At 36.4% G+C, this 72,089-nt stretch overlaps 1 protein-coding gene and 1 long non-coding RNA gene across 3 annotated transcripts; one reads left to right on the top strand and one right to left on the bottom strand.

The window, feature by feature from the left end:
• The first annotated feature begins 32,347 nt into the window (after nt 1-32,347).
• Nucleotides 32,348-36,277, top strand: LOC145805970 (uncharacterized). 2 transcript variants are annotated; one of them, XR_014348343.1, is made up of 4 exons: nt 32,348-32,479; nt 32,574-32,686; nt 32,788-32,999; nt 33,087-36,277. It is a non-coding gene; the product is annotated as an uncharacterized LOC145805970 (long non-coding RNA). The 2 variants fall into 2 exon arrangements; XR_014348342.1 differs by having other exon boundaries at nt 32,361-32,686.
• A 6,638-nt stretch (nt 36,278-42,915) lies between these two features.
• Nucleotides 42,916-60,424, bottom strand: LOC145805969 (receptor-like protein 6). Its single transcript, XM_082901505.1, has 2 exons — nt 57,362-60,424; nt 42,916-43,098 (listed from the first exon to the last, which is right to left on the bottom strand). Exon 1 carries the CDS (start codon nt 60,351-60,353, stop codon nt 57,384-57,386), a length of 2,970 nt encoding a protein of 989 aa, XP_082757631.1. The 5' UTR covers nt 60,354-60,424; the 3' UTR covers nt 42,916-43,098; nt 57,362-57,383.
• Between the last annotated feature and the right edge of the window lie 11,665 nt (nt 60,425-72,089).

The raw sequence follows: 72,089 nt of genomic DNA, 5'->3' as shown, positions 1-72,089 counted from the left end.
TATGTGCCTCTTCTAACCCCGTCTTCACCTTGGAATTGTCTTTACGATGAGCCACTCCAGAATCCACTGAAGCTTCAGGCTCGAATTCTTCAGAATCCACCAAAGAACAACTCTCTCTCTCTCTCTCTCTCTCTCTCTCTCTCTCTCTCTTGTGTATAACAAACAAAACCTTTGATGTACTCTCTTTAAACCATGAGTTGAATACTCAATAAAACATCAAAGAAAACTAACAAAATATCCCCAAATATAAACCTTAGAACCCAAAAAGAAGATCTGGAGTAGTAATCCTAAAAACTGACCGAACACGCGAATTTATAGAATCTGTCCCGCGATCTCCGCTCGAGTGCCTAACAGCCGGCTCGAGCGGCTTCAGCAAAATATGCGCGTGATATGACAGAGGTCCGCTTGAGCGCGAAATCACACAGCTCAGTACTTTTACAAGCGACCAAAACTTCTGGAACCAGGGATTCTCCACTCGAGTGGGGTAATGTCCGCTCGAGCGAACTGGCAACTTGGAATGCATTTTTTCATTTTGCTTCGGGGGCGCTGCCTCGGACCTGAGCGGACTGGCAACTTGGAATGCATTTTTTCATTTTGTTTCAGGGGCGCTGCCCCGGACCTGCCAAGGGGCGCTGCCCCCTTGACCCCCGCGAGCTGACCGGGCAGCTCGATCCCCGTCATAATCAGCGAAGTGGCAATCTTGAAAGCTTTATCATCACAAACTTCTCTGAAAGGCACAATTCAGGTTGGATTTGCATCTAAACACTTATAGCCTCACTGAAATAAAAGTGCGAAAATAAATACAACTGAAAGGAGTTTTGTCAAATGGGATTGCCAAGAATAAAACCTAACAATAAACTTTTTTATAAAACAATAATTATTTTGAAAATATACCATTGATGTGTAGTTTCTTCCCTTTTTTTTCTTACTGAAATTCTTTCTTGAATTTGTTATTATTTCTATATTTTCCAATCTCCATAAAAATTTCAAAATCTAAAATTTGGCAATGCTAGATTTAAATAGGGTTTGATGTAAATATTTTGGTGACATTAAGTGAAGCCTAAAAGCTTGAGAGAATGACTTCTGTTTTCATCCCATTTCAAATATACCAAACAGTTTCATCATTTTTGTCAAGAACAACTTCCATCCCATTTTCAAGCTTACCAAACAGCTTCATGATGTGTAAAGAACTACTCATCAAAGTAAGCAAAAACATAGCAACAACATTGCATCGAAGTATAAAAAAAAAAAAATAGACCAAAAGAAAGATTCAAAAAGGCATCCCAACATTGTAAGATTCAAAGAGGTGTGTTCTATCTCAAGAAGAAGAAGAAGAAAACTAACCCTAAGATTGAAGAACAAAAGTAAGGAATAGAAAACTTACCACAAAGGATTGAAGAGAAGATTTTATCTTCTAGTCCCAAATCTTTACCAGAACAAAGAAACATTGATATTCAGCACAGTTCTTCGTTCGATTTGATGTTGTGACCCTAGCCCCAAAATTTGTCTACAGAGAGATGAGATGAGACCAAATCTCTTGAAATAGAGATGAAAAATAAGAAAATAAGGAAGAAGGAGTATCAGACAAAGGAGTATCAGAACAAGGTTGTAGACCAAATCTCTCACAATTATTCGAATGAAAAGCTTGAATGGAAACAACTTTTTTTTAGAGTGAGAAAAAACCACAGCAGCTTCCAAAGAAAAAGATATGAGGACTGAAACCCTAATTTCATAACACATATATATACCTAGGCTTGCGAGCCCAATCGAGCCAAGCCTTACCAAGCTCGGGCTCGGCTCATTAATAAAACGAGCCTAACTTTCTGGCTCGAGCTCGTTTATTAAGCAACAGAACAGAGCTCAAGCCGAGCCTAATCGAGCCGAACTTGAGCCTGTTCACGAACAGCTCGGTTTGTTTGCAGCCCTAGGAAAATATAAGGAAAAAGGGGAAAATAAATAAAAGAAAATAACGAATAAATTGGTTAGGTGGTGACTGAATTGGTATTTTTGTCAGAAAATGTTAATTTGTACTGACTTAGTAGCCAAAACCTTAACTAACGGTGACTAAATATTTTTTTAATCACCAAAAGTAGTAATTTGGTGACTAATTTTTTGGTAACCAAAGAGTAACAATAAAATTATGGCTATTATTTGGTGACTAAATATTCTTTAGTCGGCAAAAATTGGTATATCACGACTAAAACAAACTTTAGTAGCCTAAAAACTAGACTAATGTTGACTAATATTTTTTTTAGTCACCTATTGTGACATATTTAGCGACTAATCTTTTTTTAGTCGCCAATAGATAACATACCTCAACTAAAAAATTTTTGTAGCTAATACCTAAACCAACGCCGACAAAAATAATTTTTAGTCCCCAAAAATTGCACTTTTGGTGACTAAAAGTCTTTTAGTCGCCAAATTTGGTTGCCAAAAGTGCAAATTGTTGTAGTGTGGATTCATGTTTAATATCTTGTACTGAATAACATCATATAGTTGGTTGCTCAAAACTATTTTCAGATGAATGAGAATTTAACGCGCATTTGAGCTTTGTGAAAATGACAACTGAGTTTCCTATGCATTTATGAAATGTGTTTGTCCCACATAGGAAAGGCTGGAGGTTTTTTATGAGTATATAAACCTTAAAGTTGGGATTTTGGGTTGGGCCCTTAGGACACCCATATTTTGTAAGGAGGGGAGTTATAGACAAAGTGGGTTTGATCCAAATTCACCACACGCGTGTGTGCCACTACATTGGTCGGGCTCGGATGTGGGTTGGGTCAATTTGTACAATAATTTTTTTGACAAAATCCATTTGAACTTTTTCAAAAATTCTTGCACGAAATTTCAAATTTTAGATTTGTTTTAGAGCCAATATTCAAATTCGAATTTCTCCAATCACCTCCCTTCCAACAGGTTAACTTTTCTAGCCATTTCCAAATAGCCATGAAGGCTTCCCTAATAGGTGTGAGTTTGGCTATAAATACCCTTCACCATTTCCTCAATAACTCATTCAATTCACATCTGTTTTCTCTAATTTTCGTTTCTATCTTTCCCTGTGTTCGTCCTCCTTTACTTCTGCATGTTTTCTGCAAATAGTTTTAGGAAGAGTTTGTGAGAAAGAGAGGGTTACCACACTGGTTTGGTTCAATAGGCTTAAATTTGTAGTACTGCAAATTCAAAATATAGTCATTGCATTGTTGGAAACAGACGTCGCTACCTCTCGAAGCACTGGAACCAGGACGAAATCTAATTTAAGAAGATTGTGTCCAACACAGGGATCGACTCAAAGATATCCATTGGTTACGTGCTGTAAGCATTTAATACAGAATTTAATTTAATTAAATATTCTTTGTGTTGTTTATTTTGTTGTTTATACATTTAATTTATGCACACATTACACAAAGAACTTTTGGGGATTTCCTAATTTGTTTGTTTATTTTATTTTATTTTTTTAAATTTATAAAGAAGTAATATTGGTTTAAGGAGATAATCTTAATTTCTATTTATGTAGTCAAAAAATGTAATTTGGTTTAAGGAGATAATGGTAATTAATGAAATAACTAGCAACAAACCCATTCTATGCACGGAGTGAAAATTTTGTATTTTTTAATACAAAATATTATAAAATAAAAAAAATTCATTGTATTTATTTGAACTCTAAAAAGCAATTTCTATTAAAATAAAAATAGTTCAATAATTTTAAACTAACTATTAAAATTTAATTGTTAAAAGAATGTCAAATTTTGTTAAGGTCTATTATATTCTATATTGATTAGGTGAATTGTCTACTAAGTATATTTGGTATAGGGCAATTAATTGGTTAAGGTCAGATTGAGCTGAACTACATAAAAAGATTATGTGCCAACTCAACCCCAACACAACATAACCGATTAATGTAGCCATCCTAACCCCGTTATATAATATGATACTAATTATTACTTTTGAATGTTAATTAAGTACTGAAGATGAAATTATATGTTAATTGTGTGTTTCATGTGATGTTTGAATTCATATTTGTTAGTTGTAGGAAAATCTGTAAAGAATTCTATCTTAAACTAGAAATTGAAAGCCTTAACGACATTAGAAACCGAAATTGACTAAGTCAATTAGTTAATTGAAATATTTATAATTTTATGACAAATTTAATTAGAATTTGATTCGGATCCAAATAATTAGAATAACACAATTAGAATTGATTCGAATTAATTAGATTAACTCTTGTTTAATTAACCTAAGCTAATGTAGAGTATATCTATGATAAGTTAGACTTAGAATTATGTCAAGAAGACATAATTGAGCTAAATTTTTTTTGTAGAGAATTCTAGAGAGGTAGAGAATTTGATTTAGAGAGAAAGAGGGCTCAAACTTGGTGAATTGCTTAGAAGTTTGGAAGAGTAGCTCAAGATTTTGCTAGAATTGGAATAATTGAAGATTCTAGGCATGTAATTGAATCTTAATTTATGAATTAGACACATCAAATGTATTGATTTTAGAGGATTATGAGTTTAGACACAAGAATTGAGTATAAGACGAAGAATTTGGGGTCAATTCATGCATGCATACATAGTTTTGAAAAGTTTAACTAATTTTTGAGCATGATTTTGTTATTTAAGCTTGAAATAGAAGTTATGTCTCACATGCATACATGAATCTTGTCATTTTGAAGCTCAATTGCATGTTTTTAGAACTTTGGAAAAGAATTAAAAGTCAATTGGGTATTGCAAGGTAAATTCATGAAGTTTTAAGTTTTGATTTTACAAATTGGTCATGAATTCTTTAGTTTGAAGAGTTTGTAAGTATTTTTCTAAGTTGTGAATGAGCCATGCAAGTTTATGGTTTGAAACTATGCATTTTGAAGCTTAACTCAGCTTTGGAAATTTCAGATTTCTGTCTCACCGCTCGAGCAAACAATCCGTCGCTCAAGCGCACTTTGCAAGCTCTCAGTATTTTTGTAGTCATATGCAGTTGGCTTGAGCAACCAAGTGTGCACCGAGTGAACTCACCTTTACATTGCACATGGCTCGAGTGACCAAAAATTTGGCTCGAGCCTAGATTTTTAGTATCTAGAAGTTTTGCAGAATTTTGCAGACCGCTCGAGCAATGAAATGGTGCGTTCGAGTGAATTGCTCTGTTTTTAGCATTTTTGAAATGCATTCCCAAATGCATATGTTCATTCTCATACCTTCATAGGCATTCTAAAGCAATTGTTTAGACAATGATAATAAGGAGATGAGTTAGAAACACACTAAAGGAGAATTGAGTTAAATAAAACATAGTTTGGAAATGTGTGTTTCAATGTAGCTCTGTTATGTGTAGGTCGTGCGCTACATTTTGTAACGCCCCTAAAAAAATACATAAAACCCATCACTTTAGACATGCATTGATATAAAAGAAACCAACCATTTCTATTTATCAGAGTAATTCTTACAACTGTATTACATGTTAACAACAAAAGCAAATGCCTTATGGGCTTACAGCTTTCCAAGTCAACACCTGGTTACACAAAACAAGAGTACTAACTCTATACAAAATAAGCCCTTGGCTTGATATACATGTAATACAAACAAAATAAACAAAAAGAGTCTTCAACTCTCATCATCATCCAAGCTATGTCCTTGGAGGTGGCATACTACTTGTACCTGAAAATAATGTCCCATAAAGAGTGAGCCAATGCCCAGCAGAGATATGCTAAACACAGTATGAGCAATAACTAAGACATTAGCAACTGATAAATGTTCAATTTCCATAAATCAATTCATAACCCATTTCCATTTCATGACCACTATGTTCATGTTTCATTTCAGTTTCCACTTCTTATCAATTTCACAATTTACATCAACGGCTCAGAACCTGGCCACTTATATGAGACAGTGACTCATATTAGACATTTCTCATTTTACAATAGATAAACATACTAGTTGTATCAACATCTCAACAGATAAGCATACAAGCTGTATCCACATTTCAACAGATATGCATATTAGCTATATCAACACTTCCAAAGATAAGCATATGAGCTGTATCAACACATTATCTGACAAGCATATGAGCTGTATCAGTGGAGTCCATCCCCTATCTCCTCCCAAACAACATCCAGTTTAGTGGTCCTTCCCCTAAACCGTGGAGTACATCCCCTATCTCCTCCTCCCACACACAACGTATATACACAAAGGTCATATACACAATCAATCAATACATAACGTTAATGTATTCTATCAACCGTCATACTCTATGACATAACCAATTGATTAGTTTTAGTTTGCCTAATCATCATGCATTGTCTACAACAATCAAAACTACCCTCCACTGGTAGCCCAAGCAATTATTTCTAAACAGATAATAAAAGCACCAACAGATAAAATATCAATGTTTTCAAGAGTGAGCGATTAATAAATCTAACTCCACTATTCAACCATATAATGAACCAATTTCATTATTTCCAACTCCATTCCACAAAGTCACAATTTTCCCAAAATTAGGGCTTTCCACCCGATTTCCCAATATTGACCCAATGGTCTAAATATCAACAACCGACAACGGTATCATTATTTGAACCCACAATACACATTTTAGACTCAAAATAACAAATCCTCTTTAACATTTTGAAACCCTAAGTCCCAAAATTAACCCAACTTCAACACTTTATCAAAACAACCAAAAATCTAGGTCAAAGACTATAAGAGTGAGTAGGAATCCCTACCTCAAATTCGGAGCTCAAGGAAAGAAGATGAAGAAACTCAACGTGCTCCAAAACTCAATATTTTCGGATCAAAGTATAGCCCTCGACGATCAACCCAACTTTTACAAAGGCCGAAGGAAAAGGAAACACTCCAACTAGATCAAACCCTAGAGAGAAGGGAGTTTCTAAAGAGAGGAACTCTCAAAATGTCTTTTTAGAAAGTAAGAGAGAGAGAGAGAATGTAAAAAGTGATTTTAAAATGCCCAGTTGCCAATTGATATACGACATTCCCGCTCGAGCGGAGAACACAACGCTCGAGCATCAAGAACAGAAAACTAGGTACGCTCGAGCGCAAGAAGGCCCGCTCGAGCGCCAAGACACAAGAATAAAGTACATCCGCTCGAGCGCGAAAACTTGTCCGCTCGAGCGTAGATTTCCCCCTCCCAGAACTTACACCAAAAAGTACTACCCGCTCGAGCGCCACAGCACCCGCTCGAGCGTAAAAAAACCCGCTCGAGCGTAAAAATCACACCTACAGAAGTTTTGCAGGGACACGAAAAACTGGGAGCGTGCAATCTCCGCTCGAGCGCAATAAGGCCCGCTCGAGCGGAACGACTAAAAACCTGGCAACAAGATTTCAGACCAAGGTTCAACCCACCTGTTCGAAACATGCCCAACACATCCTAGAACTCAAACAAATGGAATTAAAGGATGACAACAAGATAGATACAACTACCAACTCCCCGGAACCGAGTCCGGAATACAACAGAACAGTAAAGGGACAACCGGGATCGCTATAACCTCCCCCCTTAAAGAATTTCGTCCCCGAAATTAAATACAAGTTTTTCAAAAACAAGATTGTCTCAGTTCCCAACATTATCAAAATGCGAATTTTTAACAACTCGACCCATTACCGGTCATCTCATCTCTTTTTAAGAGGCAGTTTACAACATTTTCCATAACATGCATTCCCTGAAATTTCACAAATTTCAATACTACATTCCACAATTCTATATCATATTCACTATTCATGATATAATTCCATTTCTACAATACATTCAACATATGCAATGTTACATTAAACTTCCATTTTGAGGCAAGTTTCAAAATATTTCCATTAAATCAAAACATAAACCATGTTTTACAACCTAAGATATATTCAATACTCTTAAGGTTCAATAATATTACAAAATTACCAAAGCATGGTTACACACCAACAAACAAGTCCGGATATTTCTCACGGACTTTCAACTCACGTTCCCAAGTGGCTTCCTCCACTCCATGATGTTTCCACAAGACTTTTACCAAGGGAATGGTCTTGCCTCGCAAGACTTGATCCCTCCTATCCAAGACCCGAACTGGTCTCTCCTCATACGAGGCATCCTCATCAACCTCTAAGTCGGTCCAATCCAATACATGGGACGAATCCGGCTCATACTTCCGAAGCATACTCACATGAAACACGTTATGCACTCCAGACAACTGCGGTGGCAAAGCTAAACGATAAGCAACGTCGCCAACCCTCTCAAGGATCTCAAAGGGACCAATAAACCAAGGGGATAACTTCCCACTCTTCCCGAACCTCATCAAATCTCGCCTAGGTGATATTTTCACGAAGACATGATCACCTACCTCAAACGCCAAAGGCCTCCTCCTACGGTCGGAATAACTCTTTTGGCGACTCTGGGTTGTAACAAGCCTCCTACGGATAAGCTCAACTTTCTCCATCGTCTCCCTAACCAACTCCGGACCCAACAAAGGTGCATCACCTACCTCGACCCAACACACTGGAGACCTACACGGTCGGCCATACAAGGCCTCAAACGGTGCCATACCGATGCTAGACGGAAAACGGTTGTTGTAGGCAAACTCCACCTAGGGCAAGTGCCTCTCCCACGTCCCACTAAAGTCAAGGACACAACCTCGAAGCATATCCTCAAGGATCTGAATAGTACGCTCAAATTGCCCGTCAGTATGAGGATGATAAGCCATACTAAAGGTCAACTTAGTGCCCAAGGCACTCTGCAAACTCTGCCACAACCTAGCAATAAAACGAGGATCTCTATCTGAGACGATCGCCACTGGGACCCCGTGCAATCTCACTATGTTCCGAATATACAAGTCGGCAAGATGATCTACCTAATCTCTCACGCGCATAGAAATGAAATGCGCCGACTTAGTCAACCGGTCTACAACCACCCAAATGGCATCACTACCCCGCTGAGTCCTCTGAAGACCTACAACGAAGTCCATAGTGACATGCTCCCACTTCCACTCGGCAATAGGCAAGGGTTGCAACAAACCCTCTGGCCTCTGATGCTCGGCCTTCACTTGCTGGCAAGTAAGGCACTTCGATACGAAAACAGCCACATCTCTCTTCATACCCCGCCACCAAAACTGGCGACCCAAATCCCGATACATCTTAGTGCCTCCCGGATGCACCGCAAGGCGTGAATGATAGAACTCTCGGAGTACTTCCTCTCGGCACGACTCCGGCACAAACAAACGGTCTCGGTATCTCACACTCTGGTCGGGATACACCGTCAAACCCTTCTCAACTTTCCCACTAGAGATCTTCTCTCGGAAGGACTCTACTTCAAGGTCACCTCTCTGTGCCTCTAACACTCGTGTCACAAGTGTAGGCTGCGCAACAACGGAAAACAAAGCCGCAACCTCAACAGATTCGCCCAGAAACAAATCAAACTCGCCAAGTGCACCCAACATCTCCCATTCCCAGATGGCTATAGAAGTTACATCACTAATGGATTTCCTACTAAGGGCATCGGCCACATCATTGGCCTTTCCCGGGTGATAGTGCAACTCAAAATCATAGTCCTCAATAAACTCCATCCATCTCATCTGCCTCAAATTCAAGTCCCTCTGTGTAAACAGATATCTCAAACTCTTATGGTCCGAGGACACCTCAAACCTCTCACCATAAAGGTAATGCCTCCAAATCTTCAAGGCAAAGATCACTGCTACTAACTCTAGGTCGTGTGTAGGGTAATTCTTCTCGTGTATTTTCAATTGACGTGAGCCATAAGCTACTACTTTCCCCTCTTGCATCAACACACAACCCAAACCCTCTCGTGAGGCATCACAATAAATCGCATAACCCAACCCTCTCTCCAAAATAATCAAAACCGGAGCGGTGGTCAACCTAACCTTCAACTCTTGGAACGACCTTTCGCAAGTCTCACTCCAGACAAACTTGACCCCTTTCCGCGTCAATCTCGTCAACGGCAAAGCTAGCCTGGAGAAATCTTTCACAAACCGACGGTAATACCCAGCTAATCCCAGAAAACTGCGGATCTCAAAAACGCTCTTAGGCTGTGCCCAATCCTGCACTGCCTCAATCTTGGATGTATCAACAGACACCCTTTCCCCGAATACCACATGGCCTAATAATTTGACCTCTCCTAGCCAGAACTCACACTTCCCAAACTTGGCATACAGCCTATGGGCTCTAAGTAATTCAAGCACCACTCTCAAGTGTTCCTCGTGTTCCTCCTCAGAAAGCAAATAGATAAGAATGTCGTCCACGAAAACTACAAAACGGTCTAAGAATTCCCGGAAGATCCGGTTCATCAAATCCATAAAGACTGCCGGTGCATTGGTGAGCCCAAACGGCATCACCAGAAACTCATAGTGGCCATACCGCGTACGGAATGCCGTCTTAGGAATATCCTCCTCCCTGACCCTCAACTGGTGGTAACCTGATCTCAAGTCTATCTTAGAGAAACAACGGGAACCCTTCAACTGGTCAAACAAATCATCTATACGGGGCATAGGGTACTTATTCTTAACCGTAGCTCGATTCAACTTTCGGTAGTGGATACACAATCTCAAGGCACCATCTTTCTTTTTAGCAAAGAGGGCCGGTGCTCCCCACGGCGAAACGCTAGGGCGAACAAAATCCTTATCTAGCAATTCCTGGAGCTGAATCTTCAACTCACTCAACTTGGCTGGGGCAAAACGATAAGGTGCCATAGAAATCGGCGCTGTGCCGGGCACTAAATCAATAGAGAACTCTATCTCTCGGTGGGGTGGTAAACTAATGAGATCATCGGGAAAAACATCCGAATACTCACAAACCACCCTTGGCAATACAATCTGGGTCTCATCACACTCACCACTCATAAAGCTAGCAAGTAGACCACTAAGCTTATTCTGCCCTCGCGGATCATACATCGGTGGCAACACACTACCAACCCGATCCCCCAAGAAATGGAAACACTCCCCGCTCAAGGTACAAATCGTGACCCTCTGGCGGTAGCAATCAATAACAGCCCGGTATGATGATAGCCAGTCCATACCCAAAATAACATCAAAACCCTTCACGGGCATGACAACAAAAGGAAAAGGAAGCCTATGGTCGGCGACCTCTATATCACAACCTCTAACACCTTGTTTCAAGATCAACTCACCACCAACAGGCGATACTACACATATAGGAGATGCTAACTGTGCCAACTCCAATTCCAACACAGATGCAAATGCAGCAGACACAAAAGAATGAGATGCACCCGTATCAATCAATTCACTAGCAACCGAGTTGCAAAACAGAAAGGTACCTCTCACTACTGATGGAGCCGGTACTAGGTCCTGCGCGGTAACAGCATACACGCGCCCTGTAGGCCCCTGATCTACCTGCTCACCTCTAGGAGCGAAAGACTGCTGCACTGACTGGGATGACGAAGCTCCAGGATTGGTCCTCGAGGCCTGCACAAATTGAGTTGGTTGATAACTCTGTGTTTGCCTAGAACCAGACGCTCTTGAAGTAGCACTCAACTGTGGGCAAAACCTCTTCAGGTGCCCAGGTTGACCACACTGATAGCAAGACAAAGGCTGGCCCCTACCCTGACTCTGGCCCTGAGGTCTAGCTGAAGAAGAAGTAGCTCGCTGACCCCCTCCCTTTTGCGGGCAAATCGAAGACTTGTGACCCAGCTGGCCATACGCAAAACAAGTCAAGCCTCCCTGACTACCTCTTCCAGAGCCCACACTCGGCACTGGAAAGGTCGATCTAGACAAACCACCCTGACACTGCTGAGGGTTAGAACCCCTCTGTCTCATGCCGTCACTCTGACCATCTTGGCTCCTCTTGGAGCCACTCTTTCCATATGAGCAGCAGCATCAACCAAACGTCTGTACTCTCGGATAAAGGACCCTCCAACCCTCAACTTGAGTCCATGCCTTAACTTCTACTCAAATTCAAAGCAACGGCGTCCTTGGACGCCACAAGTTTAGGTGCAAACCTGGATAGACTAGTAAAAGTAGCCTCAAACTCAGCCACTGACAAACCCTGCTATTTAAGCTGGCAAAACTACTCCTTCAGCTTCTCCCTAGTAGCTGAAGATAAAAACTTCTCCTGGAAAGCATTCACAAACGCCTCCCATACACCACCAACACTGCCCTTCTCATATTTCCACCACTGACCCGCATCTCCCTTCAGCTGGAAGGATGCCAAGGTCACCTTTAAAGCCCCGTCCTCGATGCCAAGCATCTCAAACGTCTTCTCCATCTGTTCTAACCACTCGTCAGCCTTAAGTGGCTCCTTCAGATCCCCAACAAACTCGTCTGGATTGGACCGAAAGAATTCCCTCTTCAAGAAGGAAGGCCCTGCCTCAGCTACGTGGGCCTGATCCTGATTCCCCGCTCTGAGAATACCCAAAGCTCTTGCTATCTCTCGGGCCAAGGCACTCATAGCCTGCTGACCCGCTGGCTCGGCCACATTGGCCTGACCAACTCCCTCCTGCTGTGCCGGAATATCATCCGGTAAGGCATCTCTTGCCTACCGCGCCTACCACGTCCTCGTCCTGACATCCTAATAAAGGTAACCAAAACCATTAGCACATTTACAAATGTGCCGAAGCTATAACACTCACATCCTAATGCGTAGACAACTGTAATTCACTCCACGTAAGCACTTAATCACATAAGCAATTACGAATTTCATTTCTGGATAATGATAGTCCCGAGGCGTTACTAGAGTTCTGGTTAGAAACAGTATTGATCAAGTGCTTTTCCAACAAGACTCCCAGAAACCCAAGGATCCAATCAACATCCTAGAAACTACATTCCATACCCACATAATCACATAAGCATGTTATCAATTAAGCACATAGCATATGACACTACATCTAAGTCTCTATCAAGCGAGACAAACCCATTGTGATCCTAATCACTTCCCACATACCCAAAGTATTCGAACCCGGTACGCTCTGATACCAAGTTGTAACGCCCTCAAAAAAATACATAAAACCCATCACTTTAGACATGCATTGATATAAAAGAAACCAACCATTTCTATTCATCAGAGTAATTCTTACAACTGTATTACATGTTAACAACAAAAGCAAATACCTTATGAGCTTACAGCTTTCCAAGTCAACACCTGGTTACACAAAACAAGAGTACTAACTCTATACAAAATAAGCCCTTGGCTTGATATACATGTAATACAAACAAAATAAACAAAAAGAGTATTCAACTCTCATCATCATCCAAGTTATGTCCTTGGAGGTGGCATACTACTTGTACCTGAAAATAATGTCCCATAAAGGGTGAGCCAATGCCCAGCAGAGATATGCTAAACACAGTATGAGCAATAACTAAGACATTAGCAATTCATAAATGTTCAATTTCCATAAATCAATTCATAACCCATTTTCATTTCATGACCACTATGTTCATGTTTCATTTCAGTTTCCACTTCTTATCAATTTCACAATTTACATCAACGGCTCAGAACCTGGCCACTTATATGAGACAGTGACTCATATTAGACATTTCCCATTTTACAATAGATAAACATACTAGTTGTATCAACATCTCAACAGATAAGCATACAAGCTGTATCCACATTTCAATAGATATGCATATTAGCTATATCAACACTTCCAAAGATAAGCATATGAGCTGTATCAACACTTCCAAAGATAAGCGTATGAGCTGTATCAACACATTATCTGACAAGCATATGAGCTGTATCAGTGGAGTCCATCCCCTATCTCCTCCCAAACAATATCCAGTTTAGTGGTCCTTCCCCTAAACCGTGGAGTACATCCCCTATCTCCTCCCACACACACAACGTATATATACAAAGGTCATATACACAATCAATCAATACATAACGTTAATGTATTATATCAACCGTCATACTCTATGACATATCCAATTGATTAGTTTTAGTTTGCCTAATCATCATGCATTGTCTACAACAATCAAAACTACCCTCCACCGGTAGCCCAAGCAATTATTTCTAAACAGATAATAAAAGCACCAACAGATAAAATATCAATGTTTTCAAGAGTGAGCGATTAATAAATCTAACTCCACTATTCAACCATATAATGAACCAATTTCATTATTTCCAACTCCATTCCACAAAGTCACAATTTTCCCAAAATTAGGGCTTTCCACTCAATTTCCCAATATTGACCCAATGGTCTAAATATCAACAACCGACAACGGTATCATTATTTGAACCCACAATACACATTTTAGACTCAAAATAACAAATCCTCTTTAACATTTTGAAACCCTAAGTCCCAAAATTAACCCAACTTCAACACTTTATCAAAATAACCAAAAATCTAGGTCAAAGACTATAAGAGTGAGTAGGAATCCCTACCTCAAATTCGGAGCTCAAGGAAAGAAAATGAAGAAACTCAACGTGCTCCAAAACTCAATTTTTTCGGATCAAAGTATAGCCCTCGACGATCAACCCAATTTTTACAAAGGCCGAAGGAAAAGGAAACACTCTAACTAGATCAAACCCTAGAGAGAAGGGAGTTTCTAGAGAGAGGAACTCTCAAAATGTCTTTTTAGAAAGTAAGAGAGAGAGAGAGAATGCAAAAAGTGATTTTAAAAGGCCTAGCTGCCAACTGATATACGACATTCCCGCTCGAGCGGAGAACACAACGCTCGAGCATCAAGAACAGAAAACTAGGTACGCTCGAGCGCAAGAAGGCCCGCTCGAGCGCCAAGACACAAGAATAAAGTACATCTGCTCGAGCGCGAAAACTAGTCCGCTCGAGCGTAGATTTCCCCCTCCCAGAACTTACACCAAAAAGTACTACCCGCTCGAGCGCCACAGCACCCGCTCGAGCGTAAAGAAACCCGCTCGAGCGTAAAAATCACACCTGCAGAAGTTTTGCAGGGACACGAAAAACTGGGAGCGTGCATTCTCCGCTCGAGCGCAATAAGGCCCGCTCGAGCGGAACGACCAAAAACCTGGCAACAAGATTTCAGACCAAGGTTCAACCCACCTGTTCGAAACATGCCCAACACATCCTAGAACTCAAACAAATGGAATTAAAGGATGACAATAAGATAGATACAACTACCAACTCCACGGAACCGAGTCCGGAATACAACAGAACAGTAAAGGGACAACCGAGGTCGCTATACATTTTGTCCAGTCTGTCTAAGGAGCCATCAATGAGTAACAACTCTATAAAGTTATGTTTGTCAGAAAGTGTTTTAAGAATTACAAATTATATTATGTTCCTGAATTGATATTTTATGAATAAATGAATGATTGTCCATTTTTTGAAATGTAATGTGGCATCCTTAGCACCTGTTTCTGTTATCTATTATCAAAGATCTCTGTTGGTTCCAACTCTTGGAACTGTCTGTTAAACCTTAATGGTTATTTGTTCCGATTATGCATAATGATCTGTCTGATCTATACAGGTCTTGTATGGCCATCTATTCTATTTGGCTAATGGATGTGCCACGTATGTTTGATTTCAAGTCTGAATATGTATCTGATTCCGTTATGATTTGAAACTCTGATTCTGGAATTTATATTTGGGACATCATTCATTAACCCTTTACGTTGTTGTTATTCACTGGGCTCCAGCTCCTTATATATATATATATATATGTAGCCTTGAGGCGTCTGTCTGGACTTCTCTTTTGCAAAGCCAACCTCTATACCTCATATCGAGATTCTGGAAATGTCAGGTGTCAAGGCTTCCTGTGTTTGACGATTTAATCCTTGTATTTTGTAACTAAGTTATTTTGAAAAATTGAGGACATTGTTTCAGTATGTAGGGTTTAACCCCTTTTAACTTGACAATATTATGAGAATTATGAAATGATGATATGATTATGTATATATATATGTGCAAAATTTTCTGTCTCATATAAGTCTGCACAGTTCATTAGAAGATTTATTTAAATATGTATGTGCAAATTTTTCTGTTTAATTGCCTTTAGTAATCTCGGATTAGTGGCCGGTCGCTTCGCTAATCCCATGGGGCAGGAGTTGGGTCGTGACAAGACCATTAGCAAAATTCAATTGAAAATGATTTTTTTCCCTTTTAACAAATGTTGAGTTTAAACCTTAAAAAACACACATATTTTCTTATAGTTCATTTTTTTTTTATAAATGTTTTAAAGAAATGTAGTTAGGCAGAATGTTAAAAACAAATTATTTCAAAAATGTTGTTTAGTTCACAATCACAAAACTTAAAAAAAAAAAAATGATTAAACAAAACTAAAATGAACTAAAATAATAATTTTGTAACATTTGTACTTAAAAGAATTAATGTTAAGATAATTAGTATCTCATTACACATGTATTTGCTAAATTCATATATGTGAGTTATTTATTTATTTATTTTATAAAGAAAGTATAACTAAGTTCATTAATAGGTATAATTTAATTTAGCTATAGTAAAAAAAGTGGCAAAGTCATAATATTTTCAAACTCAAATACGTTTTTTGAGTTTTTTTATTTGTCATGTTTTTTTTATCTTTAATAATTTTTTTCATGTTTCACTAATTTTTTTAATTTTATTTTTAGATACACTTAATCTAAATACACTTAAAAAGTAAAATTTATGAGAAAAACTATATAAAAAAAAACTTAAAATGCAGTGGTCAAAAATATAAATAAAAAAATGACACATTTTTCGTAGTCTTTTGTATTTAGTAAATTGTTTTTTAATATTTTCTTTCAGAAATATCTTAGTTTGTAGGTGTATTTAATTGAAATATTAAAAAATAAAAAGAGTTTATTGAAGATAAAAAAAAAAACAAAAACAAAAACAAAGACAGAAACTCAAAAATAATTTTAAAAAATTAAACAAAACGAATCTAATAAGTGTATTTTTAATAAAAAAATTAATTATTAATAATTTTGTTACACATGTACTTTCTATGTAAGAATTTAAAATACAAATTTGAATATCTTCCCATATTAGTTTTTCCATATTGTTTTTCTTAAATTATGTTACCATAATTGCAATATAATATTATTTTTTAATAATTATTTTTTGTATTATTTGCAAATAATTCTTAGTTTGGAATGCGATAAGAAAATTTTATATGGTGTGAAAAAATTGGTCGTGATTGTGTAACAACTAAGGTTTTGTCTAGAGAGATAATATATTGGAGAAAAATGAGAATGGAGAAGGAATTTTAATCCCTCCTTTTGAATATTTTTGCATGAGATAATAGGTTTGGACAAATTAAGAAAGATTTTCTTTTAACTTTCCTTTTGAAAAATATAAATCATGGAATAATTTGTATTTTTATAATTATTATATGTGTTAATTACAAAAAAAAAAAAAAATCCCAATGTTTCACGCATTTTTCATGTTAAACCCAATGTTTCAATTTTGATAAATTAAACCCTAGAGTTCCATCCATTTTTCAATATGCCCCATCTGTCCATCGCCGTCTGTGTAAGGTAACGAAGGGAGTTAAAAGTGAAAAACACATAAAATTTTGGGGTTTATTTTGTAATTAATCCTTTTTTGTTTTTAGTAATTTTAATTTTTAAAAATGGTTACACACACACACACACATACACACACAAAAAAAAAAAAAAACCCTCAAGATTTCAAGTATTTTTTACTTTAAACCCTCTTCATTACCTTACACAAACAGAGATAGAGGGAGGGGCACATTGAAAAACGGATGGAACTCCAAACTTTAATTTGTCGAAATTGAAATATTAAAGTTTAAAGTAAAAAATATGTGAAACCTTGAGTTTTTTTGCCAATAACATTTTTTAAAATTATATTTTAAATAAAAAATTCAGTTGAAAGTTTTGGAACTCACACAAAACTTCTCATGAAAAAGTCACTTTGTTATAATATATAGTAATAAAATAGATGGGGAATGGTGTGAGTTGAGTGAAATAGTGGTGTTCAAATAGAATTACCTATAGATGAGGGCCGCCTTTTGTATTGAGTAAAAGAGAGTTGTAATCATTTTCTCAACATAGTAAAACTGTAGCGATTGTAGACATATACCACCCAAGACCTTCCAAAAATCATATCAAGTAGAAAATAACTTATACACCCAAGGAGACACAATATTTAACGTGGTTCGACCCAATGTCTACGTCCACGGGAGAGAAACCGTTTATCACTATATAATGGAAATAAAATATAAAGAGATTTACACAACGGATGAGGAGACTCTCTGACTCAACTCCCACATAACTCTCCCTCTTACACCGAGAGAGCTCCATTTTTGCCCCAGAGGGACTTTATGCTATCTCTTTACATTTTGCTCACCAAATTCCTCTCCGTCCTCTGCTCGGAAACTAAATTCCCATGCTCAGGGCCAGTTAGAGCAAAAAAAATCCACTCCCGTCTTTCTCCAACTCACTCTCGTAAATGTCCTTCCAAAATCCTAGCGTGACGTGGATGATCCGCCGAATCCATTGCTAACTTCACCACGATCGATTAGGTCAAACGGTTCTGCAAAGTTTGTTTGTTCATACAGGCTGCGTGGTTATAGTACTCAGATTGTGCCAGCCATGTAATTCGTACTGCATGGCTAGATTACTCTACCACTCTATGAATGGAGGCTCGATAAGTGTCTTCATCAAATTTGGTTTTTTCACATCTCTCTCTCTTCTCTTTCTTCCTTTATTTATAAACTGAGAGGAGAAGAAGTTGATCGGCTCTCTTCCGCAGATCACTCTTGATTTGCAATACCAGATTCAGTGCTTGTAATGCCCCAAATATAATAACAATAAATCGTCTCACGATATTTAATAAATAATAACACAATATGAATGACAACCTTTCATTTGTGTAAGTTTGTCGTACAAAATGTGACATATGCTAGTATACATTCATAAATCTTAATTCTTGAATCTATAGCATATGCCACATATGAGTGAAATGAAATGAAAGGCTTCACAGATAAGTTAATGCCTTAATGACTACATCTTTCCAAGTCCATGCTTGGTTATAACAAAATGAGTTCAACTCAATACAGTTAAAGACCAAGGCTTGTACAAAAAAAAAAAAAAAAATTAGAACAGATAAACAAAAGGAAGCCTGTAGACCGCCCGAACTCTCTCCGCGCGCCCCTCTTTCGGAGAAGGCGCAAATTGGGTTCTAGCTACTACAGTTCGGACTCCTGTCACGATTTTGAATCTAATCTCACAAAGTGCAATGTAAGACTGATAAATCGCCAAAGAGTCGAAATCTGACAATTGATTTTGAAAAATCAATTTTGAATAAAAGCACCAAACATGGACTGCTTTGCCAGATTACAGAGTTGCCACCTAAATATTTTGTTTTGGGGAAATTTAGGAAACCCTGACTCGTGCCTAAGGCCACGTGTCCGTCATCACCAAAGTTGTCTCAGCTCGGGAACTTGGGTATGAGAGGCGAAGGTCCTAAAATGAGCACCCCCGCTCGCTCGATCAAAGGATCGGCCTCTACTAATATGGTATGTTGTTTTTATAAACAAATGTGTTCTTGTATTGATTATTAATCTAACTTACTATGTGATGCGCGTAGCATACAAGTATAGACTAAATCGTGAAAATAGGAACAAAACAATTCATGTTTGTTTTCGAAAATGGTTTGAAAATGCTACTCGCAAGTAGGTTAAAGCACGAATTTGTCACCCTCAAGTGGGCTTAAAAACATGATGTACCACTACACAAAGTGGGCTTGAAACATACATTTGTCGAATTGTCCCAATTCAAGCAATGAAGCCTCCATCCATAGGCATTCATGCAGTTAAGCATATAAGCAAATAGCCTCATGGCAAGCATGCTAACACGGTAACACTCATACTTATGCATTATGCTAAAGCATAAACACTTATAGTGTACTCCGAGCCAAAACAGAAAACTAGTTAGAAAGATGCACGATCCTAACTATGTTAAATGCCTAATGCAACACATGCAATAATGGAACTAAATAGGCTCGGCTATCTAATCATGGCATATGAATGCAATTTGGTACACGTATTCAAATAAATATTGAAGTACGATGCAGTTTGTATGATGCACCAAGCCCGGTTCATGCAAGACAAAGTGAATGATGCAAACATGCATAACATAAGGTATGCTAATCAAAATATGCCCCAAAACTAACCATCAAAAGCGGTTAAATAAAAGGGAGAAAGACGTGGGGTTGGAAGACATGCACACACACACACGCTTATTACAACATCATGCCCTCTCGAAGGAGGGTCCGAATGAATAAGACAAGCTAGCTACGCTAAGCTAATCAACTAATCTAATTAAGCTAATTAGACTAATTATTACAAACCAAACGAAGAACTAGCAAACTATTTACTAATTATTACAATAATTAACTAATTAACAAATTAATTAATTAAATTACATATTCAATGCAAACTAACAAGTAAAGCACTAAATTAAACTACTTCAGCTCTGTTTGAAGATGTTGAACATGCATGCACGCATTCGGTTTCTCGCCCTGAAAAACTCTTCGGTTTGCTCTTTAGAGGCTCTGTTTGCAGGGTGTCTTCAAGAACTTGCTGCTGAACCTTACCAAACAATTGCTGGGGAGTGCACCAGTGGCCTGCCGGCCATGAATGGTGGCTGCCAGCCACCTGCCGGCCAACAATGCAAGAGTGTCGGCCATCAGTGTGGCACTGCCGGCCACTGGTGTGCTGTGACACCAAACTGCAACAAAGCACAAAACAAAGGAAAAATGGAGGGTCTCTTAAGAACATGTATGTACTATGCCACTCTTTATCATCTCAAAACATCAAAGGAGAGGCACTATTGGATCCAAAACCATCAATCAAGCATGCAACGCATGATGGCCAATGATCCAACTTGCACACATTCAATAAATGCACAACAAACAAGACTTTAAGACCACCACCTTATCATTGAAGATCAAAGGCAATGGAGACAAAGGGAATTGGCTCATTTTCATCACTTTGAGTATGAAATGGACCAATTCACCTTGTGTTCAATATAACGTCCGATTGAACACAATGCAATGCAAATGCAACGTGCTTATCTTGGCATGTTTTACTTGATTCAATTCTTGTTTACACATTTTACATTACCAAGCCATTCTTTAGCTGGTTAAGTCCAATGTGAAAGTCCTCTAATGAGAGAAGGGTCAACGAAAGAATGGTTTAAGGCCTGAGGGAGTTCATGCCTTTGGCTATTAGAAACCCTCAAAAGAGAGTTAAAGCCATTGAGTATCAACTCTACCTCAAGCTTAAACACATGCATAAGGTTAACCAACCCTCAAAGCAAATTAAAAGTGAAGAAATGAGGGAGATGGCATAATTTCAACGCTGAAATGGCATGAAATACAAGACTCTAACATGCAAATAGCTCATGTACAACATGTTAAGAGACTTAAGCATTAAGACTAATGAAGGACACCACACTAGGACCATGCAATACAATGCTCTAATGATCAAACCAACCATGGACAGACCTCAAACATGCCAAAGCAGTGGCCAAAATGTGATGAGATGGTAGCATGAAAAGCAAGAAAATCATGTTTATGCATTGGCTCACAAACAAGGCATAAGCCACAACTCTCAAACACAATGAAAGAGTGATATGTGTGAGAGTGTGATAGAAAAATATGCTCTGAAAGCACATGCTAAATGATGCCAAATCATGCAAACATCACAAGTTAAGCATGCTAGAGGCCTTAAAACACAAGGCTAGCAAGGGCCTTTGTACTACAACTATGCATAACAAGTCCCATATGATCCAAACCACTCAAAACAGAGTTAAAGCATGTGATCAAAAACATGTTGGAGTGTAGCCAACACTAGCTAAGATAATAGGCTAAAACATGAAGCATGTTAGGCCAACAAGCATGATTGCATTACAAGTACCGAAAGCAAGCAAGAAGTGGCTCAACCAGCCAAAATCAGAGTTAAAGTATGTCAAAACAAAGTAAAAAACATGCTTGAACTAAGTCACAAAAGAGTAGAAAAGCATGCTCAAGTATGAGGCCATCAACACAAGCAAACAAAACACAAGGAGAGGGGATGACCCCCTCCTATTTTAAGCCTCAAAACCAACTTTCTACCATTGAAATTGCTCTGAGTTTCCGTGATTAGAAGGCCAAGCAAAGGTTATTACAAAAGCTTAGAAAGGTGGCTCAAGAGGCTTTACAAGCCAAAAAGCAAAAGAAGGGAACCGCCCCCTAACCACACAAGGCTCAAACCAACATTTTTAAGCCTTAAAAACAAAAATTTTTAGGGGTGAAAACCAGCTTCAAAATTGCAAACAAAGATGGCCATGCTATAAAGTAAAACAAAGTTTTAAAAAGGGAAAATCCTTACCCTTGAAGCACAACAACAAACCAGCAAACTTTTGAGCCAAAAACCAAGCCAAAACCACTCCAAGGAGCTCAAACATGGCCCTCAAGATCCTCAACACTAAGGTGAAGGTGTTTGGCTAAGGGTGCTAGTGCAAGTGTGTAGGGAAAACACAATTTCAAGCACAAAATATAGAGAGAGAGAGAGTATTCTAGAGAGAGAGAGAGAGGAAGAAATATCTCAGCCAAATTTTTCTAACCCCTTGCATGCATATAGAGGAGCTCTATATATAGAAGATACAAAAGCTCCTTGAAGAGATCCAACCATCCACGTGGGTGAAGATGGGCTAATCTGTGCAAACAGCTGTCAAAATATCTGCAAAAATATATGTTAACACATTGGTGGCTGTCCGGCAATTAGTGATGGCCGGCAGTGCCTCATTGATGGCCGGCAGGGCCTATTGATGGCCGACAGGGCAGATCCCATGGCTGGCAGCCCTCTCTGATGGCCAGCAGGCCATCAAGGACATCACAAAGCAAAGACCAACACATGGTCCAAAAATGAGACAGAATGGAAATAAGGTTTGGAAGGATCAAACCTGGAGCATTCCGTCGCGAAAGTCGAGCGCTCAGCGAGCAATCAAACTTGTCACCAAATGTACCTGCAAGCGCATCCAAGTCTTGAGGATGGTCAAAATGGGGTGTCTACAAAGCCCTTGGCTCCAAGTCCATCCAAGCTATGTCCTTAGGGGAGGCATATCATCAATACCTGAAAATTGTTTTCACATAGGGCGAGCCAAAGCCCAGTAGAGATACTTTAACACAATATATGAATCTTAATGAAGTCATAAGGTGAATGCACATGTATGCCATTTTTCAAACATTTCACATTTTCTTCTCAAAAGAATGCAATGTCAATTTATATATCAAATCATGAAAATAATCCTTTTATATCAGAAAACAGGCTAGTGGATACAAAGCACTGGGAATCTCTAGGTATGTGTCTACTAGTAAGCTATACAAGCACTATCAAAGTCCTTTTATCGGTACTAACCAGAAGGATCAACACCTAACCGCGCGGGTTTTTGGACTTCCACCAAGGACACACAGGCTAACAATATAAATCACAACCACACCCCCTAACCAGATTCACTAAGGTATTCACCCATTTTTCTCAAAACCATACATTTTCAATGTTGTCAGTATGCAACAATGCTCAATGCAACATGCGTGAGTAATTAGTTTCAATTCAACTAATCCTCATGCAATTTCTACAACAATCAAAGCTATCCTCCATTGATAGCCTAAGACAAATATTTCTATTTAACAGATAATTTTCAAAAAAAGATATAATCTCATCATTTTCAAATAGAGGTGATATTGCATATGTAACTCCACCATCCTCATCAACATCCACATTCATTACATTCTTATAAAACCCAACATCGATTTTCATTTCCTTTTTCAAACTAAACATCCATGATTTTAGATCAAAACCCCTTACTTTTTTAAAATCAATTACAACTAGAGAAATCCACCATTTTAACATATCTTAATCATAAACACAACCCCACAACCTCTCTCAAGAACCCATTTGAAAACTCCTCTTTTGTATTTTAATTTCAAACCCTAGGTTTAACCTAAAACCTCCAAATCACTAGATTCTTTTGAATAACAAATAACTAAGGTAAAAATCATACCAAAGGTTAAAGAAATTGCTACCTCAAAGCTAAAAGACAAGAGAGAGTAAGGGTTGAAGTTGACAAAGCCGAAAATGAACTCTTCTCTGATTAAAATGAAGCTCTAGGTGAGCTTTACCATTTTCTCCAAAGGACTAGGGTGAAAAGATCAATGGATTGAGAGTATTTGGGACTTGAAATGAAGAACTAGAGAGACAGAGAGAGTAAAGATCTAGGGTTTTTAAAATGTTTAGAGAGAGAGAGATGAAAAAGTGATCCAAAAACTCACTTTTTCGTACTGATATACGTGCATATCGCTCGAGCGATCAAAGCACCGCTCGAGCGATCAGACACAATAAGCGACACTGCTCGAGCGACCAAAGTAACCGCTCGAGCACAGGAAAGATTGCTCGAGCGAAGAACACCATACTCCCAGAAGTTTTGTAGACCTGACAAAATACTGTATCTTTTTTATTTACTATTTTGTGTTTCGTTAATCCTAGTTAAGAATTGTGGATTCCCAACAATCCAACACTTTGTGGGTATGCAAATGACTACCTAGGTGGATCTAGCCTAATAAAAAATTACTAATTTGGATTTTTATTTTTTTCCATATTATTAAGTGTTAGGTCGTTTGGAATTTGTTTGTTTGTTTGTTTTTTTTGGTTACAAAATTCACTTTATCTTTTATAGTTTGAGTCATGTACGAATTACTCCCGTCTCATTTAAAAACAATCACATCTCTTTGTGATTTATTATAGCAATTTCGGTTTTGACTCGACCCTTGTTGTATCTATCTCGGACTCTGGTTTCATGGTTTCATATTGTTGTTCACATCTTACTTCCCTTGTTTCTCCTTAAATTTGGCTATTGGATTGTTGTGGTTGCGTTTGAGACAGATTGGTTGCTTAGTTTCCAAATTTTTGTTGCCCAGATTTTTGCTCCTCCACTCGAGCGACACTTCTTGCGCTCGAGTGAACTTTGCAAACTCTCAATACTTTTACCGGTCTGTAAAACTACTAGGAGAGTGTATTTTACGCTCGAGCAGGCTCATCTCGAGTGGCGACTCGAGCATTGGTCTGTTGTCTGCAAAACTACTGGATGTGTATATTCTGCGCTCGAGCGTCAACTCTTACGCTCGAGCGGATTGTGCGTATATCAGTTCGTAACAACCGCATTTCTCATCACTTTTTCATCTATTTCTCTCTCTAAAATATTTCAAAACCTTAGATCTTGACCCTCTCTCTCTAAGGCCTATATTCTCTCTACATTTTCACCTAGATCTAGTGGTTTCTCTACGTTACTCTCTTTGATAAAAAGGTAGAGCATCTCAAGGGCTACATTTATATTCGAGTAGAGTTGTGTTTGAGCATCTTTGAAGTTTTCTTCTTGCTGTGCTCGTCTTCTAACTTGAGGTAGGGATTTTCTACACTCTCCTATGCTTTTTAACATAGTTATTGGTTGATTGTGTAAGAAATGTTAGGATTTGGAGGATTTTACACAAACCTAGGGTTTGGGTTAAATTTCAAAAGAGGGGTTTTCAAATGAAGGCATTGAAAATGGTTATGGGTGTAGATATGAGAATATGTTGTGTCATATTTGTTGATTTTGACACACGGAAGGGATTTGTGAGGAAATGGAGTTTTGCTCTAAATTGTTTTAATTAAATATTTTGTATAAATAATGAAATTGGCATTGAGAATATGATTTTGGATGAATGTTTATATAAATGGTGGAGTAGGATGTGTATTATCTCTCACCGGTGGAAATTTGGATAATTTACTTGTTTTGGAGATTGTATATTTATTTAGAAATATCTGTTTTGGGTTATCGGTGAAGGATAGCTATGATTGTAGAAATTGCATGAGGATTAGGTGAACTGAAACTAACCTCTAAATTGTTGTCATTGAACATGACCGTATTTTTAATACATTGTATATGTATGATGTTTGGGAGAAGAAATGAGATGTACTCCGTGTTTGGAAGAAAAAAGGGGATGGACTCTATTAAATTAAGTTACCTTTTGTGTCCAGGGTGAAAGTCCCGAAAACTGCGCGTTTATATGTACATGGGTGTCGATTCCCACAGGCAAAATTTTCGTAAAATGGAAAATTGAAGTGTTTATGTAATGGTTGTGTGAATTAGAGAATCACTGAGTTGTAGCCTCAGCTGGTTTGTCTAGATAGCAATGGTTTTGACTCAGGAATTGAGATATAAAACTCGGCATATTATAAACTTGTAAAGTATGGATGGTTTTACCATGGACATTATATATACATATCGTACTAATCTCTTTGTTAAGATTCATATATTGTGTTAGATTGTTTTTACTGGGCTTTGGCTCACCATACTTGGAAAAAACCATTTTCAGGTGTTGGTGATATGTCTCTGCCAAGGACTTAGTCTGGGAGGACTGTGGAGCTATAGCCTCAATTTCTGTTTATCTTGTATCTATCTTTTGTACAAGCCTAGGGCTTAATTTGTATTGAGCTTATGACTCGTTTTGTTGTAACCAAGCAAGGTCTTGGAAAGATGTAAGTCATTAGGGCATATGAATATATGTTTGGCTTTCATTCCTTATTACTACTTGTAACACAAGCTGTAGATTTAGGATGAACTGTTTATGAATGTATATCGCACGTGTCCCTTTTGTATATTAACTCTAATTAATGGAAGCTTCCTATTTTACTTATGCCACTTGTACTAGTGTTTGGGATTGGGTTATTGTAATTATTTTGGGGCCGTTACATTTATGGAATAAAATGCACAATTAGATTCGTTAACAAGTTAATGTAAAAGACTAAAATACCCCTGTATATAGGTAACCTAAGTTTGAAAACTAAGGATATTTAGTCATTTGTTTGGGAGGTAAAATGTACTTTAACTCCCCGTGCTTTATTTTATATGTAATACTCCCTTGAAATTTGAAAATGAACATATATTCTTCTTATATCCAACACGTGTTTTCCATTTATTGTTAAATTGGATGGAATGTCTAGCAATGCATTTTAATCCACAAATCATAAAGAGGGCTACGTGGTTATTTGCAAATGAGAGGAAGGTAATCTACACATAAGCCAAACCACAATGGGGTAAAATGAAATTTGCCCTTTTTTTTTTGTTTAGTTTGAGTGCCCAACCTGTCTTGATTAGCAAAGTTATAGAGGCACAACAAGGAGACTGGGAAGTAGAGTTGATTTGGGATAGGATCTCCAATGGGAAAGAAGAGAAGGGCTTGAAAATTCACTTGGATCAGAGTATACGTTACCTAGACCGTTTGTTTATGCCGGAATCTTATGGAGAGGAAGTGCTTCGGGAGTTCCATCACTCACGCCTTACGGTACATCCGGGAGGCACTAAAATGTACCGAGATCTTAGCCGTCAGTTTTGGTTGAGGGGTATGAAGCGGGATGTCGCATCCTTTGTGTCCAAGTGCCTTACTTGTCAACAAGTGAAGGCCGAACATCAGAGGCCAACGGGTTTGTTACAACCCTTACCTATGGCCGAGTGGAAATGGGAGCATGTTACCATGGACTTTGTAGTTGGGCTTCCTAGAACACAGAGCGGTAATGATGCTATTTGGGTAATTGTTGATGGGTTGACTAAGTCCACACATTTCATTCCAATGCGCCCTAGCGACTCAGTTGAGCACTTGGTAGAATTGTATGTTAGAGAGATAGTTCGACTTCATGGGGTTCTGGTAACCATCGTGTCGGATAGGGATCCACGTTTCACCACCCGTTTGTGGCAAAGCTTTCAAGAGGCATTGGGAACCAAAATGACCTTTAGCATCGCTTACCACCTTCAAACCGATGGGCAGTCGGAACGCACCATTCAAATCTTGGAGGATATGCTTAGAGCTTGTGTCCTAGATCTCAAAGGGTCTTGGGAGAGGCATTTACCGTTGATCGAGTTTGCCTACAATAATAGTTATCAAGCTAGTATAGAGATGGCACCGTTTGAGGCCTTGTATGGCTGGCCCTGTAGATCATCGGTTTGTTGGGTCGAGGTGGGGGATGCACTGTTGTTAGGTCCAGAGATTGTTAGGGAGACTACCGAAAAAGTTGCTCTCATTTGAAAGAAATTAGCCACGGCTCAAAGCCGACAGAAAAGTTATACCGATAAGAGAAGACGACCCTTATCTTTCGAAGTGGGTGACCATGTGTTTCTTAAGATCTCACCTAGGCGGGGTTTAATGAGATTCGGTAAGAGTGGAAAGTTGTCTCCGAGATTCATTGGGCCTTTCGAGGATATTGAAGAGGATTGAGGAAGTGGCATACCGGCTAGCCTTACCGCCACAACTTTCGGGAGTCCATAATGTGTTTTATGTGTCAATGCTTAGGAAGTATGAACCCGACCCTTCTCACATGTTAGATTGGGTTGATTTGGAGGTAGATGAGGATACCTCCTACGAGGAACGACCGGTTCAGATTTTAGATACCTGAGAGCAAGTGTTGCGGGGCAAGACCATACCGCTAGTGAAGGTGTTGTGGAGACACCATGGGATTGAGGAAGCGACTTGGAAGAGAGAGGCGGAAGTTCGCTCCAAGTATCCAGATTTATTTGAAAATGCTTAGTGGTATATTTTAGATTGCAATGTTTCCTTGTGTTGAAGGCAAATGTGTTAAATTGTTAATCGCATATTGTTATATGTATTATTGATTTGAGCATGAGCTTATGGACGAATGATATTTTGTTGTAGATGTTGTATCTCATATATCTAACTTGAGCAATTATATTTTGATGAGATGATGATAAGAAGAAATGCTAAATGATGGTTGAACATAAATGTTGAAACTTGTTAGTGTTGTTATAGGAATGATTTTGTTGTTGGAACACTCTTGTTTGGTGAGTTTAGTTAATTTTGGGGGAAGTTTGTTCAAATTTCCGGGATGAAATTTCCTATGGTGGAGAGGTTGTGACGACCGGTTCCTTTTTCCCTTTCTTTCTTTCTTTCTTTCTTCGTTTTGTTTTCCTTTTACCTTTGTCGGATTTGAATGTCTGGAATGGTTCTTAGATTAGAGTTCTAGTTTCCTTTTTCGTTCGGTGTTGAATTCCGCTTGTTCCAGAGGGTGTGCGGGTGAGTCCGGAGTGCCGGGAGCAAAACAAGAGTTTTGGGTGGCTGGGCTAGGGCCGCACGTGCGGGGCCCTACGCCGTACGTGGGGAGATGGGCCGCACGAGCGGTGGAGGCTGGCACCCTGAATTTTGCATTCTGAAATCGATGCATGAGCGGAGAAAGTAGGCCGCGCAAGCGGTCAAGATGGGCCGCTCGAGCGGTGGGGAAGGCCATACGAGCGGCCGACTGGGCAGTCCGAAACTCTATTTTTTTGCTCTTTTTGGTCCGATTGTAGCTCTCATTTTAGACATTTGTCTCACTCTATAAAACCTATTTTCCTCCCCCTTCTGTCTAGAAAACGCCTCAAACATCTACTACTCTTTGGTTTTGCTAATCTTGGGTCAAGATCATCATCTTCTCTCTCAAGACCTTGAAGATCCAAAGTTAGGGCTTCATTTGGATGGAGGAAAATCCAAGGCTCCCTCATCTTCTAACTCTAGGGTTCCATCTTGTTCTTCATCAAGCTTGAGGCAGGGTTCTCCTTTAAGTTATATATATATATATATATATGTTTATGTAGGTTTTTATTTGTTGATTTTGGTGAGCTTCTCCTCCTAATCCAAAAATGATTTTGGTGGTTCAAGAAATTGATGATTTGTAGATCAAACTTTATATTGTGTTCATTTAAAGACTTTTCTTGAAATTTTGAACATAATGGGTTGAGATTGAAGTTGATGAAGAGATTTTACAAAAGAGATGGGCATTGTTAGGGTTTTTGTGAAAAACCTAGAAATTTGGGGGTTTTGGGAATGTTGGGTAAATCAAGGGATTTTCTTGAGACTAATAAATGGGTGAGTGAGAATTTCTTGATTGTGTTGTGTCATGATGACTCTAGTTGCATATAAGCTGGAAGCCTCACTTGATTTTTCATTGACAAGATATATATGTGTGATTACAAATTGTACAATGTTTGGTTCCATGATACATGAGTATTGGGGTGTAAGGGAATTGGTTTTCAAGCATTATTATGACTTGGGATATTTAGAATGTGAAAAATATATGAATGGTAGTTTCATTGTTGTATAAAGATCCATGATGGCAAATCTTGGACTATATTATGAAATAACATCGAGAAGAGAGAATGAGGAATGTAATGGTTTGACAATGTTGTTGGAATAACTTGAAATTTGAGGAAAACCCATCAGACATGAACAAATGGTTGCATTGCATTTTCATTCATTTGGCAATTTGCATCTTGGAATTGAAGTTGGAGATATTCACTTTGTGAAAAAGTTATACATATACCTTTTGAAATGAGAACTATGGAAATGTGGTATGGGGTAAATACGTGGTAAGTCCGGATAGGGGGTCTAGTCAATCTTGATAAGTTGGCCTGAGTGTCCATGGTGAAAGACTAGAAAATCGTGCGGATAGTGTCGAGCCTTCCGGTTAATACCGGTAAAAATGACAGTTTGATAGTACTTGTAAAGTCTACTTGCAGACACCAGTCTAGGGATTACCAGTGTCATATTTACCGCCCTATTGTGTAAAAAATTGTGAAAGTTGAAATTGTTGGGATTGCAAAATGTTATTGAACTCATGGCAACTTTTCACGAATAACAAGGCATGTGATTATTTTGAGATGGCATTGCATTGCATCTACATTTGCATTCAATATTGGATACCTCACATAAATGTATATACTTTGTTAAGGGTTATCTACTGGGCATTGTGCTCACCCCTATGGGTTTTGGTGCAGGTAAAGATGTGCTGATCTCGCCGAATTGAGGGCGTGGAAATATTTTGAGAAGAGTAGTGTGCTCTTTATTTTTGTTGTGAATTTCTGTAAAGCCAAGGGCTATTTTTGGTATGGGTCCGAGAGACCACTTTTGTGTAACCAGGCTTAAGCCTCGGGAGTTGTATCCCGTAAGGGCATCTTTATTTATTTGGAATTATATGCTTCTCATGCTATAGATTCATGCGTTTTCTTACTTATGAATGTATAAATTGCATGTGGAACTTTTAGGTAAACCATGGTGATTAATGATGAAAAGAGTGGAGAATGGCTATATTTTTAAATAGTGCATGTGTTTTGGTGTAGCATATTGTTGAATTATTTTGGGGCGTGACATTTTTTTTTAATGAAAAATATGTATATAAGTGTCATGTGTCATATTTTTAAGTGTAAAATTATAACCTTACTCAGTTCAGCTAGTTAATCTCAACCAATTTAGTGATAATTTTCTTTAAAAAAACACTAACTATATTATTAATTGGACCAAATTAAAACAAAATTCACTGCAACAAAACTAACTATTTACAGCTTCAATTTTATGGCATACATTAAATGCATGTCGTAATTAGTAGATTGTAAGACATTTTTTTTTTTGGCAAGCCGTTAATGGTTTTTCAATAACAACATAAATACCATGTAAGTCGTTAATTCATATATTTATGGCATATAAAAGTATGCCGTAAAAACTGTATATTTTCATGACTTAAAAAATATACCGTAAAATATTTGCACTTAAAACGACATACATTTTATGTTGTAAAATATTATAACTTTACATGGCATGCATTAACATGTTGTGAAAACTTCTGCCAATAAAAAAAAATTCATTCCGAAATTTTTTTTTATGGCATGCTAAAGCATGCTGTAAAAAATGCATATTTTCACGGCATACAAAAATATGTCGTAAAATATTTGCACATAAGACGACATATAATTCATGTTGTAAAGTATTATAACTTTGCACGGCATGTATTAGTATGTCATGAAAACTTTTATTAAAGAAAATTTCAATCCGATTTTTTTTTTTTTCATTTAAAAAAGCTAACAATTTCTAACCACACTTCTCACTTTAAATTTTTCTAATTGAGGAAAATGTAAAAAATAATTTATAAATTATTTTATAATTTAGTGTCTCTTTTAAAGGATAATTGCACCTAGTGGGATTTTGAAAAAAAGAATTACATATTCATGAAAAAATTTATAATTTTAATGATTAATATTTATATGGCTTCTCACTAATTTGTAATTTTTTTTTTTTAAAATTACCTTGATTTGATATTTTTCCTTCTTTTAATAATTTATTTATTTTTTACTTTTTAGATGTGTCTAATCTGAATACAACTAAAAAATAAAATATTTGTAAAAAAAAATATAATAAAATATAATATATATGAAATGTATTAAATTTTATATTTTTTTGAATTGAATAATTTTTTTAAAAAGTTAAAAATATTTTCTGTTAAATATATGTTAATTATTTTAATTTAAAAAGTAAGAAAAAAATATTTAAAATATTTAAAAACTTACAATAACTAAAGCAAAAAAAAAAAACTCAAGAACATTATTTTAGCCTCATTCACCATTCTCCCAGACGACTCTCATTCTATCTGTATATATTTTTGCCCCAAACCCTCTCTCTCTCTCTCTCTCTCTCTATGTGTGCAAGCTCTCGAGCTCTCTTCGAGCATTGCCTTGATCGATCGCGCGATTTCGCATGGCCTCACAATGTATGTCATTCACTTTCTTTCCCAATTGATCAATTTTTCTCTGTCTCTCGATCATTTTTTCCCAAAAGCTTCGAATTCATCATTTTATTTGAAGTTAGGGTTTGGTGAGAGCCATGGAAATGTAGACTATGAAGCCAAATGCATTCTCAATCAGTTGATCTCAAACCCTAACTGATCTCTATTCGCTCCTCTGTATCGAACGATTCAGTGAGTTTGAAACTCATCATACTTCGTATTTTTTCTTGTGTGTGTTTACTGGATCAATTGAAGTTTGTATTGATAATTTGGTTTTTTTGGAGGTCTGGAAGATCACTAGACAAGTCGATTTCAACGCTTCAGATGGAGCTGGCTGCTACTGAAAGTTCTGAAGAGATGTGAAGATCTGATGAGTTCACTCACATCTCTGAATTGACTCATGAGGGCTTGCCAAGGAAGAAGGCTTTCATAGTTATTCGAATTAATACTGCTTTTAGTAGTAGGAAGAGGCACGATTCGGTTAGACAAACTTGGATGCCTCAAGGTGATAATTTGATATTGTCCTTGTGTGTATGTCCTACTATATCTTGATTTCATGGCTTTCTCTGACTAGCTTTTTGGGTTTGATTAGGAGAGAGACTTCTTCAATTGGAACAAGAGAAGGGAATTACCATCCGGTTCATGATGGGCCATAGGTAAATCTGTTGTCCGCATTTTCTCACAAGTTGGTTAGTTTAGTATTATTTGAAAACAATAGGAATTCTTCGAGCAACATGATCTCATTATTAATTTTTTGAAGTTGGATCCATTGCTTTTCCTTGATATGGATTTGTCAAAAGTCAGCTCCTCTTTGTGAAACAATAGACATTGTTTAGCAAATAACTGTATCATTATCACATGAATTGCCTTTAAAAATTAAAATTGAATATCTAAGAAGTTTTGAGATGTTCACTTGTTATGAGAATTAACAAGTTTTAAATTATTCTTTGTTTATTGCTTTTCCATTCCATTGGTGGTCAACAACCATAGTCATAGCACAAGCACAAATAAGCTTTACTACTCACTTTCACATTATGTTTTGGCTAGTGAAAAATTTGAGTATGCTGCAGGGTAATTTACTTTTATGTGCTATGATGTTCTTTGATGAGACTAGAAAAAGACAAACTAAATTACCATGCAGATGTTTGTTGGTTTATCTAAGAACTGCAGAACTATTTAGCCAATTAATCAATTGGTCAGGTGAACTAAATCTTAATTGATCTGCATTCCACGTTGGTGTTGGTGGACAAGTACTAGAAGCACTCTCCTGTGGACTTTGATGTCAAATTTATGTAAAGCTGCACTAGGAAGGAAACTTTGATCGCTGCTCCATATGGTTGAAATCATGGTTGGTTTGAATAAGGTGAACTTGTTCTAGGATTTAAGAAGGTTAGGGAAAGTTTGGAGGTTTTTGTAGACAGAAACGATGTGGAATTAACTTGATTTTTAGAATTATAAGCTGTAGAAACTTAAAAGTGTAATAAAATTTATAGGCAGCAATTATTTTGTCGTATGTAGATGCTGTATATTATAGTCCATGAAAATTAATTAAAACATACTTGACCAAACAAGGTTCCAAGGGTTGCTTCGTTTAAAATTTTAAAGTTGTCTCCTCTCTTCTGATTGTGTTCCGCATCTGTTTCTTAACTGGTATGTAGATGCTGTAAATTATTGTCTTAGGAGCCTTAGCATAATCATGTGTAAGAAGACAGTAGTTGAAGAGGATTTTCTCAAGGGTATGAGGTGGACAGTTAAAGTTTGATTTTGCACCTTAAGGGAGGATATTACCTAGCATTTTAGGTGGATAGTTAAAGTTTGATTTTCACCTTAAGTGCTTTAGTAATGATAAAAGCAGCAAATTTAAAGAGAATTTATACTTACCAAAAAACAAGAAAATTTATGTTGAATAGTGACAGAATGACCTAAATGCCATAGAGCAAATGTTGGAAAGCCAAGAAACAGTGGTGTTAGATGAGATATAATGAAATGAGTTGTAGCTAAAAGAGAATAAAAAATGGAAGAGAGTGAAAGGGATATTTATGAGGATATTTGATTGAATGAGCATAAAAAATTGGAAAGACTAGAATCAACATGGGTACTTCTATAAAAATATTGGAGTAGCTTAATGGGTGATACATTGATTGAAATAATTCATGCATGATCATGCCCTATAGAAACCTTGATTATTGAGCATAATTGATCATGTGACTTTCTGAGTAACTACTACGAGAAAAGGACACAATTGGGACTAATATATTCTTTTTAGACAATGAAAGCTTCAATGTGTGAATAATAGACTACTATCGTCTTACTACCATGCTTTAAATAATATTATTAGATTTTTTATGGAGTCGTTATTAGTTCTAAAATATTTTAGTTGGTTAAAAATTTTAAATTTCCAAATTTTGAAGTCATTGTTTTTTTGTAGAATTTGGAGAATATAGCATCCTATGGATTTGCAAATAATCTTCAGTTTTTAGTGGAGAGTTGAGTTATGAGGATTTGAGGTTGTGGTTGTATGAATTTCCCTAAACCTTGTGACGAGGGTGAGACACTTCTTCCCCCCTTCTTCTCTTCCTCTATCTGAATTACCCCAAGTACTATTTGTAGGTTATTGTTCATAATGCCCTCAAATTGCACATTTTAGCCCCAAAAGCCTACCAAACTATGATTAAATTAACCTTAACCCTTTCTCCTACGTATTGGTTTTCAATCAAACCATTAATACCCAAAAATTATTTGTTTTTTAGATTTTAAATAGTCTAATTCATTTGAGAAATAGGTCTTTTTAATTTGGGGTTTAGAAAAAGCAGGTCCTAACTCAAACCAACGCAGATCCATTCGAATAGGATAATATTACTAAATGGAAGATACATACCTTTTGCTCTTGCTACAATATATTTGCATCATATAGGGCACCTGTGTGTATGATTAAGAATTATGCTGAATGCCAATTGTTTTGATTGGTGCAGTGCAACATCTAACAACATACTAGATCGAGCTATTGATTCAGAAGATTGTCAGCATAAGGACTTCCTTAGGATGGTAAGGATACACAGAGCTTGTATGTAAAAAAAATATTGTGAAAAATTCACAAATTTTTTTCCCAATCTTGGTGCTCATGAGTCATGTTGTCTTACAGGAGCATGTTGAAGGGTATCATGAATTGTCTGCAAAAACCAAAATTTTCTTCTCCACTGCTGTTGCAAAATGGGATGCTGATTTCTATGTCAAAGTGGATGATGATGTCCATGCCAATTTGGGTATACACGGTCTCTTTTCATTTTCTTTTCTTGTTATATTCTTTCTTCTTTTTTTCCCAATTTTGGGTAGCTTTTGTCAATTTTGAACTTGATGAGTGATGCATAGTGCATAAAACTGTTATGACCCTACCACTATTATATATTTTCCAAAAAAATTCATAAGTTTGCAAGCTTTGAAGAAGAGATTTCTTTTTAAGATGGATTTATTTTTCTGCAGGTTGTTTAGTTTGCCCTGGCTTTGCAGGAAGCTGGGTGGTTTTTTGTTGTTCTAAAATGTGTGCTTGCACCTGTTGTTGCTGCTTCAACATTTGCTCTTCGAATCCTTACAATTGGTATTGGGGTAGGGCCTTTCTGTATTGGCCAAGTTAATTGATTCTTTAGCTCTTTCTACTGCTCCTAATAATGAATTAGACTTGACTGGCTTGTGTTGTGTATGATCTTTTTGCTTTCATTTGTATATATAATTTGCTATCTGATCTTGTAATTTGCTTTTCAAGTACTAAAGTAGGAATTTTAGTGATATCATGTGTTCATATATTGAGTTTACTCTTGTAATGAACTTTGAATTTGCTTTTCTTCTCTCTCTCTCTCTCTCTCTCTCTCTCTCTCTCTCTCTATATATATATATATATATATATATCTATTAAAAATAACTTTCTACGGCATACCAAATTATATTGTGAAAAGTGTAATAATTTATGATATGCAAGAAAATGCTGTAAAAGATTATATACAGCATATAAAATATGTTAGAAATATACTAAAAATAATCTTTTACGGCATACAAAATTATATCGTGAAAAGTGTAATGATTTATGACATACAAGAAAATGTTATAAAAGATTATATACGGCATACAAAGTATACCATAAATATATTAAAAATAACCTTCTACAACATGCAAAATTATGCCATAGAAAGTATGATGATTTATGGCATGACAAAAATGTCGTAAAAAATTATATACGACATACAAAGTATCTCATTAATGTTTAATTTATTACTTTTTACAACTTTACCTGTATGCCGTAAATGACGCTCAACTTTCCACGGCATATCATACAACGGCATTTGTGTGCATGTCGTGAAAGAGTTTTAACGGAATGCATTGCAAGCCGTAAAAATTCAATTTTGTTGTAGTGATTCAAAATTAAGAGTTAAAATTGAGCCAATTAAAAATATAGGGACCAAAATAACATAAAAGATAAAATATAAAGTTTACCGGTATAATTTTCACTTATTATTTTATCTTGGGAGGGCTAGATAACTCTCACCAAAACTCGAATAAGACTTGGACAAAGACTTAACCTACCCAAACACAATACCAATTCTAACAAAATGAGAGATGGGTACGGTAAACAGTGTTGGTTTCCTTAAAAGAAAAAAAGAGGTAATTACTCACAAATCTTGTTACAAGGGCCTATGCGTGTGTTTGTATAGATAAAGAAATCTCACAAATATTAGTGACGTTTTTTTGTAGGGGTATTTTTTTTAAGGTCCCTGATATTATGATTTTATAGTATAAAGGACATCAACTATTTTCATGATGTCTAAGGTCCCTCAACATCAATCCAGAGAAATTTCAGTCCCAGAGAAAATTCGATCCAGAGAAAATTCAACCAGAGAAAATTCAATTCAGAGAAAATTCAACCAGAGAAAATTTAATCCAGAGAAATTCTCTGGTCCAAACCAGAGAAAATTCAATTCAGAAAAATTCAATTTTGTCTAAAATTTACCTCTCATTCTAGCCAAAATGAGGTGTACAGTTCTAGAAACTAAAGAACGAGAAATGAAAAACATGAGTTGCAGAGATAAATCTCTCAACAGCAACGGTATACGGACACAGCTCGTTGCCTTGAAGGTGGCATGCACATAATCACCATGATGAGTATGAGAACAATCAACATAAGAGTTGACTTGATATCTAGAGCTTCGTCTTCACCTTCTGCCATGATCAACACTTCTTGCTCAAGCTTTCTTCTTCTTTAGTTTGTTTCTCTGTAAACTGTCAGTTTGATGCTTTTGCTTGTTCTTGTGCTCTGCCCAGAATAAAATGTGAAGTTGTGGTTAACAACCAAGTTGACTTGTTAATTATTTAGTGCCTGAGTTGGGAGTGTACATTGAATTTGCATTTAGTTTATTTGAATTTGCATTTAGTTTCTTTGAATATTTGACCTAAAATTCAGTTCAAATGAAAAAAAAAATAATCGAAATAGACGTTTTGTGAGCTAAATTACAAGAGAAATTCTCAATCCAGAGAAAATTCTCAACCTAGAGAAAATTCAGTTCCATTGCCAAATACTCTTGGAAGCTTGAATCCAGAGAAAATTCAAATTTCTCTAGGTTGAATCTAGAGAAATTTGAGAAATTCTACTACTAAGAAGGTGGAGAATTTTTAAAAAAAGAAAAAGAAAAAGAACCTATTTTAACCTCCTTCACTTGTGCATGTGTTTGGTCTCCCAGAAACCGTGGAAAAATTACTGAAAATTTTCAAATTCAGTGTTGTATTTGGTTGTAAGTGGCTGTACTGATGTTTCAAATTTTCAGATTCAAAGCATCAATCGGAGCTCCATTTGACGGGGTTTGGTAACCCTTTCACATTGATTCCCTTTCCAATCTTCTTCTTGCCCAACAAAACCACCCACCTGAAATTGAGACAGAAACTTGATTTCTAGAGAAAGAGAGAGAGAAAGGGAGGGACAGAAGGGAGTAGAGAGAGAGAGAGAGAGAGAGAGAGAGAGCGAGAGAGAGAGATGTGGGTGTTCCATCTGATCTCGCTACCTCTAACATTGGGCATGGTGGTATTGACGCTGTGGTACTTCGCTGGACCATATGTGCCTCGCTACGTCCTCTTCACCGTCGGCTACACCTGGTTCTGCTCTATCTCTGTATGTATGTATGTATGTATGTACATGTCTGTGTGTGTGCATGAGAGTAGACAAAAGGAAGGGGCAGAATTTCTCTGTGATAAATGAGAGGGACCTTAGACATCAAAAAATAATTTTGTGGATCTCTTCCATTATGAAAAGTGGGAGAGGGACCCTAGACCAATTTTCCCTTTTTTGTAATTATTTTCTAAATCTATTGCTAAAAAAATGACAATTAATGACAATTTTCTGTAACGAATTTTTCGACTTTCGCTAAAATTAACAATTATTAACACCTCTTTAAGAAAACGACCCTAAAAAAATAAAAAATAAAATTTTATGATGACAATTAAAAGTGAATAGGACTTATTAGTATACATATCTTCTTAATAAGATTTTTCAGTCAATTTCCTTTTTAAAAAAAAGGAAAAATGTTTAGGAGCTATAAAATATGAGCTCTAGGGAGTGGGCTCTACCCATTGATGTGATGTTTTGGGCTTTTTTTTTTTTTTTTTTTTGAATTTTCACATCATTAGAATTTTAAAATTAAGAGGATGTATCATTGCTGGAAAAAAAAAAGTGTTGGGCTTTTAACTTGACAGGCCAGCCCTACAATCAATCCATGTTAGATTGGGGGCTTGGGCTTGGATTTGGACTTGCTACTTAATTCGGCCCATTCAACTAGAGTATACCACATGTTATTGCCCTACTCTTTTGGGTAATTGGGTTACCTAATAGGGTTCTCTGAACAAGGAGTATATAGGTTACTAAAATGATATATGTATTTCAACCTTTTATTAGCTTAGACTTATATTTACATAACAAATATTATATATATGTATGATTTATGAGAGCTTTTTTGATAAATCCATTTTCTAAGAGCTTTATTCCATCCAACCCATATTCTTTTTGACTATTCCATTAGGTCCAATTTGAGATAAGAAGACCAAAATACCCTTTTCATCTACTTATGTTCCATTTAGTTCACATTATTTTCTTATGTTTCAATAAGTCCTATGGGTAACATAATTACCAAAATACCCTTAATGTGAATGTTCACACCGTCAATATAAATGTTTATATCGTCAATGTGTAGGGGCCCGGCTCATGTCGATCCTCATGGGTGCCCGAAAAAATTCGAGTCGGGCCGGGCCGGCCCACAAGCCAAAAAAATAGGCCCGACCCAGCCCGTTGATAATACGAATATTTACATTGACAAGTTGACATTTACATTGATAGGAGTGTAAAATTAGCTTGCGGCCCGTGGGCGGCCCGAAACCAGCCCGTTGCCCGGGGCGGGCCCGGGCCGGCCCGTTCACAATATGAATATTCACATTAACATATTAACATTAACATTAACATTGACAAGAGTGTAAAATTGGCCCATGACCCGTGGGCAACCCGAAGCCTAGGCCCGGGCCCGGGCCCGGGTTAGGGTGGGCCCGGCCCGGCCCGTTGACAATGTGAATATTTACATTGACATGTTAACATTCACATTGATAGGAGTGTAAAATTAGCCCGCAGCCTGTGGCCGGCCCGAAACCCGCCTGCGGCTCTTGGGCTGCCCTGGGCGGGCCCAGCCCGACCGATTGATAATGTAAATATTCACATTGACATGTTAATATTCACATTGATAAGAGTATAAAATTAGCCTGCGCCCCGTGGCTGCCCGAAACTAGCCCACGGCCTGTGGGCGGCCCACGGCGAGCCCGATTCGGCCTGTTGACAATGTGAATATTCACATTGGCATATTAACATTCACATTGATAAGAGTGTAAAATTGACTCGCGTCCCATGGGCAGCCTGGGGCAAGCCCGGTCCGGCCCGTTGACAATGTGAATATTCGCATTGACATATTAACATTCACATTGATAGGAGTATAAAATTGGCCCGTGGGCGGCCCGAAGCCCGCCCGCTGACCAGGGCGAGCCGAGACCGGCCCGACTCGTTGACAATGTGAATATTCACATTGACATATTAACATTAACATTGATAAGAGTGTAAAATTAGCCCGTGACCCGTGGGCAGCTCAAAGCCCGGCCCCGGGCCGACGCGGGCCCGACTCGTTGACAACGTGAATATTCACATTGACATGTTAACATTCACATTGATAAGAGTGTAACATTAGCCCGTGCTCCGTGGCTGCCCGAAACACGCCCACGGCCCATGGGCAACCCGAGGCGGGCCCGGCCCGACCTGTTGACAATGTGAATATTCACATTGACATGTTAACATTCACATTGATAAGAGTGTAAAATTGACTCGCGTCCCATGGGCGGCCCGGGGTGGCCCGGGTTTGGGTCCGGGGCTACCCCGGGCCGCGGGCGAGTTTCGGGCAGCGGACAAGTTTTACACTCCTATCAATGTTAATGTTAACATGTCAATGTGAATATTCACATTGTCACGGGTCGGGCCAAGCCCGCCTCGGGCTGCGATCAGGCTTCGGGCCGCCCACGGGCTGCGGGCCAATTTTACACTTCTATCAATGTGAATGTTAACATGTCAATGTGAATATTCACATTACCAACGGGCCGGGCCACCCCTGGCCCGAGGTCGGGCTACGGCCTGCCCACATGTCACGGGCCAATTGTACACTTTTATCAATGTGAATGTTAACATGTCAATGTGAATATTCACATTGTCAACAGGCCGGGCCGGGCAAGTCCCGGGCCGCCCACGGGCCGTGGACGGGTTTCGGGCAGCCACGGGGCACGGGGTAATTTTACACTCCTATCAATGTGCATGTTAACATGTCAATGTGAATATTCACATTGTCACGGGTTGGGCCAAGCTCGCCTCGGGCTGCGGTCGGATTTCGGGCCGCCCACGGGCTGCGGGTCAATTTTACACTCTTATCAATGTGAATGTTAACATGTCAATGTGAATATTCACATTGTCAACGGGCCGGGCCGGGCCCGCCCCGGGCAACGGGCGGTCTTTTGGTCGTCTATGGTTCGCGGGCCAATTTTATACTCTTATCAATGTGAATGTTAACATGTCAATGTAAATATTCACATTGTCAACGGGCCGGACCGGGCCCGCCCCGGGCCGCCCATGGGCGGCGGGTGAGTTTCACGCCGCCACGGGATGGGGGCCAATTTTACACTCGTATTAATGTGAATGTTAATATGTCAATGTGAATATTCACATTGTCAACGGGCCGGGCCGGGCCGAGTCGGGCCCGCCCTGAGTTGCTGTCTAGTTTTATACTCTTATCAATGTGACTGTTAACATGTCAATGTGAACATTCACATTGTCAACAGGCCGGGCCGGGCCCGCCCACGGGCCGTGGGCGGGTTTCGGGCAGTTGCGAGGCGCGAGCTAATTTTACACTCCTATCAATGTGAATGTTAACATGTCAATGTGAATATTCACATTGTCAACGGGCCGGGCCGGGCCTGCCCTGGGCTGCGGGCGAGCTTTTGGCCGCCCATGGGCCGCGGCTCAATTTTATACTCTTATCAATTTGAATGTTAACATGTCAATGTGAATATTCACATTGTCAACGGACCGAACCGGGCCCGCCCATGGGCCGCGGGCGGGTTTCGCATCGCCACGGGACGGGGGCCAATTTTACACTCCTATTGATGTGAATTTTAACATGTCAATGTGAATATTCACATTGTCAACGGCCCGGGCCCGCCCTGGTTCGCGGGGCGGGTTTCGAGCCGTCTACGGGCCAATTTACATTCCTATAAATGTGAATTTTAAAATATAAATGTTCACATCATTAAATTGCTAATCGTTAAAAAAATATTTATAAGAGTATCAAAATTAAATATAAGGGCATAAGTGTCCAAGAAAATAGTGTAAATCAAGAAAATGGACTTTATGGAATAAAACTATATATACATGGGACTAAATGGGTTAAAAAATTCCTTTATGGACTTCTTGGGTTAAAACACTTCTAAATTGGACTTATCAATAAAAAGCCCATGATTTATTATATTTAAAGTAATATTAGGTCGACATGACACATAAAAATTAAAGAGTTTTGATAAAATATTTAAGTAATATAAATAGTTGAAGTACGTTAAAGAAAAAAAAAAGAAAGTTGAAGAGTAGATCATATATGAGTAATATTAATTTAAATAATAATACTCACGCATGCTTTTCGTGGTCAAACATATAAATGAATTCACTATCTCAATGACTAATAAAAATAAATAATAATAATAATAGTAATAATAATAATAATAATAATAATAATAATAATAATAATAATAATAATAATAAAATATGTACTCATTGAGAAAATGAGATAAATGAAGCAATGATAACATAAAACGTAGTAGAACAGAGTACACATTCAAGCCAACATAACAAATAGTATCACTTCACAACCACTCAATCTACTTTTACAACAATATTAATTATCAAATATTAGCCCAAACTTTGTCCATGTCTAAACCATCACTTCATTATTCCAACATTCTCATAAGTTACAATAGCAATAATGGTATTCTGTCTTAACCTGCAACAAGGATTTAAAGAGAAAAAACATGTGAGTTCAAGTGTTTTGTTTATAAGAATTTGAAAAAATGGTCAGGCAACATGAAATCACAAATAAAATGCATAGAATCATTCAAATTATATATATTTAAAAAAAAAAAACGCATGAAATTTAAGAAACTATTGATAATGGGCAAAAAAATTCAAGTTTTATGTAAAAAAAAAAAACAAATCAAGGATGCATATACAACATGTATTCAATTTTGACATGTGAGATATCACAGTCTCATATTGGATAGATATTAATAGTTTGACCAACCATATATGGAATAGCCGATCCTCAACTATGTGAGGTATTTTCTGAGAGACCATAAAGATAAAACCGTGATGGTCTATGAACCCAAAGCGTACCGTGATAGTCCACAAATCCAAAGTAAACAACATCAATATCACATAAATGGTGGGGACAAATTGTTACTATCATGAACTATATTTAAAGAATTCAAACTTTGTTTAAATCTTAAATTTAGGGAAATATTTAAAAATTAATAAGACAATAGAGAAGCCTTTAATAAATCAGTCACTACAAACAAAACACATAAAGAATCATAGTTATAAGCCACAATCACCATGTGAGTCCACAAATTATTATTGGCCAATATTCAAAATAGGGTGGGGATTTTACGTCACAAAATTCACTAGAATAACTTTTATTTTATTTTATTTTTGTCATGGAGTTAGTAAGATATGGCATGTAGAGTGCTACTATGACTTGCGAATAAACATTATGGATTGCAGGATAGCTTGAATCCAATGATTTTCCCCTTCAATTCTCTAAGACCATGTTTGTTTTGTTATATCCATAAAGGATGTGTGTGTAAATATGTGTAAAATAAAGTAAAATAATTATATAAATTATTTCCCGAATTAAATGCTTACAGAAAATAATGTCGAGGCTTGTGTTGGACACAATCTCCTTAAAGTAGATTTTGCCCTCGCTCCGGTGCTTCGAGATTTAACCGACGTCTACTTCCCAGGATGCAACGACTAACATGTGATTTTACAACACTATAAAATCAAGTCTGGCGAACCAAACAATGCTGTAACTCTTTCTCTTTCTTTTCCTAGAGATAAATGCATAGCAGATGCAGGAACAACAGAGAACGAACAAAAAGGAAAGGAAAGAAGTCTGAAAATTTTCGGATTCAAAATGAATTACTAGAGCAAACTCTATATAAGCAGATTGATGGCTATTCGAACAGGTACCAAACAGATATGAATATATTCGTATAGATTGCACAAGTTCGGTTTTGAATTTCAACAGGTAGAAAACCTGTTCGAATGGAGGGCTCTGTTTGGGTGAGAAAAAATAAACTGGACAGATTTAATTTGAATTTTGAAACCAAAATTCAAAAATAAATAAATAAAATGTAAATGTTTTTGGCCCAAAAAGATAAGTATTGGGTCGGACAAGCCCAACCCAACTTTAGACCACGCACCCGCACCCAAGCCCAGCCCGCCCGGACAGCCGGCGGCGGTGCGGGCGTGTGGTTTTTATTTTAGGTCCAATGAGTCTAGCCCACTTCACTCATAATCTCACCCTTCCACAAACTAGGGTACCCCTTGGGGCCGATCCCAAGTATCCCAAGCTAAGGTATATAAACCTATTCAAAACCTCACGCCTTTCCAATATGGGACAAGCACATTTCACAAATTTATAGGAAACCCACCAAAAGCTAGTTCCATGAACCCGAAAACGAGCGTTGAATTCTCATTCATCTGGAAATAGTTTTGAGCAGCCAAATACACGAATTTATTCACTACGCGACATTAAACATGAACCCAATTAGAAACATTAAAAATAACACTTGGGTCCCACCTTAATTAATGCTCAAAGTTAGCAAAAAATACGGTTTTTTCTAAAGCCATTTTCCAACAATCCCCCACATGAATGGAATTCATGATAACGGACATATAACAAGATGCATACAAAGAAAGAGAACATTAAAAAGATACACCACATCGAGATAGGTAGCTTTTGGCTTTGAACCTCCTCTAGTGAAAGCCTATCGGACTTACTAGCTAACTAGTGGACGCGATGCCTTGAATTATTCAGCTGTTTGTGTAAGCCAAGACAATAGACTACACCTAGTGTATCCACAGACACAGTTTGATTCTTACGATTGTGTTCATTTTGGCCCTGAACAACGCCTGGTAATTCATGAGTGCTCTAGAGAATTTAGCCTTCTCAATTCTCACAGAACCGGCCCAGTTCACATTCATATATGTGATTTCTAAGTATCCTGCTATACCCTACTCGGATGTTCAAGCTATAAGAATCATTAAAAGCAAACTTATCCTACAAACGCTGCACGTATCACTCTTCTTATCATAGAAATGGGTAGGAGTAAACCTCCTTAGTGATACGTGAAGTCATCCATAATTCGGTTGTCCCTTTGAACCTAGATCTTGGGATCTCCAGTCAACTAGGTTGGGTTTCCATTATGGTGACTTTTAAGTAATAGGCTTTAATTCCATTCCCCTCGATAAATGGTACACTTGCTTTCTGGCTAGCCCTTTAGTCAATGGATACGCAATATTCTCCTTTTACTTTACATATTCTATGGAAATTATTCCATGTGAGAGCAAATGCCTAACGGTATTATGTCTTCGACGAAGGTGTCGAGACTTACCGTTATACATATGATTTTGTGCCCGTCCTATTACTGCTTCACTATCACAGTGAATACATATAGCTGGTACATATTTAGGCCATATTGGAATGTCTTTTAAGAAATTACGAAGCCATTCTGCTTCTTCTCCTGCTTTATTTAATGCGATAAACTCATATTCCATTGTCGACCTCGCTATGCATGTTTGCTTGGAAGATTTCCAAGAGACTGCAGCACCTCCCAAGGTAAAGACATATCCACTAGTGGATTTTGAGTCTTTAGTATCCGATATCCAATTTGCATCGCTGTACCCCTCGAGTACTGTTGGATATTTGGTATAATGAAGGCCATAATTCTGGATATGCCTTAAATACCTAAGTACCCTAATTATCGCTTTCCAATGATCGGTCTCTAGATTACTTGTGTACTTATTCAATTTGCTTACAGCATAGGCTATATCTAGCCTAGTGCAATTCATTAAGTACATTAAGCTTCCGATTATCTGAGAGTACTCTAATTGTGATATGCCTGAACTTGTATTTTTTTACAAATGAAGATTATTGTCAACGGGTGTTTTAGCAGGACTGTTGTCATGCTTTCCAAATTTCTCCAGAATTTTCTCAACATAGTGAGACTGAGACAAAGCATATCCTTCAGATGTCCTAGCAATTTTTATTCCTAGAATTACATATGCTACTCCTAAATCTTTCATGTCAAACTTTTTATTCAACATTTTCTTTGTGGATTTAATCATGTCATCCACATAAAGACAAACTATGACATAGCCTTTGTCTGTGTTTTTAACATAGATGCATTTGTCACATTCATTTATCTTAAAACCATCTGAAAGCATAGCGTGATCAAATTTTTCATGCCATTGTTTCGGAGCTTGTTTTAATCCATAAAGGGATTTGACAAGTTTACAAACCTTTTTCTCTTGGCCGGGAACTTGAAACCCTTCCGGTTGTTCCATATAGATTTCCTCATCTAACTCGCCATTCAAAAAAGCTACTTTAACATCCATTTGATGTATTTCTAGATTATACAAAGCTGCAATCACAATCAACATAAAATAGATATTATTCTTGTCACTGGTGAATAGGTGCCAAAATAATCAAGGCCTTCCTTCTGCCTGTATCCCTTAACAACAAGCCTAGCCTTGTATTTATCTATTGAACCATCTGCTTTCATTTTTCTTTTGAATATCCACTTATATCCAAGAGGTTTACATCCTGGTGGAAGATCCACTAGTTCCCAAGTATGATTTTGCCGTATTGATTCAATTTCACTATTCATAGTCTCTTTCCACAACGGAGCTTCAGGACTTGACATTGCTTCCTTGAAGTTTTGTGGCTCATTTTCTAACAGGTATGTCAGAAAGTCTGAACCAAATGATTTAGAGATCCTAGCCCTCTTGCTACGTCTAGGTTCATTTGCTTCATTATCATTTTGGTTTTCACTGCTACCCATAGCAGTATCAAAAGTTCTTTTCTTTGAACTTTTCTCTTCAGTTTCCTTGCTAGGAAAAATGTGTTCAAAAAACGATGCATTTCTTGACTCAATAATAGTGTTTTCATACATATCCAGATTTTCATATCTATGAACTAAAAATCTATATGTACTACTATTATTGGCATATCCAATGAACACACAATCAACGATCTTTGGTCCTATCTTAGTCATTTTGGGACTAGGGACTGCCACCTTAGCCAAACACCTCCACACTTTGAGATAATTGTAGGTAGGTCGTCGACCTTTCCATAATTCATAAGGTGTTTGATTGAATTTCTTGTGGGGTACCCTATTAAGAATGAAGTTAACAGACAAAATCGCCTCCCCCCACAAGTTCTGAGGTAACCCTGAACTAATCAACATGGCATTCATCATCTCTTTAAGATTTCAATTCTTTCTCTCAGCAACTCCATTTGACTAAGGAGAATAGGGTGCAGTGGTTTGGTGAATGATACCATGTTCAAAACAAAATTCCTCAAATGGCGCATCATACTCACCACCTCTGTTACTCCTCACTATCTTAATAGTTTTGCCAAGTTGGTTTTCAACCTCAAGTTTATATTGCCTAAAAGCTTCTACAACTTCATCTTTACTTCTCAATAAGTAAACATAGCAATATCGAGGGCAATCATCAATAAAAGTAATAAAGTACTTCTTACCTCCTCTAGTTTGAACAAATTTTAAATCACAGATATCTGTGTGAATCAAACTTAGAGGTTCAGTACTTCTTTCAACTTTATTAAATGATGCCTTAGTGAGTTCGCCTCAACACAAATCTCACATTTATAATTAGGATCAAATTCTAAGTTTGGTAAACATTCTAAAGCAACAAGTCTACGCAAAGAATTAAGATTAACATATCCTAATCTACTATGCCATAAAAAAGAAGACTCAGCAATATAAATAGAAGATGTGTTCTTATTATTAAAAGCCAAATTAGGTACAACAATTATTACATTGAGCTTAAAAAGCCCATCACTCATGTAACCTCGCCCTACATACATTCCACTCTTGGAGAGTACAACTTTATCAGATTCAAAGTCTAATTTAAACCCATTCTTGATCAACAATGACCCAAAAATCAAATTCTTGCGAATGTCTGGCACATGGAGTACATTGTTAAGAGTGAGTTTTTTCCCTGAGATCATTTTCAAAACGATCTTTCCTTGTCCTTCTACAGTTGATGTAGAGGAGTTTCAAATAAAAAATTGTTCCCCACTTTACACCACTTTTTAGGTTGTGAACATCTTCTTATCTGCACAGATATGGCGAGTTGCTCCAGTATCCGCCCACCATTCCTTGGGATTGCCCACGAAGTTTGCTTCAGAGACTACTGTAGCAAGATTGATGTTTGCCACTCCATCAGAAAGATAAAAATCCTCGGCTATGTTGGCTTGTGCTAGCTTTTTGCTTGAACTCCCTCCGTCCTTGCGAACGTGACAATCCTTAACGCGATGCCCATCTTTGTCGCACACAAAACACTTGCCTTTGGACCTCTTGTTGAACCCGTTGTTGATCCCTTTATTGATCTTACTAGTGGATCCTTGTTTGGGTCCATTGCCATCATGATTCCGCTTCTTGTTGTTGAACTTTGACCCTTGTTCATGTTCCACAACATTTGCTTTAGCCTGCATGACATGGCTTCCTGACTTCATGTCGGAACCACGATTGTCCTCCTCAATTCTGAGTCGCATAATCAGTTCCTTCAATTTCATCTCCTTGCGCTTATGCTTTAGATAATTCTTGAATTCTTTCCAAGATGGTGGCAAATTTTCAATGATTGCTGCTACTTGGAAAGATTCACCGAGAACCATCCATTCCGCATGTATGTCATGGAGAATTAATTAGAGATCTTGAACCTAGCTAATAACTGTCTTGGAATCCATCATTTTAAATTCCAGAAAACGGTCGACAACAAATTCTTTGTATCGGCGTCCTCTGTCTTATACTTATGATCTAGAGATTCCCACAGTTCTTTAGCAGTGCTTTTAACACTATACACATTATACAGTGTATTGTCCAACCCATTGAGGATATAATTCCGACATAGAAAATCACCATGTTTCTATGCATCGACTGCGGCAACCACTTGCCGATCAGTTTCTTCCTCGTTCAGTGTCGGTGCCTTTTTATGAGTGAAGCGAGCCAAATTCAATGTGGTAAGATAAAACATCATTTTTTGTTGCCATCTTTTAAAATCATTTCCATTGAATTTTTCTGGCTTCTCCCCATGATTTATCGATATTGCCGGAGTCATCATTGGCACAACAGGTGTGGGGATTTGAGTAATAACAGTCTCAGTACTGTTAATTTCAGTTGTCATAATTCTGACAAAATAAAAATGTACCAATCACAAATTTATACACAAAATATACAAAAAAAAATATTTTGTAACAAAATTCCAATGATAAATAGTATATTACTACTATGTTATCAAAGAAATCATTAAACAGTATATTACTACTATTTAAGAAATTAAACAGTATATGACTACTATTTAATTTCTCGAAACAAAATATTTGTCTGTTTTACACAATTAAATAAAAATTAAAAATCTACTTTCAGAATGTTATATCCACAAAGGATGTGTGTGTAAATATATGTAAAATAATTCAGAAAATAATTGTATAAATTATTTCCCGAATTAAATGCTTACAGAAAATAATGCCGAGGCTTGTGTTGGACACAATCTCCATAAAGTAGAAATTTTTCCTCACTCCGGTGCTTTGAGATTTAACCGGTGTCTACTTCCCAGGATGCAACGACTAACACTTGATTTTACAGCACTATAAAATCAAGTTTAGAGAACCAAACAATGCTATAACTCTTTCTCTTTCTTTTCCTAGAAATAAATGCAGAACAGATGCAGGAGCAATAGAGAACGAACAGAAGAAGAAATGGAAGAAGTCTGAAAATTTTCGGATTCAAAATGAATTGTTGGAGTAGACTTTATATAGGTAGATTGGTGGCTGTTTGAACAGGTACCAAACAAATATGAATCTGTTCGTATAGATTGAACAGGTTCGGTTTTGAATTTCAATAGGTAGAAAACCTGATTGGATAGAGGGCTTTGTTTGGGTGAGAAAAAATAAACTGGACAGATTTAATTTTGAATTTTGAAACCGAAATTCAAAATTAAATAAATAAAATGCAAATGTTTTTGGCACAAAAAGATAAGTATTGAGCCGGTTAAGCCCAACTCAACCTCACACCACGCACCCGAACCCAGCTCGCCCGTGTGGTTTTTATTTTAGGTCCAATGGGTCTAGCCCACTTCACCCATAACCTCACCCTTCCACAAACTTGGGTACCCCTTGGGGCCCAACCCAAGTATCCTAAGCTAAGGTATATAAACCTATTCAAAACCTCAAACCTTTCTAATGTGAGACAAGTACATTTCACAACTGTGTAGGAAACCCACCAAAAGCTAGTTCCACGAACCCGAAAACACGCGTTGAATTCTCATTCATCTGGAAATGGTTTTGAGCAACCAAATACACAAATTTATTCACTACGCAACATTAAACATGAACCCAATTAGAAACGTCAAAAATAATGCTTGGGTCCCACCTTAATTAATGCTCAAAGTTAGCAAAAAATAAGATTTTTTCTAAAGCCATTTTCCAACATGTTTAAGCCGATTAAATTTATGGGATTAACATCTTTAGCTCAGTCCTAAGATTATTTATCATTTTGGATTGTTAATCTTATCTTATGTTTGGATTAGTACAGGATAATACGATGAGATTGATAGTCCGAACATCTTTATGCATTTTATTAGATTATTAGTCTAATCCCATAGCCAAGTCCGTCTAAACAAGTATGCTCTAAGTGTAAAACTAGCAAGCACTTGGAGCTTTACATGCCATTTCGCTTCTAAGTTAGTGTTCGATTTAGTAGAATAAATGTTGGAATGGTATGATCATTCCATCGAAATACTTATTTCCAAATTTGATTCAGTATAAAAAAAAAATGTGTATTGCAAATAAAATCACTATTCACCAATTTAGAAAAGGATAAAAGATAGTTTCAATCTCTAAAGTATGTATTTCTTGTCATTTTAATCCTTTAAGTTTCAATTTTGTCATTTGGTCCTAGGTCTAATGTTCTATTTTGATAACTGGAGTATAGATAAAAGACAATTTTAGTCCCAAAGTATATATGCATTCCTTATCATTTTAGTCTCTTAAGTTTCAATTTTGTCATTTTGGGAATTGAAGACCAAAATGACGGAATTGAAACTTAAGGCTTTGTTTAGTTCCTAGAATTGGAAAGAGATTTGGAAAGAGAAAAGGAAAAAGTGTGTGAACTGTAGGTGAAATGTAGTTATATTTCATTCACATTTTACCTATATTTTTTGTTTTCCTTTTTAAATCCCTACCCAAATTCTTGAACCAAACACAACGTAAATGAATAAAATGACAAGAAACGCATATTGTAGGGACTAAAATTGGCATTTATCCAAGGATAATTTTTTTTTTTTTCCGTAATCAATCTAGACGAACGTTTGATATAGAACCAAATTGACAACTCTGAGAACTAAAATAACAAAATTGAAATTTAAGGGACTAAATAAAAAAGAAATGCATTACTTTATAGACTAAAACTGTCTTTTATTCTTAATATCTTATTGGGTGATCTATGAATAGCCATTCTATACTACCCAAAATCATATTAGTCATCCAAAGGCTATCTTAGAGTTGAAGTATGATGGGAAATTAAAAACGATGTTAAATGAACTAGGAAAACACTACTCTTCAAAAAGTGTATATCATATGCATTTTATAACTAAAAAAGAAAATGACATAATTTCATATATTTTTAGTCATATATAAAAATAAATAAATATGATAACTAAACACAAAACGAGGTATAACTAATGAGTTATAATTAAAATAATATTATAATTAACAAAGAAAATGACATAATTAAGGATGCATATGACACACCCTTGCAAAGGTGTATATATTAAAATTTCCCATCGAACTATTCTAAATATGTGAAACATCTATGCCCGACAATTGACAGTTGGGTTCAGGTAGGGGATATGAGTGAAACACATTTAGTTAAATCTGTAGTCAACAAATATTTTTAAGTAAAAGAGTTAACTGTGAAACTAAACTATGCATAAATCAAATTGGGTGAATTATAATACACCACCTGAGACTTATTTATAATACAGATTGTCCTCTGTAATTTTAAAAATTATAAATATTTTATTATTAGAATTTTTTATTTAATAGAAAGGATAGAAAAATAAAAATTTTAACTGTTCTCCTATACGATAATAAATTAACTGAATTCTTAATTTGAATATATTTATGATATTATTAAAAGTTGTTAATTAATTTGATGATTTATTAGTAAAATGGTCATTTATTATGCGATTAGAAAACCGAAGGGACATGATGTAATTTTTAAAACTGTAAGATACAATTTGTATATTAGGCAAAATTTAAAGGGTCCATTTGTAATTTACCCAATCTAGTTTTATGAATACAAAGCTCAACAAAAGAACTATATGAAATTTATCCATGTTCTCCTGTCCGAACCTTGGGCACATACTTGCAATTAGAGGTGGCAAATGGACGAGTATAAATGGGTTAAAATGGGTTATGCATTTAAAGCTATCTAACCAAACCCGTTCATTTAATAAATGGGCTCAAATGGGGTTTAGTTAAATTAGATACAGGTTGGACAAATGAATCCAACAAACCAATTTACTTCCTCTTTTATTTTTCCATTTTTCATTTAAAAAAAATTATTTTAAGAGAAAATTATTGAAAAGTTCAATTTAAGGAGGGTATAAGGCATTAGGTCTAGTGAATATCTTTTGTTGGTGAGAGATCCACCATTTATGAATTAATTTGGTGAGAAATTCTTTTATTGTTTTGGGAGACATTTTATTTCCAATTTTACCCCTTATCTATATGTTTAATTTTTTTGACTATTTGTTCAAATATTTTTTTTATCTGTTTAATTTTTTGAATATTTGTTCAATTTTTTGCCGTTATCTATTCAAATATATCTCTAAATTTTATTATCTATTAAATTATCTTTTCAAAAAATTCTATTTGTTGAAATTCCTATATATTGAGATTTTATCTGTTCAAATTATCTTTTTCAAAAAATATATCTGTTGAAATTATTTTTTTTTTTAAATTTATCTGTTCAAATTCTCTTTATCTCTCTTCCCACTATCTGTACAAATAAAATTAAATTCATCAACAACAACAATTTTTTTATCTGTTCACTGATTAAAGAACACAAGACCAAATTGAAAACTATCTGTTCACTTCAAACGTATCTGTGTTTGTGATCTATTCAATATTGTCTTCGTCATAGCACAAAGAAAAACAAAAGGAAAAAAAACAAATTTAAACATATATAATAATAATAACAACAACCAAGACAAAAAAATAACAAAAAATTCAAATCTAAGATTAAAAAAAATAATTAAACAGATATTCATCCATTGTAAAAGGTCTCAGTCCATAACAAATTTTGAATAGATAAAGATTTATCCATTTTAACAGATCTAGGTCACCCAAGATAAAAAAACTCTGATTTTGAACATCTATTTTAAAATATCAAATCTTAGTTAACCAAGATCAAATTATCAGATCTTAGTCTCAGATTAAAATATCAGACTTAGACAAACAAACAAATTTGTGCTATGTACTATCAAACCCTAGATTTCTCCCATGAAATCATTATTCTAATCTTGTGTATTGGACTCAAATAGAGAATTCTTGAATGTCTTTGCTACTTGCAAACCCAAGATTTCTCATCATGAAATGAGAAAATTATACGAAAGGAAGGAGAAAAAACGAGAGAGAGAAAGAGAGTTTGACTTCATTTTTCTACTTTTGTTGTGTGTTGCACACTTGCTTTTCAATAGATAATGATGATGTGGTCAGCGGTGGTGGGCAACAGTGGACGGCGGAAGAGGACGACGAAAGAAGAGGGCATAAGGTTTGAGATTTGAGAAGACTGAGAGAGATATTTGAGATCTAAATGTCTGTGTGCGTGTGTGTATGTGTGTGTGTGTGTGAGAGAGAGAGAGAGAGAGAGAGAGAGAGAGAGAGAGAGAGAGAGAGAGAGAGAGATTCTACAGTGTGGTTAGTGGAAACGGGCAACGACGGAGGAAGATGGCATGAGGACTAAGAGGCGGTGGTTCACAGATGTCATGTTTTTTAGAGAGAGAGTTGTAAAGAGATGGGATACAATATATATATATATATATACATGAGTATTTTGGTCATTTCGTCTAGATATGTGTTTATGGATAAAGTATTTTAGAGTATGCACTTTTGGCCAAACAAAATTCAAATTTAGATTTATAGATTGAGTGCCCTTATTTTAAACAAATTATTTTTTTATTTAAAAAATAATTATTTTTTTTAAATAAATTATTTCTTTATGACGACGAAGGGGATGTCAGAGCAGAGGTGGTGGTGGCAAAGTAGTGGCGGTGGTGGAGTGGCAATGATGGTAATGGTGATGGTGGCGGAGGTGGTGGTGGTGGTGGTAGTAGTGGAAGAGGAGGTGGAGTTGGTGGTGTGTCGACGGTGGTGGTGGTGGAGTGGTAGTGGTGGTAGTGATGGTGGTGGATTGGAAGTGGTAGAGGGGAGGTGGTATGTCGGTAGCTGCGGTGGTGGTAGAGTGTTGGTGGTGGAGGAGGATAAAGAGGTGGTGATCATGGTGGTGGTGGTGGTGGTGGAGTAATAGAGGTAGTGGTGGAGTAGTAGTGTAGAAGAGGTGGTGATGGAGTGGCGATGGTGATAGAGTAGGGTGGTAATAGTGTGTCGGCATTGGTGGTGGTGGCGACGGATTAACGTGGTAGTAAAAATAGTGGTGGTGGAGTGATGATGGTGGTGATGGTAGTAGAGTGGTGGTAGTGGAGGTGGATTGGTGGTAAAAGTGGTAACCATTTAGATCAGCTTAAATTGGGTACCCATGTAAACTCAATTTTAATCTTGTTGACAATGAACAATTCATTTAAGCCTATTATTGATTTGAGCAGGTTTATATAGGTTTTAAATGAGTATAACTGGATAGGCTCATCATGGGTTTGGGCTGAGTTTGCTACATCTACTTGTAATTAATACTCATATTTGAGTGGGTGATTCTATTTGCGTCAAAAAATTATTGAGTACACCTAATACCCATATTTGAGTGGGTGGTTTTATTTGCACTCAAAAAATTATCATTACGCCCAATTTCTCAGTATTCTCTATTAAATTATTTAAAGTAATAATTTACTATCAGTATACCCTATATTTTTTCACAAATTATCCTTCAGGATGAAATCATAATTTGTGATACACTCAAATAATAAACAAATCAATTCAAAAAAGACTTCCATCCTTTTTCATCTATTCTCAACTACGGTACTCCTTCACTCTCATCATTGACAAATATTGAAGAAGAACAAGAACAAGACAAAGAACCACAAGTAGGTACGAAGAACATAGGCAATACCAACCCATCAAGTCATTACTAATTGCCTTCATACTACCTAAATTCAATAGAGATGATGTGGATTTTGTAGTTGGTTTCACTGATTGTGGTGGCTAACTTGGGTATATTCGTTGCTATCATGTTCGTCAACAATTGCACTAGAAATAATTTTGGTTTTGAAGGGGGTTGTGTTGCAAAATTTCTCGATAGATTCTCGTTTGAGCCTCTCAGGGAAAACCCACCCTTCAGTCCCTTTTCTTCTACATAATGTTTGCTCACCTACTCATTTTGGAAAACTGTGTTAATTGTTGTTGTTTTATATCTGGTTTTGAGTTTGATTCATTGATATATTCATCAACTTTTGTTGAAATTTCTAGGTAAGAGAATCCATTCCGATTGTAGATGGAAGAGAGAAGATTTGTAGGTTTGTAGAGACATAAAGTTGAGAAGGAGATTGAAGAGAGAGAGAAGGTTTGTGAATTTGTAGAGAGAGAGAGAGAGAGAGAGAGAGAGGAGAAGAAACAATGATGTTGATGATAATGGTGAGTTTTGGTGGGATGGATTAGAGTTTTAGAGTGAAAAAAAAGATAAAGAGAAAGTAATTGAAACTTAAGGAAGAAGATGAAAATGCTTGAATATGAAGAATACATATAACTGATTAGGGTATATCATGAGAAAAAAAAATATATTTTAAGACTTAGTGTGCATTGTCCTTAATAGAAACTAAAATTTCAAAATTTATATTAGGGTATATATACTCTAATATAAATTTACTAATAAGGACAATGCACATTAAATCTTAAAATATAGTTTTTTTTAAAAGAAACTAAAATTTCAAAATTTTAATTAAGCGTACTGAGTTATTATTTGGATGTAAATAAAATCACCTCATTTGACTCTATTTAGAATAAATTTATAAGGGGAAAAGAAGAAAAGAAAAAAAAAAAAGAGAGCAGATCACACCTCCATAGGGTTGTGCCTTTTGGGGCCAAAATTGGTGCATCTTTTCATTCAAAATATTTTATGCATATAATACATGTATCTGAACATTATTAAAAGGTGGAAAATGAGGTGAATTATTGGTCTCTGGCCAAAATATAATAACCCTTGAGTTGGCAACCACTAAGGGCAAGAGCTGAACTATGAAGATTTCCAAAGTCACCAGATAAAATTGTGCTGCGAATAAATAATCAAGATGATCGGGGTGTATAGCATAAATTGAAGAAAACAAAATTCTAGTAATCTACCTAAACTATTTGGCAAAATATATCAAGATTGACCAATAGAAAATCCAATCATACAGTTTGTTTCAGTACAAAACTAGCTTTTGAAACTAACTACATTAACATTAGCAATGGTTTAATAGCTAATCACAGAAAACATATTTTTTCTGGTTCTTGAGTGAATTGCTCATAGTGTTACTCTTGCACAAAAAGAACTACATGTGCATTAGGCAGGATCCCAAGCAAAATATATATAATAACCTTATACTTATTTTGTAATTAGACAGTAAACTTTTAAAGATATAGAACCAAAAAACAAAACAACAAGTACCATGAAGTTAGAGAGTATAATACAATCATGATTCATGATAACTAACAAAATAAATCATTAAAACTAAGAATCAGCATCACATACCTGAAAACATAATCCATGTTCGCTAATTTCTTCTGCCAACTTGTCTCAACATTTTCACCTTTTTATGCTTTTTCCCTTCAACAATTCTTACAAACAACTTTGGTGTTCCAGTTAAGAACATGAGAAAACCAATAACCAATCCCAATGCCATTCCATACGCATACCCCATCACCACGACTTCCCAAGTAAATCCACTTAGAAAATTTGAGTCATCTTCATGTTGTAATAGCACCCCCGGTTGAACTTGTGCTTGATTATCTTCACATTTCTTTGACAATGGAAACCCACATAATCCCAAGTTCCCAACATATGAATCATTTCCAAATGTATCAAATTGTTTGCCTCGAGGTATGGGTCCATCAAGATGGTTCCATGAAAGGTTAAAGACCTCAAGAAATGTCAAACTCAATAAATGGTTTGGAATTTTCCCAATAAGCTGGTTTGAAGACAGATCTAGTGATTCGAGCTCTGTCAAGTCTCCTAAAGATGATGGAATAAGGCCCGTAAGGCTATTATGAGATAAATTAAGCACTATGAGAGAATTAAGCCTTCGGATGACATTTGGAATATCTCCACTAAATTTGTTAGATGATAAATCAATTGCTGTGAAGACAGGCAAAATTCTCGTTAAATAAATATCAAACCCCTTCATCGTCACTTGAACAGAATCTTTATAATACGATCCATACGATCCAACACTCAAATATATTTTATTTGGCATAGTTTTATTCGTCATAGCTTTGAAAAATTTGAAATATCTACCTGGCAAATGACCAGTGAACTTATTGTGGGAGAGGTCAACAATTCGGAGTTCAGGAAAAGAGAGTTTTGGCTTGGAAGTGTCTATTGGACCATGAAAATTGTTGGATCGCAAGATAAGAACTTGTAAATTTGGAAGAGTCCCTAACCAATATGGAAAAGTGTCATTTATCTTGTTGTTTCCGAGGTCTAGAGCTTGTAATTGTTTACAGTTGGCTAAGGATTGTGGAACTGGTCCTTCAAATTGATTTCCATTCAAATTAAGACTTTGCAACTGATTACCCTTTCGAAATATCATGGAAATGTTCCCCTGAAAGGCATTGAACTGCAGATCTAATACAAAGAGAACATTGCTGAAGTATCCCAAACATTGTGGAATTGCACCACTCAAGTGGTTGTGAGACAAATCAAGGATGTAAAGGGAACTCACATTGCAAATTGAAGAAGGAATCTCTCCGGTGAGTTTATTTTGTGAGAAGAGAAAGCAAGATACAGAGGGTGGTGGAACTGGGAGTGGTCCTCGAATCAAGTTGAAACCAAGATCAAGGGTAACAAGATTCTTCCAAGGAAGTTGCTTTATACCTGTTAGAAAGTTGTGGGAAAGATTTAAGTACTGCAATGAAGTCTTCCCGATGATGCCAACCCATTTTGGAATATTCCCATGAATTTCGTTGTTGGAAATGTCTAGTTGTTCAGCATTCTCTAAGGCTTTAAAGAAATCGGGAAATTTCTTTATCTTGCAAGAAGCCATATAGAAGAACCTAAGCTTAGGCAAGGTAATGTTGATATTGTTGATGGCGCTCACTGATAGACTATTGTATGAAAGATCAAGATAATCAAGATTTTTTAGATTTGAGAATCTTTGTAGCTCCACAACACCACTCAAATTATTTGATGAAAGATCAAGTTGGGTCAAATTCACAAGATTTGAAATTGATTGTGGAATGGGACCCTGTAGTTCATTATGACTCAAGTCAATGTTCATCAATTTTGATTTATGCTGGAACTCAGGAATTTGGCCAATTAGTCGATTACTACCCAGTTCTAAATCTGTCAATGACGAAAGATTCAACAACCAAGATGGTAGTGTCCCATTCAGTGAGTTATTGTGCAAGTGAAGTGTTTGTAGGTTGTGTACCCCACTAAAATTAGGAATTTTCCCATCGAGATTATTTTCAGAAAGATCCAAACGAGTGAGCCGATTAAGATTTGAGAGAGTAAATGGGATCTGACCATTGAAACTATTTCCCCATAAGTATATAGCAGTGGTCTGTGTAAGGTTCCCGAGTGAATCACGAATGCACCCGGAGAATTTGCAATCGCTGAGATCCAAGGACGTCAAAGACTTCAGATAGCCAATTGAATCAGGTAATTCTCCAGAAAAACTCGAAGACCCGAGATACAACTGCTCGAGGGAACTATTACTACTCCAGTTTACTTTGGGTAAATTACCAGTGAGATCATAGTTGTCTCCTAAAGAGAGAATTTGCAAGTTTGGAAGGTGAAAAATGCTATCCGGTAATTTCCCATGCAACCCGGTGAGTCTAAGATCGAGATATGTCAAAGAAGACATATTCATCAAAGACATCGGTACAACTGAAGATATGTTTACAGCAGTAAGGACAAGTTCTTGCAATTGGGTCAGGTTTTTTAGCATCATTCGGAAATTGTGCGGTTCAAGTCTTAGTTGCCTACCATATGAGAGATCGAGTGAAACTAGTCTGGACAGGTAGCGAATTTCTGAAGGAATTGAGCCTGAAAAACTGGAATCAGATAGGTTGAGATGTGTCAAATTGGCAAAGTGACCAAATGCTGATGGAATGTGGGAGTAATTGAAGTGATTGAAGGCGAGATTGAGGTGGTGGAGGTGAGAGAGTTGGAAGAGGCTACTGTTAGGATGGATACTGCCATAGAGCTGGCTACAACTGAGGTCAAGCCCAATCACGTGACCCGTCAGACCATCACACGTGACTCCTTCCCACGAACAACAATCAGTACAACTCTCGTTCCAAGATAGTATCTTTGGAGAAGCCAAATCGCCACACCACAAAGAAGCATCGCTAGAGTTGTTTATAGTAAACATATGCTTGAATTGCAACAATGCAAACCTCTGGTCATGTGGACACAAATGATGTGTACAAGTAGAAAAAGAAGAGATAGATGATGAACAAGAAACCTGATGATATTGCATGAAATACAAAAGGAATTGGAACAACCATATCAATCGCTCCATTTGTTTTTTGTTTTTTTGGTTTTGTTTTGTTGTAAAAGAGGAGAAACAAGTACGAGGATTAAGAGAGGAGAATGATGAGATGAAGTGGGTACTGATTTATTAGTCTAATTCATTCCTTTATATAGGAAAAAATTTAGGATAAAACATCAATAGGTTTTCATTAAGTCCTATTGAAAGTTAATTTAAATAAAATCATCTCTAAAAATTGACAATTAATAATATTCTTTTTACCACGAATTTTATAAATTGTCGCTAAAACTTACAATTAGTGACTTTTTTGTGATAAATTTTTCAAACTGTCGCTAAAAGTTAAAAAATTAGTGACTTTTTTGTGATGATTTTTTTAAACTGTCACTAAAACTTATAATTAGTAATATTTTTGTAAAAAAAATAAATTTAACTCTTGCTAAAAATTAACAATTGGTAACGTTTTTAATAATGTTTGATAAAAAACGCCGTTAATTATCACATGATCTATTGAATAATAAGTCTACCTAATAAGATTTATACGTAAGCCCACCTAATAAGATCTAGACGTAAAGTCTACCAAAATTTTACGGTAGATACTTTGTTAAAGGGTGTGTATTACATGTTGGTATGAGTATTTGTAGTATTAATTATGAATTATGTTAGTGTTTAGTTAAAAATATGAGGTAAAATTTCCAGCATAACGTTATGAGATTTTGTTAGTACTAAGGCCTCGTTTGAAAACAGGCTATTTTAATAATTTTTTGATTTTTTAGTTAAAAATATGAGGTAAAATAAAAATTGATATGTTTGTGATGACTTTTTGAGTTTTTACGAAAAGATGTGCAAAAAGTAGAGAGAAAATGGAATTTTTGACTTTTTTTGTATAGTTTGTCAGATTTTTTTTTAATGACTTTTTGACTTTTAGACTAAAATATAATATTAACAAATGAGGCCTAATTATGAATTGTGTTAGTATTAGCTATGAGATTTTGTTAGTATTAAGAGTATAGTTAAAGAAGACCAAAATTTAGTTATGAGATTTTTATATCATTTTCCTAATATTTATTATGAATGAAGAAAATCAAAATCTGTCAAGTACAAACGTGACAAGTGGGCATACACATCTAAGAGGGTGGCTGTGGAAATATGAGAGTCGTACAAGTTGCATTGAGGATGTGAAACATTAACAACTACCGATGTTATAGTTGAAGATGTCAATTTCATCACGTAAGTTTAATTATTATGGGACTAGTTTTGATTTATTTTGATAATTTAAATCATTCAACCAACATAAATTGATATACAATTAGATTATTTTTATCTATATAGCATATATGTTTTTAAGAATTGATCATTCATCTGTTATAATATATATGTGACTTGATCATGTGAATACTTATGTTTGATTATTCTAATTTTTTGTATGCATGTATTTTTTAACTTGTCATGTGAAATGAATGATTCAGATTAGGAGATGGATCCAAATTTATTCTATAATATGCCAACTTCTGTGAAATTGAGGCCTGTAACTTTAACAAATTTGACACAATAACTATTGTGGTAAATCGCATGTTTAAAATTATGGTTGGGTAAGGATAGAGTTGGATTATTTGGGATAAAATAGTCAATAACAATAAAATAGGTTAAATTAGTTAATAAAACAAAATGTTTTTTTAAACCAATAATCATTTCACTTTTCTCTCACAATTATCAAATCAATTACCAAAAAACTAAAAAAATAAAAAAAAATTAAATAACTATCTTCCCAAACACTACATTTTAAGCCAAACTAAAATAGTCAAAAAGTCAAAAAATCAATTAAAATAGCTAACTTTCCAAATTAGGCCATTATTATATTTAGGACTTGTTTGATTGGGCAAATTATAGCATAGGGTTAGAATTATTAATTTGTAATACTCAGGTTCTAGTGTTTGGCTATAATTTTTCTTATTCAGATTAGATTTCAATGCATATTTTATCCAACAAAATTGGTGAGTTTTCTAATTGTATACTATCATACTGCAAACTAAATGCATAATTTAGATTACATATATTTTTATATTCATTGCAAAGCAAACCTGATAAAAGGAATTATATATGGTACTAATCCATATAGATAACAAATTCTACACTAATTCCATACATTATTAATCCTCTCACTATTAATCTTACTAATTAAACTTGACCTTAATTACTCTCAAATATGTATAGTCTATTTTTGCACTTTGATCATATAAAAATACATTTTTAGGACCCATTTTTTACATGAAAATCATTATATATATATATATATATATCTGTGTGTATGTGTGTGTGTGTGTGTGTGTGTGTGATGCTTTCCCTCCCAAGGACTGTTTCCAGGAAATAAATTAATAGAAAAAAATTTAAAATTATTTTAAATCACTAAATTCATCATTTTTGAACAAAACTGTATTATGTTTCAAAATATGCCATAAATCATCTAATAATGTTGAGCTAAAAGGCCACCAATTTTTATTTTGTTTTAATTAATGGAAATTTAGGGCTTGTTTGGTTTGCTTTTGGGAGAATTGTTTGTGAAAAAAAAATTTCAAAATTTTGTTTGGTTTGTGGTTTTTCTCAAAAGAAAAATGGTTGAGAGCACTAAAAGTGGTACTCTAATAGCACCACTAATGATGTGGCAGCCTATGCCTTGTTTTTTTTTTTTTTTTTTTTTTTTAGCATTCCCAATGCATTAGTGCTATTAGTGGTCTTTTTTTTAGTGGTATGAATTATTGTTGTTCTCAAAAAAATTTCAAAATCACTTTCTCTTTCTTACACATCAATCAATCATTTTTTTTCTCTCTCCTCTCTTATTCTCAATCACTTTTTCTCTCACACACATCTACTCAATTATAACAAAATATCAAATCATCTCAAACTCTCAAACTCCAAAACTACTTTCAAAATATACAACCAAACAAACTAAAAAAATTTCTAAACTCTCTCTCCAAATTATTTTTTTTGAACATCACTCTCTCAAAAGCAAACCAAACACACCCTTATTGTTTGGAGCTGAAAATTTATGTAATCCAATTAGCTACGACTTATATACGATGAGCAGGAGTTGTCAATAAAAAAAGGGTTAATTACACTTTTTAGCATTATAGTTTGATTCAAATTTTACGTGAATTCTTATAGCTTTAAATTGAATAATTTGATCCATACATTTCAAATCTAGTTTTAGCTTGGTACTTCGGTCAAATTGAAAGTTAAAGTTAACTATCTTAGAACATTTGTCAGTCTTCTGGGGTGTACACGTAAAAAAAAAATTAATAAAAACTTAAATAGAATGACCAAATTAAAATTGATTTTAAATTACATCAACCAAATTATTTAGTTTGAAATTATAAGAAGTAAAATGAAATTTGAATCAAAATATAAGAGGTAAAAGTATAATTATCCCATAAATAAATATAAATGAATGAAACAATGCGGGCAAAAGTTGTTTGAATCTTACGGATATTGACTTTCTTATTTTTTGTTGTTTTGGGTATTCTATAGATATTTATATATCGTTTGATATCTTCTTTTTGCATTAAAAGTAAAAATAAAAATAAAAATAATGAGTGTTTTTGAAATTTTTATTATTTGTTTACTAGAAGAATTTGTCATTAACTTTAGTTTTTCATTGAACACATTTTAAAGACGAAATCAAACAGATTATTTTTTTATTTCCCTTTTTAAGATCTATTCAAAAAAAAATAAATTTACATTGAATATAAAATTAGAAAATAAATAAATTTTTGAAATTTGACGTAATACTTAGATCTAACTATTCGGAACAATTAGATGTAATCTTTTGGTTATTTACCAATTAAATCTTTTTTTTAAAATTTTATATTGCATTGGCCAATTAAAATTGCACACAACTTAATAATTTTACTTGGACTTGTTATTTGTTTGTAACATTTTGTGGTGCTTGGTTATAAATCAAAATGGATTTGGTTATATGATTTTGTCTTGTTTTGTTTTGAACCGAAGTAACTTTGGTTATGAGATTTTCATTGTATTTTTTTAGTGAACCAATTTAATTTTGCTCTACATCACTCATCTCATAACTAGTGTCATGTTGTGTTGTTAAAGAAGACAAAAAGGTGACGAATTTCACTATTTTAACTAATATAATTTAAATACAGATACCACATATATTTGTTTGTGTAGCAAATTATAATTTCCCCTTTCAACTTGGACATTTTAAAGTATTTTGGTTTGTCAAACTCTTAACTAACACTAATTTCTCATCCAAAATTGAAGACCAAACTATAAGCCAAATTGGAGATGACCAAGAAGACCTGTCCTTGAGCTGCATAGAAAAGTCTAGCTCATGGAAAAAGATTTTCAAGAATAGCATTAATCGGGTAAAAAACCCATTCGACAATCAATAAAATAATTGAGGAAGGAATTCCATAAGAAGGATTCATCAAGAAAATGATGGTCTTTGAGGTTTCTTTCAATGAATAAATATTGAATATAACGGTGATATATTATGTGATGGTGTTACTATCTAACGAGTAATTTCACTTGCCGTAGAGACTACAATATAGTTAGGTTAGACTTGTCTACTTAATCTCGTTTGTGATTTTCTAACAACACTTACGATGTGAAACTTGAGCCAAAACAAGCAAGGTGTGTTTGAATGCAATATGGACTTCACTACATACTTTTATATAATGAAAAAAAAAATGAAAAGAGAAAAGATATGTAATGCCCCGAAATAACCCAACACAAATTAAGTACATTAATCAACGTCCATTAAGAAATAAAGATAGGTCTCCAACCTTTACATTATCAATTGGCGAAATGGGTACAAAAGTTCCACATGCGAATTCTACATTCAACGGTATGAAAATACATGAATCTATAGCATGTAGAAAATCAAGTCCTAAAAATAAAACAATGCCCTCATGGACTTACAATTTCCTAGGCTTATGCCCGGTTACACAACAATGGCCTCTCGGACCCATACATGAATAGCCCTTGGCTAGCAAAATAATCACAACAAAACAGAGTTATTTACTCTTCACAAAATGTGTCCACACCTTCAACTCGGCGGGATCATCCATCCTTTTTTGCACCAAAATCCCATAGGGTGAGCATAAAGCCCAGTAGAGAATTTTTAACAAAGTATATACATTTATGCAAGATTTTCCAATATTAGATGCAAATGCCATGCAATGCCATTTTAAAGGGAATTTCATTTACATGCACTTTTGAAATCACCATGTTTCAACAATAATTTGAAGCCTCAACAATTCCGAAACTTCTAATTTTTATTCAATAGGGGCGGTAAATACGACTCAGGTAATCCCTACGTTGGTGTCTGCAAATAGGCTTAACTAGCACTACCAAGAACCCCACTTTACCGGTAGCTAACCGAAAGGGAAGTGGTACCTCCTCCGCACGTGTTTTCGGTCTTTCACCCCAGACACTCAGGCCAACTTATCAATTTCATCTACACCTCCTAACCGGACTTACCAATATATTTACCCTATAACATTTCCATGATTTCATTCACTATATTACACTCTCAATGAAAGTTCCAATTCTCAATCCAATGTTCATGACATGCAAGGTTTTAGAAATGCCAATGCAACAATTTTTCCATACTACTTCATGTTTCCCCACTTTGATCATAGCTTCAACAAATGTTACATAAAGATTCAAAATTTCCGTTTTCACCTTTTAATGCCATTCCAACAAATAGCCAAAAGTTTACCATTATTTTTCCATATGTAACCATATAACCACAATTCGTGCACTTCCAACATTTTAATCATTTCAAAGCCATAGCAATATATAGGCATCGACTTCCAATCTCAACAATTTTTATATGTTAAGAAGTTATCCATCAATATATATGTATATCTATAAAACCAAGATATTTCTCATTTTCTTTACTTATCAAGGCACACAACAATATATATATATATATATATAAACATATAATATCAAACATGAGGCCCCATCCTTTTCCATTTAAGAAACCCCTAAATTTCTAGGTTTTCACAAAATCCTAACATTTCCTCATCCCTTTTCAAAACCTCACTATATACCTCAATCTCAACCCATATGGCTCAATATTTCAAGAAAAACCTTTAGAAAGGAACAAGGGTAAATTTCTTCGACAAAACCAACAATTTCTTAAGCCATAAACCCATTTTCGAAATAGACAAAGATGTGCTCTCAAAGTCAATCAAGACTTGCAAAATATATATATATATATATATATATAACTCTAAGTAATTTCCTACCTCAAGCTTGATGAGGAGATTGATGAAACCCTAGGATCAAATGGTGTAGAAATCCGACCTCCTCCATACAAAGTGAAGCTCTTGCTTTGCTCCTCAACTTTGATGAAGGAACTTGGGGTAGAAAAGCAATAGATCCAAAGGGATTCAGAACTCTAAGTGTTTTGGGTGTATGGAATGTAGGGAGAGGGGAGAGGAGATGATTTTTAGTGAGAGAGTGATACAAGAAAAATGATACACGCAACCCAAAAAGTGAAGAAAAACAGAGCTCTTCGGACTCAGGCCCGACCGCACGTGAGGCACTTGCCCACGCACGTGCGGAGCGTGCCTCTCGCACGTGCGGCTCCTTTTGCACCTCCCCCTCCGCACCTGCAATTTAGACAGTGTGCAACCCTCTAAAACTCACCCTTTCCTGCACGTTCGGCCCCACCCTGCACATGTGGCGTAGGGCCCCGCACGTGCGGCCTTGACCCAGCAGCCCAAAATTTTCTGGTTTGCTCCCAGGCACTCCGAACTTAGCCGTGCACTCTCCGAGACAAGTGACATTCCACCCGAAGTTAGACAAGAACCGGAATTTGAAAGAAAGCTCTCGAACACCACAACTCGAAGGGAACAAAAACAAAAAATGAAACGATACGCAACGAAACTTGTCATCACAAGATAAATGAAAAAAGTAAGACCAAAATATAAACTAATTACGATTCATTTGATAAGTTTTCATTGGTTCTATTATAGAGCTCATTTGTCTAACACCAACACTAATCCACAATGCGAATTCCAAGGACATCAATACATAAAGGGCTAATTACACTTCTAATCTTTATAACTTTATTTAAATTTTACTTTGATTCTTATAATTTTAAATTTAACAATTTGATCGTATAATTTAAATTTAGTTTCAATTTGATTGTTCTGTTCAAATTAGAGGTTAAAATTAACTATTTTGAGATATTTGTCAATCTCCTAAGGTGTACACATAAAAAAATTTAATGAAAATTTAGATGGAATAATTAAATTGAACAGAATTTAAAAAATAAAGATTAAGTTATTAAATTTGAAACTATAAAAATTAAAGGGAAATTTGAAGCAAATGGATAGCTAGCGAAATAATAATTAAAAAGTTAACCATCATCAAGCCTAATAGCTACACAATTAACCAACAAATAAATATATAAATGACTAAAATTGGGCAAATGGTCTAGGCGATGCTATTTTGTTTTCTGTTTTTTAGGAATGGAAAACATATAATATATTTAGGTAATAACAGTAGCATGTTTCGCCAACTTGTGCACAATTCTAGAAACTTTAGAGATACAAATATTGCTAAATGAGGCAGATCCCTCTAGTCTAAAATTTGAATTGGAAAATACTGTTTGGATTTATGGGGGCTCATCATGAGTCCGTTTTGATCATCTAAATTATTCATTTTGTTGCGTACTTTGGGTATTTTATCTATAAAAAAAAAAAATTAGATCTATCCGATAACTATGACTTGCTCAATTTATTGCATTTGTTACCATAAAAATGTACGATTTATTTTAAAATCACAATTGTCGTCTATTGTTTTAGTGCAAAATGTGATAAATTAAATAAGTTACAGCTATCAGATCGACTTAATTTTTTTTTGGATGAAATACACGACAAAATGAAAATAGAGGAGAAGTGAAGATAATGAATCAAGAACTATCTAAGAGTGAACATTTTCGTTATTTAGGCTCACATATCACAATGGATGGGGAGATTGGAGAAGAAGTTATCCATAGAATCAAGGCGAGTTGGATTAAGTGGAAGAGTGCATCTGGAGTACTATACGATAAATGAATACCCATTAGACTAAAATGAAAGTTCTATAGAATGGTTATTAGATCAGCGATATTGTATGAGATGTGTGCGGACTGGTTTCAGCTATAAAGAAATATGGAACTTTGTGGACAAACCTGGTGCATCGTTGGGTGAGGGCCTACACAAGGAACAGATAGTTAGGCAGCCCGACTAGGGTTTGGCCAGAAACCTCTTCGACGGTCGAGTCAATACCCGGGTTTGGTAGAGAAAGAGTAGTGCAAACAAGAGTGTATAGAGTGTAAAGAGATCCCCCACCCAAAGGAGAGTGAGGTTACCTTTTATAAGGACTGCTTGACTTGCTCAGCATAGGATGCCATCTGCTTATCGTGAGCTTCGTATACTCCAGTCTGTTGATTCACCACAAGTTGGGAGTCGCTATAAACAAGTAATTCCTCTACATTAAGATGTTCGGCATTGCGTAGACCGGCCATCATAGCCTTGTATTCTGCATCGTTGTTGGAAGCCTTCCATCCTTATCTGATGGATTGCTCCTAAACAACCCTTTTTGGTTAAATAAGGACCATCCCTGCTCCAGAACCCTTTTCGTTGGTGGATCCATTAACGAATAGCTGCTAGACGTCACCAATGAAAAGTTTTCATGCCACAGTGGGGGTTTGATAAGTGTTGTGGATTCTGTTTGCTAGAGTCGAGCTCTTTTTGGAGGGGTTGGTTGGTCCTGGAGTGAATTTAGCCACAAAGTTTGCTAACACTAGAGCTTTGATAGCGATCCATAGCTGGAATTTAATGTCAAACTCCCCCAGTTCTACTATCCACTTTGCTGTCCTGCCCCGAAAAATCGTCTCAACTAGTATATAGTGAGGACATTGATAGTGTGTCTTTGGAAGTAGTGACCAAGCTTCCTCGAGGCGATCAGTAGGGCATATGCCAATTTCTCGAGTAGCAGGTATCTAGTTTCGGCATACGGGAGGGTTTTGGTAACGTAGTATATTGGCTTTTGTTCCTTTCCTCCTCTCTAATCAATACTGCACTAACAGTGTGATAGGAGAAAGCCAAGTAAAGAAAGAGCTCTTCGTTAGGGACTAGAGTGGACAAAAGAGGAAGGAAAGAAAGATACCTCTTCAACTCTATGAGTGCTTCGGCGCACTGGTCATCCCATTCGAAGCCTGCCTTCTTCCTTAGGAGCTAGAAGAATGGTCTCATTCGATCAGAAGACCGACTAATGAAATGATTCAATGCTGCGGCCATGCCAGTGAGCTTTTGGAGTTCCTTAGCCTTCGTAGGTGCCTTAATGTCTTGGAGAGCTTTGACCTGGTCAGGGTTGGCTTCGATGCCTCGCCTGGTCACCATGTACCCCAAGAACTTCCCTAAACCTACCCTGAATGCACATTTGAGACGTTTAAGTGAAGCTTGTGGGTCTTAAGGATTTGAAACACTTTCTCTAAGTCTCTCAGATGGTGTTCGGCCAATTTACTCTTGACCACCATGTCATCTATATAGGCTTCTATGGTCCTGCCTAGTTGGTCCTTGAACATTTTGGTGACCATCTATTGATAGGTTGCACTGGCATTCTTCAGGCCAAAAGGCATCACTTTGTAACAATATGTACCCCTTGGGATAATGAATGTTGTCTTCTCCTGATCAGGGCCAAACATAGGGATTTGATGATAACCACTGTAGGTATCTATAAAGCTCATTCGTTCATGTCTAGCCATTGCATCTACCAGTTGGTCTATCTACAGGAGAGGAAAGTTTTCTATTGAGGCTAGTGAAGTTGCCGTACACCCTCCACTTGATGTTCTTTTCTTCACCACGATGGTGTTAGACAACCATTTTGGATATTACACCTTCCGTATGACCCTGGCCGCCAGAAGCTTATCTACCTCTTGAATCAACGCTTCCATATGCTCTGCGGACGATCGTCTGCTCTCTTTTGGACTACGGGTCGAGCTCTTAGTTAGACATTGAGTTGGCGACATACAAACCCGAGTTCCAACCCAGGAGTCTTGTAAGCAGAACAGGAAAACACTTTGATATTCTTACGGAGGAGAGCTAGCAACTGCTCCTTCTCTCTAGCGAGAAGTGAAGTGTCGAGCAGAAAGAACTTGTCTGGATCTCCTCTGTCCACCAAGATCATTTCAAGGTCCTCCATCATCTTCTCTGTTGGAATTCTACCAACGTCTTCCCGTATAGGCTGATCAGGCAGTTCGACCATTTGGACCTTCTTGCATGCTTGTTTAGACTTCATGGTGGCGATGAAGCAATGCTTTTCAGTAACTTGGTCGCCCTTGATCTCCTCCACTTCATTCTTTGTTGGCAAACGAATGATCTAGTGATAAGTGGATGGCATCACCTCCATTGTATGAATCTAAGGACGATTGCAGATTGCGTAGTAAGGAGATGGAGTGTTGACCATGAAGAAGTCAACAAGGACTGATTTGGACTTTGTTGTGACGGACAAGGGGATCCGACTGAGCAGCCACTCTGTTTATCCATTGAAACCGACCAGAAGGTAGATTGTGGGGGTTAAGTGTTGCTCATCAAGACCCAGTGTAGACACCTCATTTTTGACCGCCCTTAAAACTTAGGCGCCTCTGGTTGATCACTCGATGATGAAATGTTACGCTTTATATGCTCAAGTTTCTCAGCAAGAGCTTCCGTTTTCCAACTTCAAAGCCTAGAATTGGGCATATACATGACCAAACCTATATTGGTTTCCAAAAACCTGTCTATTTCATACCTAAACCGTACTTGGCCATCCAGAGGCCTACAGGCCAACAGAAGGCCGACAAGCCAAAATATAGTGGCCGACTGTCCACTTCATGGTCAGCCGGCCATGTTTTCCAGTTGGCAGATATTTACTGCCTGTCTTTCTAGGTGCATGCACTGCACCAGCTATCTCTATATGGATATTTTCGACTACGGTTCATGTTTCCTATATATACATGATGACCTCTCTTGGAAAAAAAGGTTAGAAAATATTCAAAAGGCCAAAGACTTGGATAGCACTCTCTCTCACTATCTTGCGACCTACACACTCTCTCTCTACACTTCCTAAACCAAATTTTTAGCTCTTCTTGCTGAGGTTCTTGAGCTCAAATCTCAACCCTTGAGAGTGAATACTTCGTGGTTCGTGAACAAAAGAGTTACTCCTCTTTAAGAGGTATAATTTGTGCAATCCTCCCACTACTTCTTCTAACTCTTTTCTTGCTGTTTTTATATTGTTTTTACACTTCTTTTATGGGCTGAAACTTGTGGTTAAAAGCTACCCAACGTAGAGGGGTGGACCACCTTTCTTTGTACCTTGTATTCCAAGCTCTTGCCCTTGTGTTTCCCATCTTCTCGTCAACTTTTTCTTGAGCCTTTTACCACTGAATTTTAGAGGTTTTCAGAGGCTAAAAATGTGGTTTTGAAGTCCCAAAAATGAAGGGGTTAGCCACCCATCTTTTGGCTTTGTTTGCTAGCTTAATTGCTCCATTATGTTAACTTGTTTTTTTAAGCTATTTTACCATAATTCCAGCATTGTTTTGAGCTAATTTAGGACTGTTTTTATGTGTTATCTTCATTTATGCTTTGTATAGCATGCTTGTAGTGTAATGGACCTCATAGGTTTGGTGTTTTAGGCATTAGACACTAACCTATTTGAGTTTATAGCATTTAAAGTGCTTTCCATACTTGTATTCACCTCTAATCACCT

Source organism: Camellia sinensis, chromosome 13, assembly GCF_055761805.1.
Source record: "Camellia sinensis isolate YWXY chromosome 13, ASM5576180v1, whole genome shotgun sequence".
Taxonomy (NCBI): Eukaryota; Viridiplantae; Streptophyta; class Magnoliopsida; order Ericales; family Theaceae; genus Camellia; species Camellia sinensis.
This window is presented reverse-complemented; position numbering and strand designations above follow the sequence as displayed.

Bases quoted from the DNA above. Each gene is read 5' to 3' on its own strand.
- LOC145805969 (XM_082901505.1), bottom strand. From the start codon at position 60,353: ATGGAGCGATTGATATGGTTGTTCCAATTCCTTTTGTATTTCATGCAA.